Source organism: Lissotriton vulgaris, chromosome 5, assembly GCF_964263255.1.
Source record: "Lissotriton vulgaris chromosome 5, aLisVul1.2, whole genome shotgun sequence".
In the NCBI taxonomy this organism is placed as follows: domain Eukaryota; kingdom Metazoa; phylum Chordata; class Amphibia; order Caudata; family Salamandridae; genus Lissotriton; species Lissotriton vulgaris.
The window spans coordinates 1,394,894,862-1,394,966,950 of NC_141693.1; the positions used below are offsets into that span (position 1 = coordinate 1,394,894,862).

At 44.5% G+C, this 72,089-nt stretch overlaps 1 long non-coding RNA gene across 1 annotated transcript; it reads right to left on the reverse strand.

Moving 5' to 3' along the window:
• Window positions 1-3,995: 3,995 nt before the first annotated feature.
• Window positions 3,996-28,173, reverse strand: LOC147712647 (uncharacterized). Its single transcript, XR_015296011.1, has 4 exons — window positions 27,800-28,173; window positions 26,751-26,918; window positions 9,688-9,788; window positions 3,996-5,613 (listed from the first exon to the last, which is right to left on the reverse strand). It is a non-coding gene; the product is annotated as an uncharacterized LOC147712647 (long non-coding RNA).
• Between the last annotated feature and the right edge of the window lie 43,916 nt (window positions 28,174-72,089).

Here is a 72,089-nt window from a genome sequence, read left to right on the forward strand (position 1 = left end):
GCAGGGAGAAGGTTTTCGTTAGGGTGGAAGATCTTATGTGAGGCTTGTTTACATGCTCTCCAGCTGTTCATGGCTATCACTTTGTGTCCATTCTCTTCCAGTCTTTATGACCTTCACTTAGAGTTATGACTATATTTGAGTACCACTGGGATGGGAAATAGTAATACTTGCCATTTACAGTTCACTGCAAACGCAATACTATGTGATATATTTACTAAGCTTTTGCGTGGGTACTCACGTGGTGCAATATGGCACAAACCGCAAGTCTATTTATATACATTAAAAAGGGCAGCAAGAGTAAAATTGCCTTGACCATGCAAGCACTGCACAAACATTTGGAATCCTTTTATTATGAAGCGTGCATCGAAGTATACAAGCCTCTCGTGGAGCTACAGGATAGGTATAAAGGTCTTTGGCGACCCCTGGCTTGCAGATCTCTAATGGTTATCTCAGTCTTCAAAAAACACAGCCCGAGCTTCATGATGGCAAAGTCTACTTCTAAATGCCTACAACCTGAATTCAGAAGACACAGGTTCATGGAGAAAGGGTGATCCATTCATGACCAAAAGTGTGAGACAGACATTACCCAGGACCTTAAGACTAGCTGCTGTATTTGCCAGAAACTCCTCCAACTGCTTTGTTTAGCATCACAAGATTAATGCATGGTACCATGGTACCTGCAACAGTACATACTTATCTAGTGAGTCATGAATTTGAGCTACATCAAGTTAAAGAGGAATGAAGATACAAAGATACAATTAGGACAACATACATAAGCAATCTGAATATTATGTTATCAACATTTGATTTATGTTTTTGAAAAGATTTATATAGCGCTTGCTAGACCCGGAGGTATCAGTGCGCTTTACATGAGGACAAGCATTGTTTCATAGCATAGTTACAAGTTACAACGTTGCAAGATACACAGTTTCAGAGCATAGATACCAGTTGGTGGAGCGCAGTTGCATGCATTAAAAACTAATACTTAAGGGAAAAAGCAGGCAAGGGGAGAAATTCTGGAGAGAGAGGATAGGAGCAGGAGATGGAGACCAAGAATGCAAAAGGGAACAAGGTGGCGGCGGGAGAAGGCAATTCAAACGGGGAGACACGGAAAAACTGTGTCCAACGTCCAGTGTGCAGTGATCCCAGTGGAAAAGGTCTAGTTCCCACACCTTCGCTGTGTGTGGCTCCCTATACGCTGAGGGCTCTCTTAGAGGGGTCACTGAGACTCCAGGGCATAAATACTGGATCCCTCCCCAACAAGGGGAAAGGGAGTGCTTTGGCAAGGGGCGTCATTCCCACAACTCTGCTGTGTGTGAACTCCCTTGACGCTGTGGACTCTCTCAGAGGGTCTCAGATTCCAGGGACTAAATGCTGGATCCCTCCCCAACAAGGAGAGCGGGAGCGCTTAGGTAAAGGGCACATGGCTAACAATAGTTACAAGATACACAGTTTCAGAGCATAGAGACCAGTAGCTGGGGCACAGTTGCATGGGTTAAAAACGAGCAAGGGGAGAGATTCAGGTGAGGGAGGATAGGAGCCGGGGAGGAAGACAAAGACTGAAAGAGGGAAAGTTTAAAGAGTTTTATGAAGCGCTGGCTAGACTCGATTGCATCAGAGTGCTTTACATGAGATTGGACATTGCATCAGAAACATTGTTACATGGTGACATCAGTTACTTATTAACGCGTACACCCGTCTTAGGGGGGGTGGAAAGGTAGAGGGGAGAAGGCGAACAGGGGTAAGGAATGCAAATAGTAAACACAATGGGGAGGCGAGGAGAACAATGTCCGATGTCTGGCTGGGTAGGTGCCGGCCAAGGGGTGAACCAGAGCCAAACTCCTCTTCAGCTGCAAGAGACAGCTCCACCAGGCATCAGCCAAGGTTGCTCGGGCACCGTGAAAAATAAAGACAAGTTCTGGTTTTCGCCCAGAAGGCATCGTCAAAAGTTCCATCAAAAGTATCGGTTAAGGTGTTTGTGGGGGGTAAATGTCTGAACTGGAGATCTCATTAGGGTTCATTGCCTTGGTATAGGTGGTTTTGTTACTGTCCCTCAGTTGCAGGTCTTCCTCATTACGGTTTAAGGTCAGGCAGCAATGGAGATAAGACATCGAGCGACAAGTGACCTGAAGGTGATGAACGCAGAAGATTAGTGGTGGGGACATGGAGTAACCAGGAACAAGCCTTTATACTGTCTCCGCTCCCACATTCCGGATTTGAGGCATTGCACGTGCATTTATCTTTTTATCAGTGCTGCAATATTCTTTAGGGCCCTGTACTTCCGCAGTGTGACAGTCGGACACCTCTCGTTATGATCGGTAATCAGTGTCGTACTTGGTCGCCATTTTAAAGTCAGGCACCGTTCATCCAAAAATCATCTTAAAGTCCCATTTGGATGTAAAACCCCAAAATATATTGCAAGTTGCAGGCATTACTATTTTAGGGCTTAACTAGCATAGCGATAGAAGGACACCAACTTTTACATCTGTAAAGCAAAGCTCCGTATTTAGCGTGCAGTTATATGGCTGTATTGCACTTGCAGAATTTTGATTCCCCTTTGTGTCATTAATGCACAGGTCTAGGGTGTAGAAAACCGTAAATAAATGTAACCAGTTTCGTGGAAGAAAATGTGGACTAGTGTGCTGAGACAGTCGAGCTGTTTAGAAGAAGCTATTAGCTTCCCCCAATGTCTAAATTGTTTGAGCATGGCCAAATCACCATCAATCTGCATCCGTGCCCCGTTATCGCTCAAAAAATGGAAGCCCTCATAAACACAATAAGTGTTCCGTAAAATTTGGCATTTTCAATAACTAATCGGAAATAATCACTGGACTGAGCACTTACTTGATACATAACGGTAGAATCTATCTCATGGGTGCAATGAGATGTTTTTTCTCTGACCCAAAAGTGAGCAGGACCATCTATCGTAAGCTGGAGAGGAGCATCAAGATGTGGTGGATTTTAGCCTAGAAGTGACATTGACCCAAACGTAGCCATGGCAGATGCATGTTTGAGTTAAGTGATAAAAGGGTAGAGGGATCATATAATGGGTCTCCTACTCTCACCCATCTATCCAAAATGCCATTGGCCACTTTGAATAAATCTCTACCACGTTCTCAAAATGGAAACTGGCACACCAAGGACATTGTACAGACACATGAATAGAAGTGACCATAGCAGCCAACAGGTTGTTTTTGCAAATAAAACACTTGATATAATTATCATAACTTTTATTGTTTCTGTTAAAAAGTACAAATACGTTCTGGGAATTTTACATTTTGTGAAAATATTCCCAGTGAAGTGATTTTTTCCAAATTATTTCGATATCAAAACATTTTAAGCATTTTAACGGACTGATAAATGCTTACAATGCTAATATAGCCCAGAAATGTCCTGTTCAAATTATAACTTCTATTATGGAGATTAAATGTTAAATGACAAGCACACTGTGATTTCTTATCTGTCAAAAGTATTAGCATATTCAGGTGACATTAAGTGAAAATGGAGAAACCAAATTCTTGTAACCCACATAGGGACTAAAACATGAAAAGTGTTAATAATCATTTTCACATCGGGTAATAATGAGGATGTATCCTTACGGCTAGATCGGTCGACCTCGAAGCTGGAGAACTGGGTTTGAGTCTCTGCAATAATGCTCAACATCTTGTGATTTCGGGCAAATCACTTAATCTTCCTGTGCCTAACAAAAAATGAATGTGTCCCTCTGTATCGAAACTTGTGCTCATGTAAAGCGATCTGATACTCGATTTCTCGGGTCTAGTTGACGAATAAAAAATAACATTGTGTTTAGAAACAGGGCATGATAATTGCGAGCCTTAGGGCTAAGGTTTTAAAATGTATATTTAAAGGTTTATGGTTAAGGGATTAGAGTATGGGATCATCATCCTTTTTAGCATTTAGGTATTTGTCATAATTATTGTCCATCCAATCTTCATTATCCTTGACTCGCACAATAAATCACAGCCCACTACTTCTTTGTCTTAGCAAAAAAGTCCACTTTATTAAGACAGGTATATTTCATAAATGTTATGTAAACAGCATTAACTAACCAAAATACTAAAACCCTTAAATAACGAAATCCGCAAATTAACTCAACATAGCTTCAAGAACAAAACCCCATGGTCATCGAACATCCTCAAAAGAACAGCACTCATGTCATTGCAAACCCCATCATTTTTCTTCCCATCCCCTGTGTCCTGCTCTCCGCGCCCTCCCACCGAGGGATGGGAAAGCCCGCTCCAGACTGTCCATCCCTTCCACAAAAAAATCCACCTACAAGCTATATGAAAAACCTATATCTGTCTTATAGAGGCGTAATGTTAGATGTACTCCAGGAATTCCTAAAAGCCTACTAATAAAAATTAATTTGTAAAAATTCAAAAATGACAAAAAAGAGGGCGGGTCTGCTAAAAACTCCCACCACCCTAACGACCACTGTCGCGATTGTCTTCCCGCCCAAAAACACCTCTATATATAATATCTATAGAACCCACCCTCTACACTACCTGCACCTATCCGCAGCTGTGGCCTGCTCCATTGCGCGAAAACACCCATGGGGGAGACCAACTAGCGTCAAACTCCTCCTGGGTCCCCCCTCGCACAATAAATCACAGCCCACTATTTCTTTGTTTTAGCAAAAAAGGCCACTGTTAAGACAGGTGCATTTCATAACTTTTATGTAAACAGCATTAACAAATCAAAATACTAATACCTTAAAATAACAAAATCCCAAAATTAGCTCAACATAGTTTCAAGAACAAAACCCCATGGTCATCGAGCATCCTCAAAAGAACAGCACTCATGTAATTGCAAGCCCCATCATTTTTCTTCCTATCCCCTGTGTCCTGTCCCCACCCCCCAGGGATGAGTAAGCCAGCTCCAGACTGTCCACCCTTCCCCCAAAAAACCCGCCAGCCAGGAAAACCGAAGATTTTTCCTGTCCCCACCCCGTATCGCTGAACATAGCATCTTTATAAAATTTTGCTGGAGCACCATACATTTTCTTCCCATAGTTTTGCCAACACATCTCTGAATTACAATAAATAATATGGTAGCCCCATTTGAGATTAATGAACGCCATCATCACGAAATAGATGCCCCTCAGTTCTTTTTATATTGTCATTAGGCAGTACTGTAATCTCCATAGTGCCATAGAAAACTAGTGTTGCCCTGTTGAGTTTACATCTTGCTTTTTTGATTGTTGCTTGGCTTCTCCCTCCCCTCCAATATTGATGAGTTATAAATTCAGTCCAAATTATACATGTACCTCCCCAGTTATTCTTTATAACAGTCAAATCCAATTTCATTTGTTTTATTAATGACAGACCCGATGAATTTACTAAACCATTTTCACCTAAGTGAATAACTAACATATCAGGACAACCCCCTTTTGAGCACATTTCGGTCAATGTATTAAATAAGCCCCCCAAAGCATTCCGTCTTTCCCCCTCCATACCACCTCATGCCTGCTACTTGGCAGTCCAAGAGATCTGTCATAAATTTGCTGTTCAGTGTGTATAGCTGCCCATTTGATGAAGGAATGTGCCACTATCCAAGTGTTAATTTTTCCAGAGACTGGCCCTTGCACACAACCTAAATAGAAAAACAAATATTAGCAACAGGAAATATATAGATACAAATATTTTCTAACATATCTTTCACAGCATTTTGATTTCCATCTTCTAATGCTGCGAAGATCGGGCTATGACCAACCCAGTTGTGCAGCCTCCGTAGCTGCACCAATACGGAACGAATGAGTGCCAAAACACATAGGATCTTTTCCCAACCTGCTAATAGCCTTTTTCAATAATGCTAATAGCTCTGCTTTAGTGATCCTTCTCCCATCTGCATGACAAAAAATTTCCCCTGCTTTGAAAAATCCTAAACTTTGAAACTTTCCCCATTCCTCCACGGGGCAAGAACCCACCACCCCACTTTTGCTCAAAGATACCCATTTTCCCCTGCCTATTTGATCCATCTTTGATGCCCTCAACCTGATCCTTATTCTTTGCTGTTGCAGAAATATCTCATTACTGTGGATGCCCGACTGACTTCTTAAACCCAACAACTCAGATGCCCTAAATGCACCAAAAAACAACCACAACATGCATAACCTAAACTTGAAAAATTCAAATTCTTCTTAGCAACAAACATTCAACTGTAATAACATTTGTTGTTGTAAATCAAAAGTCACCGGTTCTCTTAACTGTTTTTTGCCACTTTGTTCCCAGCTTAGACCTTTTAAACTTGCTTCATCAGTACTCCTCCACTGGATCCTGACCCTACCACAAAATTCCATCAAATGTTCCTGAAATTGGTGTGTGATAAACCCTTGTTGATCAAATGCAGCAGGAAACCTAAGAAGAGTTGTTCCCTTTCCACTACAATCCCACGCTGAGCATCAATCTTACCATGCTTGCTGACAACTTCTTGTTGATGAGGCTATTGATTTTTCAACAAGCTCGACTAGCCTCAATCCCCCCAGGCCCAAATGTTTTGTGGGATCTGAGTCTTGTTGGTGTCCGCCCCTGGAGCCAGATTGTGAAATTTCTGCCACTGACAGAGCGTCTGCTATACTATTATTAGTACCAGGAATGTGCCTAGCCTTAAATACAATGTTAAGTTGTAAACATTTGAGCATAAAAGCACGTAAGGGACGCAGAACTCTCAGGTCCTTCTCTTTCTGTTTGATAATTAAATCAACGACAGCCATGTTGTCCACTTTGAAAAAAACGGATCTGTTTCTGACTTCGTCCCCTCAGACAAACAATGCTAGGGAAGAACGCTAGAAAGGCTATGCTGCGTCCCTGCTTTAACCACTGTTCAGGTCAAGTTTCAGCGCACCAACGACCTTCCCAAAACAAACCAAAACCTTTTGCAGCTGCCGCGTCAGAGAATATTTGTATCTGCCAGATCATGTCTTCTTCAACAAAGATACTCCATTAAAATTCGCAAGAAACTTCAGCCAAATGTGTAGATCAGCCCTAACAGCCATGGATATCCTTATTCTGTGATGAGGGTGATATGCACCGGACATGGACATGCCCAAACGCCTACAAAAAGTTCTGCCTGTCCTGACCACTCTACACCAAAATTCAAGTAACCCGATATTCTCTGTACCTTTCTGAATATCACTTTCTTTTCCTCGACTACTGAAAACAAGAAAGACCTTATATCTGTGACCTTCTTAACTGGTAGCCTGGCTAACATGTCCACCGTATCTCTTTCGATTCCCAGGAAAGTCAACTTTGTGCTTGGATCTTCAGTATTATCTGAGGCCACTGGTACGCCAAGCTCCTGAGCCATGCCCTGAAATTTCTGTAATGCCTTCCTGCATTGGTCAGCGTTCCTTTCACCTATGAACATGACATCATCTAGGTAGTGACAAACCAGATTGTGTCCACTAAACTATGTAAAGCACCATTGTAAAAAAGTGCTAAATGTCTCAAATGAGGCGCAGGATATTGAGCAACCCATAGGGAGTACTTTATCCATATAAAATGAACCATTGAAATGCATGCCTAATAATTCAAAATCAGAAGGATGTATGGGCAGAAGTCCAAATGCTGACTAGATATAGCTTTTTGCCATTTCCGTTGCTTTCCCAGCTGACCTGACCAATTTTAATGCATCATCCACCGATGCATAAGACACACTTGAATCCGATTGGGAAATAAAACCATTTACCAATAGGCCTTCTGTCCACGATAAATTTTGTATTATTCACCACAATGGTACAGCACACCACACAGTATTTAGTGACAGTAATGAAAATATCAATAAGCCATGGAATTTCTCTTTTCTTGTTTTTATTACTACCCTTTCGAGGCTGCGACCGGGAGGCTTGGAGACATGAAGATCGTTGAAGGTGAATATTGATATCACCGCCACAGGGTGCGAATTTTGGCATCCAAATCTCATATCAACTCGTTATACAGCATTCGCAGAGAAATTTACTCTTCTATCTCTAAAAAACAAGGATACCTTCTATTTTTTCTTCCGAAGACCTAGACTGTGTTTTACTGTTAAAGTTTTGGAATACATAATCCCTGACGTAAATCTGATAATCATTCGCCCTGAAGAAGTCCTTCGGACGAAACGCGTTGGCTACTTATGTATGAAGATTTGGAATAAAAACAAGAAAAGAGAAATTCCATGGCTTATTGATATTTTCATTACTGTCACTAAATACTGTGTGGTGTGCTGTACCATTGTGGTGAATTGTATATAGTGCCTTGGCACTGACTTTGGAGGCCTAGGGGTATATGGTCTCTGGTTTCTGGCACCCACAAATAAAACTAGACCAAGATATAGACAATAGAGTGCAGTCAAGTGTCTTACCCTGTACCCCTTTCTTAGCATCTCTAATAAATGTTGTAGTAGATGATATTCCTCAACAGCTTTCTTGGGTACATCCCCCAGCGGAGAAATTATCAGATTAACAAGGGGATAACGCAAGAACGGGCCTGCTATTCTACCTGCTGCTACTACTGAGTTTAGCGTCTGCTGAACTACATGTGGAAGCTCTTTAGCAGATTTTAAGTTGTCTGACCAACGCTTCTGCCTAGGTCTCTGATAACCAATTTTAATACCCTCTTTGAACCCCTAAAACAATCTGGATGCCGCCTTTGTGTCTTGATAGATCTTCAGACAGTTTAACAATACTTCAAATCTAATTGGGGTATGGGCCTTTTGCCTTAAATTGAAACAATTGACCTCTCCCTCATTGCCCTCGCCCTTGCTCACCAAACTTTGAGCCTGTGAAACATTGGGTGAGCGGGTGTTTTCCCTCACATTGCGAGCACTCATGCTTGTAATGGCAGAAATGCCTGTTGCAATAACCTCTGTTAAAATTCCAGCATGCTCCTGCAACTGGTGTCTGACCTCTCCCATATAACCGTGCCCCAGACTGGGTGGGGCGATACTGAAACGTCTGGTAAGTGACCGGTAAACCACTTGCTGCATGTGTCGTAGCTGGAGGGTGAGAGAAAGACATCAATTGTAACCATAATTCTGAGTCAATGTCACCCCATGGTTTATCGTTAAAGATACTAATCCTCGCTCTAAACTCCTCGTCATAACGTAACCAAGTGTACCCACCAAAATGCATTTGTGCCTTGTGTATTATGTCTATGTACTCAAACATAGCGACTGCTCTGTCTTGATGACGTTCACAATAAAGGCTTGCATAAAAAAGGAAAGCAGATGTCCAATTTTCTATTGTTTTGGGAACTCTAGGTCTTTTAGCTAATTCCCACTCTTTCTCCTTGGAGCCCTCTTTTGCCTGAATATCCCTATGAAATAGTTTGAAGACATCAACAAACTCATGTCTCCATATTCTATTCTTAGTCTTCTCCAATAAGTGAGAACCTAGGGGCATTGCAATACCTATATACAGGAGTTTTTTATGAATATTTCCATCTTCCTCCTCCTCATACTGATCATCTTCTGCAACCTCAACCCCTTTCTTTGTTTGTTTACTATTGCTCCCTTCTTCTTGCATGTTCCACATAACTTTTCTTTAAACAACAACCTCAGATTGTACTTCACCTTGCTTGATAGTGACAAAATCATTACCCGTATCACCCCCACCAACACCAATAGATCTTGTTGAAATCTTCTGCACATCATCAGATTTTTGCCACGCTGCCCACCGCAATGCCTTACCTTTAGGCAATTGTGATGAGCGCCTTTGAAATTCCTTGACGTCGTCTTTGTGTTGTCTGGTCTGTCTCTTCTTGTTCAATTGCACGGTCCGCTCTTGACGTCTGTAATATACGAAGAACACTGGTTTTCCCCAACAAATACCTCTGATCCCCGTCCCTCTGCAATTGCACTTTGTCATGGTCCCCACAGTACCCATCTCTCAACTCACCCTCCTCTAATTCCTCACTATCATCTTCATAATCCAATTGTTCTTCATACCCGCTCACACAAGTCTCACTCACACCTGGTTTTTCCCCATCTCCCACCCCACCATCATATAATCTCCACTGAGGTGCCGACGTGTTTAACATGTTCTGAAAATGAAGGAAACCCCGCTCGAGATCTTCCCTTTTCTTCAGGCCAACGTACTAGAGCCGCTTTGTGCTCTTTTGGCCAGTCTCATGTGCCAACCAATTCCGCCAACTTTTTAACTGACACCTTTCTTTTCAAGTCGCAACAGTACTCTTGAGAATCGCCAGTGACCATCACAAAACAACTATCATATTGCAACAAATCTCTTTCTGAGTTTAAAAAATATCTTGAATGTCCGTTCCTGGCTCTGGGATACCTACCTGTTAGAACCGCCACACTCCACAACATGTACCACAACATGAAAAATTTAAGTCCTTTTAAATTAAGTAAACTACTAGTAAATGTGAAATGTATTCAGCTATATGTTTTATAGTGTGATGGCCAGATACCTCTTTTTAAGCCTTTTAAAGCCACTTCACTCATTCAGATAACCTCTTTTTAAGTACTGCCTTTGTAAAATCTGTACAGTAATCTATGAACAGGTGAACCAGTTCCGTCAATAAATGCATCTCTTCTTAAGAATGGATACCTACCCCTAAGACATTTCATCCGCCCTGCTTACCAGCAGCTTACTAAACACTCCACCCCAGCCCCCTGGCATTAATATTAATGTCATATTTTGAATGTAATAACAGTGATAAAGCTGAATTACTAGTACATTCTTGTCAAGTTGGTTTCACACACATATTGAGAGTTGTCCACCCTTTATATAACGCATTTTCTAGATTACAGTGGTACCTTGAGGGTAGTGCTCCTCTCACAATGTTATGTTATGATGTTACTTCAGCTTGTATAGCACACATACACCAAACGGTCTCTTGGGGCTAGGTAACTGCTCCAGCACGGCTCAGGAACACAACAATACACACATCACATTGGTGTTCGAGGAATTACACTTTTTAAGGTCTTTATTCAGTCAGCAGTCTCTAGGTGCTGATCACATCCACCATTATACATTTCTGATTGGTCAGCTCCCACATACAAATGTCCCCACGCTTCATAATTTATTTCACATTTGTTGTCCACCATTCCCAAGACACATATGCATGGCTCACATCATGACAGTTGACACCTAACAATGATATACGTATTACATGGGTCACACGCCAACTTGAGAACTGGAGAGTCCCATGATACACCTTTTACACTGGCGTCACACCGATGTCGAGTCACTACCCACCCCCCAATAATGCATATATTGGAGGACTAAAACACGTCATAGACATATTATACGGGCCTAGCGACAAGTGTAAAGGCTTTACTCCAAGTCTTCTATCCCAGGTTAGGTTTTCATGGACAGAACAGATGTGGGGGTCAGACAATAATTTAAGTAAGTCAACAGGTATGTTTATAGATACTGGTTGCCTTTTCTGCCAACCTATTGTACTATATGTATCAAGAGTCAACAGACTCAAGTGCAGTTTTAGGAAAGTTAGCAGTTTTATAACATTTCACCAGCAAAATCAACAGTTTACTAGACAGGGAGAAACATTTGCTACAAATCACATGATCCTTTGTCCCAAATAGAAGTGAACCTGGAGATGTGTTGAAGTCTTTGCAGTAATCGAACAACACCAGCAAGGCAGTAGAATGTATAGTTATCTCCAATGGGCAAAAATGACTGCCCTGTAACTACACAAACTACTACCTCAGCCAGTGAAATGCCCAACATCCCGTCCAGGGGAGAACGATGATCTTGATGAAACATGGGTATGCAGAGTTTCACATATATAAATTCACATATATCTGATCTACATCAAATTAATTTCAATCCAGCTTCCTCTTCATAAAAAACCAGTGCACAGTTACAGAGCAACACACAGTGGCAGACGTGTTAATTTCTCACTAGACTTGTGCCAGTGCAGGTCTGCTAGGGCTGAGAGAGGGCCAATCATGAGTCTGAATGAGACGGACTCTCAGTCACAAGTAGCCTTGAGAAGACAGGCTTGCACACCACTGGGTATGCACAAACTAAGTGCTCATCCCATCCAGGAAGTTATTTAGAACCTCCAGGTAATGCTCTTTTGAGGGGAAATGTCAGGTAATTTGGTTACCAGGAACCTTTTCCTCTCCAGAGCATTACAAACATCTCCCCAAATTACTAGAAGGTGTGATGATAATGCCACATTGCTTTCCAGGATTGTCCATGGCACTCGGAGCAGCCCCTTCCTACCAGAAAGTATAAGCATTAGTATTAAGTGTCCGTACCTTTTTAAAAATTTGCAAAAATACATTCGTGTGAACTTATTACCAAATATGCTATTTCTGCCCCCTACCTATGTATAGACAGTTTGCGATATCTCTCAGAAAAGTCTGCACATGCAGTGTTCGAAAAATATGCCCATAAACTCACTCCGCCTACAAAAACTACCAGTACAAAGACTATTTACTTGCCATGCAACATAGTTGTGTAAAACTGAAAATATAAACCGGACTGACTAGTTAATTTCATCTCTGTTAAATCCAGAGTGTGTCACATACCTTCCCAGACACACAAGTGTAAAAAGTCACTTCCTGCTTATACTGGCAAGATCAGTGCATACTAACTTTGTCTGGATGAGGAAAGAAGTACACAAATTTACAATACACACAAATGGAAAAATCGATGTAGACACTCGTTGAACAAACGTCTCAGGAACTAAAATGAGAAAAGAATGACACTCAAATTCTGGCAATTTAAAGTAGATATGCAAATTTTGACTGTTAAGACTTTAAACACAGAATTCTAATTGTGTAATTAGTGGCAACTTCTGGCATTCTCGCTTGTCATCCTCATCTTCTAAATGGTTATTAATGTAACAAGCAGAGGCAAATTAAGTAAGTCTTGTCTTGACAGGTCTACCATGTTTTTAGGTCGGGCTTGACAGTTTAGCTGTTTGCAAGATCTACTGTTACCAAATCTTTAAAATGCAAAGAGAGTGAGCTTTTATTCCACCCAGAGAAGTATTACTATCTCACCTCATATTATTGGCTGTTTGGTATATCATTCCACATCCTAAGGTGTGCGTGTATTGCAATGCACGCTGGACTATTTTTACAGCGCAAAAGAACTGTGAAGCCTCACTTCAAGGTAATAAAATTATGTTTCTTTTGTATGCATTACATACAAAAAGCATTTGTTTTTCAGGTCTCATCTACAAAAGCCTGTACCTAGCCGTCAGAGATCTCATGTTTATAAATACAGTACAAAAATGTATGCATACAGTACAGGCGGTGAGCTTTTGGTAAGGCCCCTACAGACATGGCTATGGTCACTGTTTTTCGGAGCAGCACTTGGCTGAATGGGCTGTCCTTAAAGAAATGGCATTTTGTGGAAGATAACTGTTGAACTGAGATTCTCTCCCCAACCCTCCCTTTCCCCGACTGCCTCTATCTCACCCTTTTACATCCGAACTTGCAAAATGGGGCTCACCATCATCTTCTTGTTGCCTGCCATCATCAAGCCCATTATTATTGTTTTGCCAATGTCTGTTAAACTGAGTTGAAGCCATTGACAAAGCCAATAGCATTGTCCAGCCATTTAGAATGAAGAAAAACATTCCAGAATGTCCACCGTGCATGCATGCGCATGCACAGTGGTCATCTTGCAATGTATTTGTAAAAGGCAAAGGATAATTCATCACAAGATGGCTGCTCTTTATGCACACATGAACGGTGATCATCTAGTAATAGATTTTCAAACATCAATAGAAAATCCACCACAAGTCTGTTTTGTGCATGCGAGCACATGGGGTCTATAATATAAGGAGATCAAAAGGTGGAGGCTGGACTTGGTGGTTTGATTGGGACTAGTAGATTCTGGTGTGGGGATTGTAGATTCATGGAAGTTGTGCAGCAGGTCATAATGTCAGTGTGGGAAAGAACCATGAATCACTCTCTCAACAGCTTGTAGGGAGGGCTGTGTTCTTAACTGAGAGTCACCCACCTTTGCAATGAAAAGGTTGGGTTGGTATGTGTTTGGGCAAGTTCAAAAAGGTCCCTATTGCACAATTAAGCACTCTGTCCAGCAGCCAGGTATCAATTTGCGCCTTGGTGATATGGAATGAAAGATATGGGTGTATTTTTCATATATTTATTACACAGTATTGTGGTGCTGTAATACTGGTAATCATGTAGACTTCCATGCTCATCATTGAATTATGCAGTCTGCCTAGATTTCTAGGTGAGGGGGCAAAGGTCACACAGACAAGGATAATTGGTGGAGGTTATGAAGTGGTGAGAGTAGAGAAGAAAAAAAGTAGAGGGGGTACCATCTGCGGTTTCAGAAACTCCTGAAAACCCATCTCTTTCCTTAATGATTTACACTACTTCTCTGTTATTCACTTTGGTCCCTCTGTTCTGGTTTAGCGCTGGGATGCTTCCGGGTAACTATGCGCTCTATAAATCCTCATTCATTCATCCTGGATAAATTCAGCAAATGTGATTGAAGGGCCGCCTACTAGTGAATTGCCGTAAGACAATCTAATATTTATCAATGTAGTAGAGGTAGAGAGAGAGATAAGAGTTCTGTATCATTGGTGTAGGGATGATAGGAGAATCCAAAGCAAGAGATGATGTCACAAAGATTAGTTTTGTAGAGAATAGTAGAGGACCTGTAAGTGATGCATTGAGAATCCCACCAGGAGAGAAGTGTTGATGACTACCTTATGAAGTCCCATACTACTGGGAATGAGCTGTCAGCTGAGGATGAAAACTAGGCCTGGGCGGTAAATTCTGTTCGGAATTTGCAGAATTTGGGTAATTTTGCGTTCCGTGGAGAACGCGAAATTGCCCAAAATTCTGCGTTCCGCGACTTTGCGAAATTGTTTGCTTGTTCACGTTCACAAATGCGTGTTCGCAAGATATTTTCCCCCGAGCACGCACACGGCAATTTCGAACAGGAAAAAAGCATTGCAAACACGCAATTCCACGTGTTCGCGGAATTTTTGCGTGTTTGCGGAGATTTTTTACCGTTTCGCGGAGATTTGAGTAACGTGATTACGCAAATTCCGCCCATCCCTAATTAAAACCACTGAAGAATCGTACTGTTGATAGCAATACTTCAGAGTTAGGAAAGTAATATGTTGTGATCTACAGTGTGAAAAGCTGCATAGTATACAAGAAGAATCATGATAGATGACTGTGCTGAGCAGAGGTAATTAAGCTGGAGACATGGGAGAGGGTTCTTTCTGGTGAATAAAGGGCAATGTTGTTGCATGAGAGATATGTAGTGAGTCAGTTGAAGGCAAGGCACTCTAGTATCTTGGAGAAGAAAAGAAAAAGTGCTACTGTACGATATTTGAAGGGGGAAAAGTTAGCACTGGGGTGTTTGATATTGGTAAATCCACAACAGATTTGAAACAATGGGAATAGATCCCAAACAACTAGAAGTGAAGAGTGGAGTTAAACAGGGAACTACTTTACAGGAAAGAGTTAAGAGGTTAGTGGTTAGAGGTCTTGAAAGGCTTCGATGGTGCATAAGATGAACTGGCTGATCTGATAATCGGAATACATTCTATGGGGAAGCTAGGTGAGAAGTGGGAGAGAGTAGTGGTATGAGGGATACGGGGTAAAAGTGTAAGGTGAGGGTAGCAAATAGGGTAGGAAGGACATTCCTGACTATGGTGATCTTAAATGTAAAATATTTTACAATGTCTGTGGCTGAGAGTGTGGAGTGTGTGAAGGAAGGACTTCGTATAGAGAATAAGTTACTAATTGTACTTTAGAGACTTCGGGGATGTGGGCGTAAAATGGTAGTTTGAAAGTAAGAGGCTTTGACTTTGTCAAGGGTTATAGATGGTGTACTATGTCCAGGGTAAGGTTGTGCACATTGAGGTCCTGGTGCCACTTACGCAGGAGTTGCCTTACCTTAGCTTGTAGTGTGCAAATGTCAGTTGTTATCCAAGGCTGTGGATTTAGAATAGTTGGAGGGCATGTCCATAGGTAATAATCCATGTGAAAAGCTTCTTCAATTCTTTTAATGAATGTATCAACAGATGTGGTGTGCTGGAGTGGACTAAGTTAATTTTGAGTTTAGTTTTTTTTAAAAAGGCAGCAGAGTCTGAGGCATACTTTTTTTTCAAACAGCAGAGGGGGGATGGGCTGGGTAAGAGAGATAGTCTTGTATGTATGTATCAGGAGATAGCCATATGAAGAAAGATCAATATTTTGCAGAGAGGGTAGTATGTTAGATGTAAGGATGAGATCCAGTGGTTTGCCTTTCATGTGTATAGGTGTGGTGTGTGTGTTCTGTAGTAAGTGATCAAAACGTAGTTTGAAGAATATGTTTTTCTGTTGATGTTTGGTAGTGTAAAGATTAAAATCACCACGAATTATAATGAGGTGGAGGATTTGAATAAGTTAATAGCTGTGTCAAGGTCCTCAAAAAAGGAGCCCGGGGTGTCCAATGGAATGTTCAGCCCTGCCAAGTGTCACATATCTCGCGTTACACTAACTCATTTTAAGTTACAATACCGCATTTACCGGATGTAAAACAATTGTCAAGCAAATCGGTTTAATTGAAAGCTGAGCATATTACCGGTTTTCATGGTCTGTGGAGTCCGATATTTTGTAAGGTTACAGAATCACAAAGCAGGTGGCGCACAGTAGCCAATGAGAGATCTGCTATGCTTTGATGAGACCAGGCTGGTTCACCCTGATTGGACAGTGTTATGCATGTGTTATATAGGTAGGCTGACCTGCTTACCTACCCCGGCACTAATTAGTCAGTATAGTATGCACGTGCGTGCAGCCATATGGCCAATAGAGAGAAGTTTTTTACTGCCAGGCGGTTCATGCACTGTTAGAACTGCTGCTAAAGTAAGATGTTCAGCAGCCGCCTCATGTGGACAGACAGTGACAGGGACTGAAAGGCTCGAGTCGCGCAGACAGGATGTTTTCAATTTCAAATTCCTGCTGTAGCCAGCCCAGGCCACCAGGAATTACTGCCACTGGAATTTAATGAAAGGACAAGGGAGTCCTCATCGACACCTGCTGCTTTCCCCTGCTGGTGGGGGTTGGGGGTGTTCTCCAGGGGCTTTGTGTAGTCATGGTAAGAGGAGGTGCAGAGGGCCTAAAGGTTCTGAAGACAGCGTTCCAGGCCATGCCCTCTTCATTTGTGATGAGTATTGTACACTTAATTTCTGATCACTGTTTGAGATAATTTAAATGCCAAAACTTAGTGCTATAATGCAGTGCTACCCCATCACCTGTAAATTTTGCCTAAAGAAAGAGACATTCTAAGTTGAAATTGTCGAGTTATTACAGTTTGTGCAAAAATAGGTTTCTGGTTTAAACAAAGACCGATCGATAACGGAGATTCTCGTATAGGATCGAAAGATACATTTCCAATTAGCAATTTCGCTGCCACTGCCTATAAGAGTTGTAATCAGCTGCTATAGTTATTAGAAAATGAGATCGGGTTGGCTGAGATTCAAGGTTGTTCCTTTACACAGATATGAAAAAAAGTTGAATAGTAGAAGAGTGACACACAAGGCATACATGGGACAAAATAGGCTGCGAGGCAGTGTACTACTCTCCCTAATTATTCCGGTCCATAAAGACAGAGTAATGCTTAACTGTGAAGGAGCAACACCTTTAAACTGATGTAGAAAATTCTGACCCTTCTCTGAAAAAACGCATGCTGTTCCTTCAAAGATAGCTTTACAAATTCACAATCTAATGCTGCAAATTAAATTCAACACAGTACTCCTGGTATACAGACAGGAGCCTCAGAATCATCTAGGTCACTGTGCTAGCCTGGGATTTAATGTTCCTTCTGGGGAGAGATCGTAGATTTGACCAGTGTAAGTTAACGCAGAAGGTTAATGTGCCTGCTGCAAAGAACGTGCATCATGCCTATCACAGAACTGTTGCTAAAAGGGATTAGTTTGGGAAGAAATGTATTCTTATTAGTAAAACCAACCCCAACCAATGCCGTACGTTTTAAATCCTCGGTTCGTGCTCCTCCAGATCAAACACTTAAAATATACTGTATAGTTACACAATTGTTTTAAAGAACGATCAGCTTACAAGGACACAAAGGTGAGTGCCCTTCCATTTCAGGTGCTTTCAAGATCTTGTACTTTCTCGTTGCTCAAATGGGTGCAATTTCTGTTTTATATGTTTCCCTCGTCTTCATTGCTTGATTGTGCTCGTGAGAAGGTGTTACTCATAGTCGTTGAGTGTCACTCTTAAGTACACTGAAATGATGAAACTGTAACACAGAGGCAATCTGAAACCTTGGCAGCTATGAATGTTAGCCCTCAAAGGGGCAATGAAAAGGGTGGGATGCTTTCCAAAGGATGTAGGTTTGGTAGGTGAAGGACTTTGGTTAAAAGTGTTTTACTTATTTTTTACTATAAAGCCAAATCTTCCACCTTTCGTGTAGATTTCTAGTGTGTGAGTGAATGTGGTATAGTTGATGTGGTGGGGGTCACGAGTGACTGTGACATTAGGGTCGATCCGACGTCTCAGTGATGACGGTGAACTATAAATGCGGAATGTGTTTATTGAAATAATACGCAATAAAGGATGTTTCATGTGCCATCGGTGGCCAGAAAGATGCAGAGACAGAGAGTTCTTTGGGATTCTGAATTAAGTATTCGGAGGTCTGCTTGGTGTTCAGCCTGGGTGGGTAGATAAAGTTACGTCTGTAGGGCTTTGAGGGGTGCCCAGTGAGTTGGGGGTGGTGTGGCACATAGTGGCTAGGTAGCTGTACTATAAGAAAGAGTGAGTGTTGAAGGTGCTGAACTAAGCTCAGTTCTTTGGCTATTGTGAGGAGGAAGAAAAAGACGCCGGCGTGATGATGAAATGATGCCGCATTATACATTTATGCACTGTATGAGATAAATATTTTGAACGGTCTCAAATTGGAACAGGTAAATCTCCACTGTGAGACGTCAACGGAAAGCTTGGAACGTGGACTTCTTCGGGGATATGCTTTAGCCAGTAATCTTTTTAAACTGTCCCTTTTAAACAGAGGCCCCGAGGCTTCGGCTAGAAATGACCTAAAAACCATTACACTAGAGGAGCAGGCCTTGCTGTAAATTCAAAGCAGATTAATTTCAGCTCAGGAAAAAGAACTAATCCAATTGTGTGGCGAAGTAAATTAATTTCAGATCATAAAAGAGGGCAGCGTTCTGTTCTGGGCGTTTGCTGCACAGTCATAACTATTATTATGAGCTGAGGCTTGTTTCGCGCGCCCTGCCAGGCACTCGTGTTCTGCCCAGGCAAGCAAGCTCTCAGGGCAGAGAGTCAGAGCTCCAACTTTATATAGGGAGGAAAAAATAGTCTGGTGGCAGCTCCGCCCACTGCACACTCACTGTACTGACATTGTCAATAATGCAATGTCTACAGCTAAGAAGCCTGGCGTCACTGCAGGCGGAAAGGTTGTCAGTAAAGTTGTTCCTATTGCATAAGTCGGTTGGTGCAAGCACAGGTTAGAGAAAAATTGTACCACTCTAGTGGAAAGTTATAGGCCCAGATGTACGCGCCCAAATAGCGCCTCGCAAATTGCGAGTATTTTGCAACTCGCAAATTCTGAGGTGCTATTTTGGATGCACAACAGTGTGTAAAACACTGTTAGCGATTCCAATAGGGTCGCAAATTGAGAAGCTCATGAATATTAAAGAGCATCTCGCAATTTGCGACCCTATTTGGAATGGCAGGCCCTCCCATGTATGGTGGCCTGCTGGGCTCGGCAGACCACCATGTCTGGGACTGCTTTTTAATAGAGCAGCTTTGTTTTTGTTTTTTATTTACCTGCAGTCCGTTTTCCTTTAAGGAAAACGGGATTCATTTTTTTTAAAAAATGACATTTTCAGTTTCATTTTTTACGGGCAGGCACTACATCCTCTTAAAAAATATTATCCAACATACTCACAAAGGAGAAGGGGTCCCCTGGGGACCCCTTCCCCTTTGCAAGTGGTTTACCACCCACTTGAAGTAGGTGGTAAACTGCGAGTATTTTGCAGCCGCACATGCAGTCGGAAAACACTAATACATAGCATGTGCACTCGCTATTAGGAAGGGATGCCCCTTCCTAATAGCGAGAGTCGCAAATGGTATTTTGCGAGTCAGGGACTCGCAAAAAAGCATTTGTACATGCCGCAAAAGGGAGGTGCTCCGGTTTACAGCTGCAAAAAAGGGTTGTACATCTGGCCCATAGTCTTATAGCCCACTGTTGAGGGCTAAGCGGGTTGTGAAACGCCTAGGCCCAAGTCGTAAGCTATTAGAACATTCCACCCAACAAGTGTAGAATGCTCTAAATTAGAGAAGAAAAAAAAATAAAGACACATTGGAAAATTGAAGCAGAAGGCTTGAGTCATTGTAAGCCCAAAGCTACCAGATTGTCTGCAGTATAGCTCACAACATTCCAATGTTCTAATATCAATCTTGTCCCCTGCTCCACATGTTTTAGAGGCCCACTGTGGGAGTGTCTCATTTGCAGGACTGGGCTACAGGACGGTGGGGTACTACAGCTTGAGGCAGATTTCTGGAGTGCATCAGCAATGTCTGAAGCACAGAACTTTGGGCCGGAAGAATGAAGGGTTTAGTGAGCTTGTGTGTGCTGTGACAGTGCATTTGTCTCTCAGGATTTGTTTGGCAGCCCTATGAAGGGAACGGAGGCAGAGCTATCTAACTAGAGGCTGCTTTCCAGGCCCACCACTGTCTGTGAACCTGTACCAAAGAGATGGCAGGCAGGACCATCTATCTCACAGGATACCACCGCTACAGAAGGCTGCTGACCACTGGTCGTATGCAAAGTTCTGCTGGCATAAGGTGCTGTTCTCCCATTTAACACTTCAAGGAGAAGGGTAAAGGACGGAGAGTAGGGAAAAGCTGAACATCAGCTCAGCTCTTCGGCCTTAGCCACCAACACCTGCCCCAGAGCATACAGAAGATCGTCCCCAATAGGAGAAATGCACAATATTTATTGTATTGGCATGGCTTGGAACTGTTCAGGCCATCCCAATAAGTCTCAGGGTCGGAGAAAATCTTCTCACACTACTCTTAAACATAATTGTAATTTCCATGTGCAGAACGCCACTTGCGGCTCTCGAGTTAAGACGAATGCAGTGACAACTTTTTCAGACTTATACAATGATTCTCCTTTACAAATCCCAATTTAACATTCCAACAGTAAAAAAACATCACGTGCTTGTGAACAATATATTTATAGAAGAGTGAGACGTTCTCAAGGTCAGGGGAACGCCCGAGATGTCGATGTGATGATGCTACCTTACAACACGTGATATGATTATGCCTAGTATTTAAAGTATGCTGTAGATATGTCTTCCCAGGATTAAGGAAATAGTAGGTCTAGGGTACATACACATTAACACACTTCTGTTTGGGTCTACACCCTGATCCCTGAATGAAGTTCGTTCCTAATGCTGGCAAAAAAGTCTCAATCATGTAATGGCTGCATTGGGCCCCCCGCCTCACTCATGGATAAAAGGCGTTGCTCATTGTCTACATTTTTTTTGATGGCTTTTGTGGCGGCTTACTTTCTAGACACTAGAAAATGCTGTTTTCTGCATATGATTCCATTGATGACCAATAAACATACAGGATGGATCTGAGTGTCAATTTTGTTTAAGAAGAAAAAAAAATAAACATTACTTTAAAAAAAGAAGATTGGGGGTGTGCTCTTAGTGAGAGTAGCTGAGCTTTTGGCTTAATCAGATACTATTTATGAATTAAATGTGCAGAGTCTGAATCTCTATACGGGATAGAAGGGTTTCTTTGTAACTAAATGTAGGGACATTATAAAAGTGTATATCCACTGCTCGCAATTACACATTTAATGATTAGCTTAAGCAATTTGCATGCATAATGGAACATATTCACTTGGTCAGTCATGACTACGCCCTGCCACTTTTACGGAGGCCTTATTTGACTAGTCTCAGAGGAGTGAAAGGCAAAGGACCTGAATTCAAAGGAAAAAAAAGTGCTGCTCCTAACTGGATGATTACCGATGAAGAGCAGATCTAATTCAGATCGACAAGCACTTTTGTAAATTTGGCCCAATAAGACCACACGTGACACACTGGTTGGAGCACTAGTTAGAAAGATGCCCGAAATAAAATGGACAGTATTTTGAGGAAAAATGTTCCAAGAAAATTCAGTGTTTCAAGGAGGTATTTAATCTTCAAACCTGTGAGTACCAGCATTTACCTCATATCACTCTACTGATTATATGTCCAAAAAAACACCCACAAAAAGTACCCAAGAAATATCCCTAACAAGGATTCGCAGTAGGAGGGGAGAAGGTACCAGTTTGCATTTCAAATTGCTCGGTTTCTTGCCTGGAGGTGAGCTTGTTAGATAGCACAAATGGTTAACACATTTGCTGCAGAATTCTCTGCCCTAGACTTCCATTCTTCCGAGGTCAATACATTGACTGTCATTCAGTAGGGTAACGTTGGGTAACCTGTTAGCTACAGTTCTACGAAGCTGCACAACTGAACTTGCAAGCACTATTTTAATTGTTATTCTAAGACTATCTTAATTCTTCATGCAGAACATTTCTCAAAATGACGGCCATCTGGGAACTGAGAACCTGCAAGCTAAAGCAGTTATCCCAACATCACGCTGTGTTCATAGCAACAGAGGAAGGGGTTATGATTCCCAATTCATCACACTGTAAAGCAAGCCACGATCAGAAAGAGCAGGTAAATCGTCTTTTACTGGGTGGGGTTTCCTTGATTTGTTGGAAGAGGTCTACATTGTTGTCCTAATTGTTATTGCCAGCCCTCTTACCCAGTCTCCATACCATTATAGTCTCCTTGAAGAAGTAAGAAATGTCCCCAAACGGAAACACAATTAGCTATAATTACCCAAAACATCACTAACAAGTACTGAAACAAGTACTATCATGTTTCATGTCAAGAGTCTCCTATTCCACCTGTGCAGAAATCTACTCATTGTAGATTTAAGCACATGGTGAAAGCACTTTTTTTTCTCTCAGTGGGGTAAAACATTTTTTCCCACTGGAAAAAGCCTGTCCCCTAAAACCCCAACAAATCTGGTGGTTATCCGTCCCACTTCCCATCCTAGAAGAGGAGGCCTTTCCTTGGGTACATTTTCAACAGTTCCCAGGTTGTGGAGGGGCACTTCGGAGTTTGTGAATGTCCACAAATGTAAGTTTGTGAGCGCTCACAAACTTACATGGGAAACAACACCTGTAGAAAAACGTCCTATTTGCAGGAGTAAATAAGTTTATGCCTGCCATGAATACTTTTGTGAATTTCTGGCAAGATTAAATGAGGTTATTTATTTTCAGCCATACGTTTTCATTTACTGTCAATAACACCTTTGTGAATCTAGCCCAATATATATATCTCTATAATACGTTTTCTCCTTACACAGCACTGTATATGAACAGTTAATATTAGTACCCACCTCAAAATGATTGAAGGCTACGGCTATGATGGCCTTTGTGGGAATCGAATCTATGATTTGTACATGGATCTCATCAGGGTATATTTAACTCACTAGGTTAGTTTACCATAGAATGTATCTGTGAAGCAGGTAAAGCCATCAGATAAAAAATTACCTGTCACTTCTAAGCACATGAAGCCACCATTTCTGAGTGCAACATCAGGAAGACCATTGGGAAACTGGGTAGACCTTTGCAGTCTGCCATTAGAAGTGACCTTTATTCCGACATCGATGAAAAGTCCATCAAGGTTTTCCGTGTACAAAATATCATTAAACCCAATTTGACATATCATATAGCTACTGTTAAAATCCTCTCAGGATATGTATGTACTGTATTGTTTGTTATGCAGTATGACTAGATTAACTGGTTTCCAGGTTTCTTAACTTCCTCCCATAACCAAAAGGCGTCATGTCACAAGTGACACCATAACTCAAACCTGGCGTTTTAGCCAGCACACCTTGTTACATCGGTCTTCACAGCCTATGAACAAATGAGAATGACAATTACTTTGCTGCAAAGTTCTCCACACTGAAAGGGGCAGGCGTGTCATGGCTACATGAAATACTAGGATGACTCTTCCTGTACTACGTTTTTTAATCATAAGAGCAAAATGAAAGAAAAACAGCTGACAAGATTTATAAGCATCCTAATCTCCAGCCTGTGAGTGAACAGTCACTTTGGTAGAGGTTGAAGAGAAACTCTGGATATCAGCCAATACACTGCAGGGGTCCCAAATATATGACATATTTTAAGCACAGTGCTATTTAAGAATGCCTGAGACTTTCTAACTTGCATTTCCTGATTAGCATTTTTTGAGATTTGTTTTTCTCGACTTGAAACTTTCAGAAACAATTTGCATTGAGCACTGCCTTCAGTCTCATAACTTTGTGGCCGTCACTGACTCAGTTGCCATGCCGTGCTCTCCTGCTTCACAGCAGGACACCAAACATTACAATTCTGAGGTAGTAGTGCATGAAGGAATGTACATTAGGCTGTACAGTGCTGCCAAGCAGCTCACGCTCGACCTTCCACACATGAACTTGTAGGACTCTGCTCTTGAGATTATAACTAATTAAAACCAGTGCAAAACATGTTACAAAAGGATCATAAAATATCATACTTTAAAACCCTTAAAAAAATAAACGTACAATTAAAAGGTACAGTGCGGCTGTCCACGCGCCTTTTTACAAAGACGGAACAGTGGGTTCCCTTACTTCCTTCTGTCCGTCTGCTTGTTCGCCTGTATCTGTGTTGTTGTTTCCCGGTTTTGGCGGTCTTGGAATTCTTTGCTCGACCATCGCGAGAAATTTGACATATCTGCAGGTCAATTTAGTATTTGCAGGATTCAGGCATGCGAGCACCGCTTGCCTTCTGGTACTAATCCCTTTCTGCTTAAACTGGTCCTTAAGGAGCAGTTGACAGGCTTGTTGTAGTTCTTCACAGAGACAGTTAGAGGCGGCAGACCCGAGAGCAGAGGACGGCCCGGGACCAGGGTTCGATTCCCGGCGCGGCAGGTTTCTGGACCAGGGTCAGCGGACTCGATAATTCTCTCGCCTCGGTGCCCACTCTGATCAGCGATCACACTCGGCAACTCTGGGCATTAGCTTGCCTCATCTTCACTAACGGCCCCACCAGACCGCCGGGGATGCCTGGTCTCACCCTGGAGATACCCATTAAGGGACCATCTCTCAGGGAAGCCAGGAAGGGTTTCGCAGCGGTCGAAGCGCCTTGGGACCCTACGGGTAAGTAGTGCGCTATATAAATGCCTATACATACATACATACATACTTCTTTGAGTTGCAGAGCGGACAGGCCTCGTTGCCCTCTGTCCTGAGCCATGGTGGGAGATACTCTGTACTTGGCAGAATCCCTAATCTGTATTTCAGGAACCTCAGTTTTGTGGCTTTTGGGTAACCCTCAACAAAGTATGTTGTGGTGTCAGAGATCATTATGAGGCTTTTTATTAGTAGAGGTGGGCAAGCCAATGGAGGCCCCACCCGGGTCCAAGCGAATACATCACATGGCTATGGCTCAGCTCGAGGTACACTTCAACCCTCAAACCCAAAACAAAACACGCTGTTATGGTGCTTCCGACTGCCACCTAATCTCTAACCTCATGGATCAAGAGTTGGAAAAAAAGAATTAACTTTGACGTAAAGCTGGAAAGAAGAAGACATACTCATCTAGTGGCTGATTTGCACATGAAATAAGAAAACATGGGATCAATTGAGCCTCCCTCCGTGATCAAAATGAGTGATCGTAACAAATATTTTATTTCACCATGCCACCTTTTTCTTCATTATTTCATTTGAGCGCAGCTTGACATATATGAGTTAAGGACGTGAGCTGTACAAAAGCATTGTGTTTAATAGACATCAATGGTGCTCCATGCATTATCAGCATCTTGGCCAAACATAACTGACTTGCTTCTTAGTGCATTGTCATCAGGGCGGGTTAGATGGGCATTAATAAAAGTATCTCAATGTAATGATATAGCCTGATGTATTGTAGGGATATAATTGCATGTTAAAGAAATTCATTTTCTTCGAATTTTCAAAAGAATTATTTATAGGGCTGAGTAACAATAGAGTAAATACACAAAGTTTGGCAAATTACGGGAAATTAAGTCTAATTAGTTAAAATGCAAATCCATCGTGTATATTTGTGTATAGTTGTGCATGAAAGGTGGCCTTGCATCAATTTTATAGCAAATAGGCATTTCACGCCACAATAAACGCCTCCCGCCCCCTCCATTCATCCCCCCCCCCCCCCCCCCCCCCCCCCAAAAAAAAGGCAGTACAAACAACAGACACTTGCGTTATGTTGCTCAAGTGACTTAAGGGATCAGGTCTGTGATTTCACAAAGTGGAATAATTGCCTAATTTCAGAAGTTGTGGGTAACACGCGTAACTGAAAATTACTAAAATTGCATGAAATACACCAACACAACATTACGTTTCGCAGGTTAATTTATAAATGAAGTTCGCTGCATTACTTACATGCCAGACATTTCCATGGCTCGGCTAATAGACGGGCTCTTCGAGCCAAGCTAGCTCCTTGTTAAAATCATAAGAGCACCGTACTGTTTATTCATCTGCGGAAGTTAGCATTAAATATCAGTTTCCTGTTTTCATTACTGGAAACAGAAAGAAAAAAAATATGTATAGTAGAATCGTACATTTATACGAGCATATCTTGACATAAACACAGCAAATATATATAGTTCATTAATGCTCTTTACTGCGCCTTTAAATTTCGACTCTTCGGTTTAACTGGCGCAGCCTACCTTACTGTTCCAGTAAAGCGCTTTAGTGGCTCTCCGCTTAGCCAATGAGAAATCCCCACCGCTTATAATCCAAGTACTCGTCCAATGATCAGCAGAGGAAACTCACTACTTCGGTGCCATGCCACGCGAGCACTCGGGGAAAAAATGCTTATGTGAGAGAAAAGAAGCCTGTGCAGAGGGGGAAGCAAATGCGTGTTAAAGAAAAATACGCGCATTTGTCCACTCCACCCACTTTTAAGGACTATTCCCTTTTAAAATAACCCCGACATTTTATTTTACTTCTCGTCGTCCGTAATTAATATAAAGAATGTATACGCTTTTCAACTGCATGTCAATGGCGGATGATGAAATCTCTGCTCCTTTCCCTTTAGTCATGTTCAGTCGCAACCCTACCATAATGGCCATTTCTACAAATGCGTAGGGGTGGATTCTTTACGTTTCAGTAATATACATTATGAACAGCACGTTTGGTCTGTAGTGCTATATAATGTGTAAAAAAAATTAATAATACGTGCTTACTGGGCATATACGGATATGAGCAAAGCCCCTCGAGGGGATTTAATCCACTGTTCACTCTGCAAACCCCTTAATTGATAAAATAAGGTGATCAGTCCTACTGGACTAGGATAATGTACAGTATTCACATCATGAAACGAGTCAAAAATGTACTAATCAGTAAAAGAAGCGACGAGGCACGCTGGAATAAATATGAAAAGTGCTCTGACGCCTGGCATGGTTCCTGCTTTACAGTCATAAAATAAATACCTTAAATTAACTAGTATATTTAAGTTTGCCTTGCATTTTGTCTGGTCTACTGGGCAGGGGCTGCTCCGAAAAATAAAAACAGGGAGCAGAGAATCGTTATAAAGTGATCATATCCCCTAGGCACTCAACAGGCATGCAGTTGTTCTTTTTTTTTTATAGAACCTTTAAACACAGTCATTTTAGCACACTACCCATCGTGGATTGCAAACCCCACAATGTTAAACTGTGGGTCTGCACAGCTTGATGACAAAAAGAAAAGAAAGAAAAGCACAAAATATACTCACTTCACTTCTACTCAGTCGCATGGCGCCCTTTTTTCAGGGTGTAACGGATTTAGCGCCTTCGAAAAAAAGGCGGTGAGCAACATACCCAAGTTACGTGCTAGGAAAATAAACGTATTTCTTCTGAGATAAAATTATATTTTGCTTTTCGGACAGCATTCAGATTTCCTTTTCTTTCGTTTTTTGTTGCGAGGCTTCCAGAATCTTTGCCCTTCCTCCAACATCCCTATGATTTGTAAAATAAATAAATATATATATATATATATATGTGTGTGTGTGTGTATATATATATTCTGCCCCAAATAAGTGGGTTTCTGCTGCTTTCTGATTCCAAGCAGTAGCTGGAAGTGTTTGAGAACAGGACATGCAGCTCGCTGATGGAGTTCAGTGGAAAAAAGAGGAAAAAACTCCCTCTCTGCAGTTGCATGATGCATCATGGGTCTCGCATGGCAGAGGTCCAACAGGAGCCTTCCTGAAATTTAAAGCTACACTGCACATTTTCTTTGTTAAAGGGGCCATGTCCTATTTCTGTTTTTTGTCGACTTTGTTGAGCATACTTTGAGGAACTTTCAAATCTGTTCATGTATTTTTATGACCCTGATACTCCTTTAACCCAAAGGAGTCTACATAATTAGCCTTCTACTAATTGATGTTGATTTTAAAATAATGTGAAAAATCAATAGTGTTTTTACCTAATCAGATCAAAATAGGTACAATCTTTAGGAATGAGAAACACAATTTGAAATGCATAAATGGTGTGACTTAGGTAATAACCCTGCTATATCATGGTCTTCACTTTTCTAAACATGGGATGTGTGGTACCAATGCATAACAGTACAAATAAGACACACATACAAATACACAATGAATTGACATATGTTTCACTTTTATCATTTCATATTATTTTACAGAAATGCTATAAGTATATATCATATGTAATTCTAGGTACCTTTTAGTATCTCTCCAGGTGTCAAACTGATCAAATCACTGTTAAAACCCGTTTAGTTTTCACCCATTTTAGTGCCATGTATAGCCTGAATGTATAAGGAAATTTGGCCCCTAGGGAACACCGGGAGGTTTTGACTTTAGTGCAGGTCATTTGTCTCCAGTATTGTCCCACGCGTTTGCCTGCCCGTCTTCATGGGACACAACACCATAGTGGACACCTGGATTTGGTCAATAGGAGTTGGTTTCTCACATATATTGATTAAGACAACCCCCTATATAAAAAAAGGCAAACATTAGCAGTCCTGAAAAATTACTACGGATCCTGTATGGGACTACACAAGACAAGAAACATTTACCAACTATCCTGATCCATTCTTTCAAATGTTGATAGTTTGGAACTATGTTTCTTGGACCTGCAAACGCACTGATAATTTCATTGATATAGAGAGGACATGTGCTGGACTGGTAATGCTCTCATCTCTTCCACTTTTGTTTAGAGAAATGAGGAATAACCAGGGAAACTGGTGTGGTACTATCGATTCCCCCAGAAATTGTTCATTTCTAACAGGACTATCAGGGTCCCACTTCAAAACTGTTTAATTCTGCTCCCCAATTGCAGATGTGTTCTTTACCTTTATCTCTGGGGGAGGGTGTGAAGTTCATGGACCAAACGCCAAGTCACTCGAAAAAAAAGCCCTTCCTCTTTCTCCTCCTGAATCCTCCAACCCATGTATCACAACTTGCCTGCTCGGATCGAGGGTGAAGAAGACAGTGAGGATGCATTCCCCCTTATGTCTCTCCCCTCCTCTATTTCCAGTCTCCCTTGGATGTGGCTGTTTGTGAGGCGGAGGACGCTGTTAAGGGACTACGCTTCCTGGATTCCAAGCCGCCGGCACACATGACGGGGTCACATGGGCCAGTCAGAAGCCCTGGAGAGCCGGTGAGGGGCTTCATTTCCGGCTTCCCTCATGTGGATGGGGATATCCAGAGTACAGGGGAGTACTCCAGTGCGCACGACCAGAGAAGCACGAGCCGGCAGAGAGATTAACCCCGAGACCGACAGCACGTCAGAGGAAGACGTCGTGCACCAAGCCACGGAGACTCGATTTTGGGAGGTCGCACCAAGGACTCACCCCGTAGACCCAAGAAGAAAGACGGACCAACCCTTCAACACGAGTTCGCCAGCCGTGTTCTTGGATGAGCATGGCTCACAGAGGAATGTGGCTGCCTCAGGGGACTATTTAACAAGGGTCCCTTCAACGCTAGAGCCTCGGAGGTGGAGAAGAAGGGGGTTAAGGATACTGCGGTATGCTCACAGCGTGTATGGGTCTGTGCAATTAACTGACCAGCGTAATAGCTCTTGCTTAAAGCGCAACACTGGTGATAGCGAAACCGGGTGTTTGTCAACCCCCACTCCTTCATCCCTCAATAAGCAAACAACACTGAACAGTTTATTCAAAAGAGTCTCTCTCTTTCTTCCGAGGAACAGGCCCCACTGATGGGATATAAATACGATAAATACATGTTGTTGGCCTAATATATACAAAATAACCTTATAACCGCACGTTAGCCTTGCATTATTCACTCTTTATTATTATAGTAAGGAATGATTCACTTTAGCGTTTCCTCAAACCTATTGGCGTGACCGGAGCCATCTTGTTTCATTTCTCCGTGTCAAGTACTGTTTTCCTGAAATCACGTGATTAGGCTTTCTGCACGAAACCACGATGGCAGACCTAGCTGTCTGCTCCACTCGTTAGTTTGTAGCTCATGGAAACCCACGGTCACACCTGCCCTTGTTGTGGGATGCGCACATTCTAGCAGAGCCCGTTCCTGTACTCCCTGAGCTACAGATAGAAAGGGAGGCACCTTACTGACCTGCCCCCGTAATAGCTTAGGCCTAGCTGCTAGCAATCAATTGTGCCTTATATGGGTTTTCCTGCTGGCTCACTGACAAGTTGTATCTTTCCTAGTAAGGTGACATCGTGCTATGTGTGAAACGTATATATGCTTTGCCCTGTTTGTATGTAGCCAGTCTCCTCTGCGCACCTCCGAGGGTCGTGTAGACTGAGGCTCCCCTGTCAGGGCTTGTATCTGCAGAATAAACAATTGAACCTTCTCATTTGCTGACTGACTTATTATTTATGTATATGGTATATGGGCTATTGGTGAGTATAGTCCATTAGTCTAATATTTTGGTTCCTTCAGTTGGCGACTCCACCGGGAATCCGCAATAGGGTCGTCCCCTCCTGTAAACAGGAGTAGAAGGGACAGGGAGGAGTTCTGGCTGAGTGGGTGGACGGAAAGAGAATCCTGATTTGAAACACCCGTTTGTGGTACGAAAACAAGAAATTCCACTCTCGAGCCCAGTATCCCTCCCAGCTGCTGAAGACCCTACGCCGGAGTCCTACGGGCTTAACCCGAGAGAAGAACAGACTGTGCCGGTCTGTCTTGGAGTCGGCAGTGGAGAATTCGCAATCGACCTGAGTGCACCAGGTGAGTGAATCTCTGATTGTATTGTATGAGAAACACTTGGAAGAAGTGTCTCCTTAGTAGCGGTTAACTGCATTCTGAAGGTGGCCGGGGAAGCCGGACCACAAGGGAATCAGAGGGTCTGACGTTGCGGCGAAGTGGCTGCGCGGGTAGACGCCTCACGGACTTGTTTGGTGAAAACTTGAGACAACACCTGGTGCCTTAGCGGTGTACTGAGTTACTCGCTAGGCCAAACCCTCTTCGGGAAAGCCCTGGGAGCAACTGGGTAAGCTAGGGTTCTGGAGCTGCGCGCCCAGACGCCCGGCTCAACCAGAACAGGACCATGGGATGGCCTGTAAGAGGATTCGTGGTTCGCCTACCAGGTGATCTCAGAACAGTCTAAGCGACTGTTCCTTTTGTTGTGGAATTTTGTTGGTCTGGAATTCTGTTGAATCGGTTCCCCGAACAGGAGTCGACGGGCTCTGTTCGTTCTGAAGACATGTCATTTGCATAGAACAAGTAACCAGTACTGAGAAAGTTATTGCCTTGCGACGCTTTACAGCACTTTATTGCGAGAAAATAGAAGAATATGAGAGTGTGAGTGGTGAGAAGGACACTTCCAAATGTGAATGGTGTGTGGAGCATATGAGTAGAACTGTGTGAACATTACAATAATGTCTTGTTTTAGTAAAATATGTTTCGGGTGCTGCTGTCGGCGAAATAAACGGCTGGAAGAAAGACAGCCTGCCCCTCCCAAGGGCAGCCCCAGTTTTGATATGTATGTGAAACACGGTCTTACACCGATTTTGTTTCATACAATTTGGAATAAGTACACCAAAGATAATTCCGATTTGCAATGGCCTCTAACGGGGTCGTTTGATGAGAAAAAGATTAAATACATCCAAAACAAACTGTTTATGAAGAAAAGCCGCCAGTCGATGTTTGACTCCTTGAACCTGTGGTTGAAGGAGGCAAAACCACGACGGGTAAGAGAAGAGAAATTGGGAAAGCTTAAATCAGGACAGACAGTCACCCAGAAAGCTACAGCTTTTGATAAAGGGAAGGTGGAAGAAAATATCGCACAAATCGATAGGCAGTTCCGTTTAGAGACGGACAAAAGCTATATGACTCGACCAGAGACTGGAGATGAAATAGAGGATTTATTAGAAGCCCGACCACCTCCTCCTTATGCCTCACAGGGAACGTACCCAGCCATGCCTTTGTTACGGGCGGGCCAAATTGGAGCAGCATCGGCCGCGGGAGCACCGGTAACAGCTGCCACGGCCCCTGCTGATGGATCAGTACGAAGTGCGTTACTTCCCCTTCCCACTCTCCGACCAACTACCTCACCTTTGATATTCCTACAGCCGGACGCGGCTGTCCCTTCCCCTTCGCACCCTGTATTTCTCTCCCCTCCGACTCAAGCCGCTATAGATCCCCGATACACGGCTTGTCTAGATACCACACCCAAACGTCTTAAACCGGACTTGCGTGATCAGCGAGTCTATACTAGGTAGTCATTGGGTACGGAAGAAAGGAAGGCCATAGTGATTCAGGCATCCCAGTGGATGCGGAACGCCATTTACACCTTGGAGGACATTTGGAGCACCATGAAAGATTTTGTAACCAGTTGCGCAGCAACTGGCTTTAGAGAACATGGCAATCCGATTAATTTCACTATGGGAGCAGTGTTTTGAAGAGGGAATACCTCCTCAAATACTGCGTGATATAAGAGATTGAGCTTTTAAATTCTAATTACAGGCTGATGAAGTATATCAGAACGTAGCTACTCTGGTGCATTATCGTGAACGAATGCACTGAAAGTGCGCCGATTGGGGAGCACAGCACCCCATGAGAGAGGTGCATCCCCTCTTTTATCCTGAACTACCTGAATTAAGGGATGGAGGTGGCCAAGTAACTAGGGCTCGCGTGGACGCTAGGCTTCAGGAACAATGGGTTTATACCCCTTGGAAACGAAGCGAGGGCCTCACTCTAAAAGCCCAGCTCCCGACCCCCGTAAAAATCCCACTGCTTACTATAAGGAATTGACTGAGGCCGCCAATTCCACTATCATGACAATACCCGATATTGAACTGTTCTTTGGCCTTTTGATCCCGGTAGACATTTGGAGACAAATACATGACACAGACCATGCCCCCGAATTGGGAGGGACATGGGACCAACTAAAAACCTGGGAAAAGGAACGAAAGCCTGGGGAAAAACCTAGACATGAGGTACTAGCAGTACCAGCTAAGATTATTACTTATATGCAGACTCTCCTCCCTCCTAGAAAAGTTGACTGGGACAAATTGACAGCCTGTAGACAGAATAAGGATGAAAGTGTGTCAGATTTCTTCACCAGGTTTGAGAAAATCTTTATAGACTTTAGTGGGCAAGACCTATCCACGGAAGGCGGGATACGGTTGTTTGTGAATAGGTTTGTTACAAATTTACTCCCCGAAGTCATGTCCAGTCTCCAAGCAGCCGAGAGCACATGGACTACGGCTGCCCCGTCAGTGATTCTCAGTATGGCCCAATATTATGAACATCGAGAGAATGAAAGTAAAGAAAAGTCAGAAAAGAAGACTAAGGACTTGAAGACTAGGGTTCTGTTGCAGCAGGTTAGCAGAGGACAGAACGCAGGACGGGGAGGGTGTGGCTCATTCCAAAGGGGTGAAATGGCAGGAAGAGGTAGAGGAGGTCCCCCGAACATTGGTATAAATCAATGTTCCTATTGCAAACAGGAAGGGCATTGGAAGGCAGATTGCCCTCTGTGGCAAAGTATGGAGGTAATAGAAGACGTGGTAGGGGTCGGGGGAATATAGACCAAAATAGTATGAGACGAGAAGAAATGCAACATGAATATTCTCAGAAGAATTATTTTGACAATCCCCAGACCAGACAATACTACAACAAGAACTATAGGGATGATGGGTATGACGGACAGGATTATGCATGAGACAGCCAAGGACAGAGCGGGGGCCACTTTACAGTACCAGTTGACCAGGAGGGACCTTATCTACAAGGGGAACTGTTGGGAACATCGGGAAAGTTTCTAGTGGATACTGGGGCAATGAATAGCTCAGTTGCCCATACACTGGTTCCAGGGGCTGCTCTGTCTGGCCAAAATAATGTATCAGTGGGATTCTCTGGAATACCGGTGGTAAGCCCCGTTTCTAAACCTTTGCCTTTCACTGTAGGCCCCATTTCTATACATGCACCTTTCCTTTTAACTTCGAACTGTGAGGAGAATCTTTTGGGAGTAGACATTTTGAAAAAATTTGATGCACAGACTTATTGTTCCCCCGATGGTGTCTATTTGACAATGCAGAAACCACCCCCGAATGTAGCCCAATATTTTGCCAAAAATGAAAGCCTTCCCCCGGAATTGTCTACGATTCCTCAGACACTGTGGGCTTCAGGAGACACCGATGTTGGTCTGTTAAGAATAGCCCCCGTGTCTATAACCTTGAAACCTAATGTCCAGCTGCCCCGCATTCCGCAGTATAAAATTTCACCAGAAGGTGAACAGGCCTTGTTGCATATTATTCGTGACCTCATTCAGAAGGGGGTGGTGGAAGAGACAGCTGCTAATGTTTGTAACAGTCCGATTTTGCCAATTTTGAAGAAAACACCAATTGACGGTGCCCCGGATTATAAAAATTCATATCGTTTTGTAATTGACCTTAGAGAAGTCAATAAAATTGTAGTCCCACAATATCCGGTGGTTCCTGATATAACTGCTATTTTGACAATGATTCCCCCTACAGCTCAGTATTTTACAGTAATCGATTTAAAGAATGCTTTCTTTAGCATTCTGATTCATCCTGATAGCAGACATATCTTCGGATTCTCATTAGCTGGCCGAAGCTTTAGATTTACACGTGCCCCTCAAGGCTTTACAGAGAGTCCTAGCATTTATAGCCAAGCCTTGAAAGCAGTCCTCGATAAATAAATTTTGCCAGCGGGGAACGCGATCATCCAGTATGTGGATTATATTTTGGTGGCCTCCGACACACAGGAAGGCTGCAAGGCAGCTACAGTTAAATTATTGAAACATTTGGCTGAAAAAGGTAATAAAGTATCTCTTTCTAAATTTCAGTATTGTCAACAGGAAGTGACCTACCTCGGCCACTTACTGTCGAAAGCGGGGAGACGATTGACCCCAGAGCGTATATCTGTAATAACTAACATGTCTGTACCTCGTACTCAACGTAATGTTTGTGCTTTTCTTGGCATAACCTCTTACTGTCCCCAGTGGATTCCTAACTATTCACTTCGCTCTAAACCCTTGTTGCATTTGACAACCAAAGATGTGCATGAACCCTTACCCTGGACGGATGAATGTCAGGAAGCCTTTGATTCTTTAAAGTCTGCTCTTTGTTCTGTACCTGTCTTGGGTACTCCAGATTACCGGAAGCTTTTTTCACTTTATGTGCACGAGGGGGCGGTTGTTCACTTTCAGTGTTAACACAGGGTTTTGGTGGGAAGCAAAGACCCTGTGCATTCTTTTCATCAGTCTTGGATAATGTTGCACGAGCCCTCCCAAGTTGCCTGAGGGCCACGGCTGCAGTAGAGGTGGCCATCCGGCAATCAGAGGGAATAGTTTTGAATACAGACCTCACAGTCATGGTACCGCATGCTGTGGATATCGTTTTGAACGATATCCAGGGGAAAACTTCCTGGCGATGTTACACCAATGCTGCTCTAGGCAGGTCTTCTTTCTCCTCAGTCTCTTTTTTCCAATTGGCTCAATGCTAAAGTCATAATAACAACCTATCAGCAGGTCTAAAACTCCCAAAGCAATACACAGTAGTGCTAATTGTGAGAAGGGCTGTGTGAGTGACAGGCCTGGTATATGCTGACCACTAATGTAAGTGAGCACCTTACACAAGTCTAGACATTCCTTATGATGATTTAAGAGGTCTCGAAGAACCTTAGAAAGCTATCCAAGTGGTAGCTGTGGAGAGCAGCCTTCAGGCCTAGTCTTGAAGGAGTGTAAAGCAGCTTGTTTTACTAGAATGCACTCTTATAGTATGATTAAATGAAAGAGACAAAAAATTGTTGGTAGGTTGGTGCACACCCTAATTTTTTTCAGCGGTTTATTCACGTTGATCATAAAGTTTATATATTTTAGTTTTATACTCCTTATCTTAAGATACCGACCCCACTCTCCACCTTTCCTTGATAGAGTAACCCACCGGGTGACTAATGAAATTACGTTTCACTATCGTGTATGCCGAGCACTTCTAACGATCACGGCACACATGTTTAATTCTGCGTCAATACGAATGAACTTAGTAAATGTCTTGCATGTTGACACTCGTTGTTAAACACTTTTATGACACGCCCGTATACATTGATTTTTCCACTGTTCACATTACTTTTTAAAGGGTTTCTGAGCACTTTCGGATCACCGCACAGTCCAAACGTTTTCTTTATTAAGACAATGTTCATTAGATAGCTGATAACATCATGTATACTATGATGGTTGTGCCATGTGGCTTACAGTTATATTTACATTTTAGAGCTCCCAGATGAAGGGCCCTCAAGCCCGAAATGCATTGGAGCACAATGGAGCAATTATAAGTTTTATATGAGTGGATATAACTCTATGGATTGATGATAAATCTACAATGAACTTTAAAATAAACCTTACATTGATGAAATAAACAAGGAGTCTTGATTTTCAAGAACGCAAAGGTGTGCCCAAGATCAGGATGTTACCATTATTTTGATGGTAACACTTTCTTGTTATATTAAATGAAAGAAAACCACACAATGTATTTATGAAAATATGTATTTATTATATAATTCTCTCTAGTACATTCCACTGTCTCCTGCACGGAGATGTACACAAAGCACACAATAGCATAGCAAAGAAATCACAGGAAATAGCACAAATAAACAGTGGGCCCCGGGGGGGACCAAAGCATATACAAAAATGTTGAGAGGAAGTAGGTTTGCTGGGACCCCAAGGAACCACCCAAGGTGAGTAGATAGGGACCTCATGGAGTGCATGTGCTGTGTGAGTACACTACCGCGTGATCCGTACAAGTCTATGGTTAAGCCTTGGTTGGATATTTAAAGATTAAGGACCCTTCCCAGAAGACTACGAAGAAACCCTGTGGAAGACAGAAGGCTGGAGAGCCACCCCACTTGTGGATACCAAAACACCAAAGTTACCCAACCCAGGGAAGCCGGGTCCATAGGTATGAAGTGGCATTGGAAACAGCTGTCGAACCCAATAGAGGACTTCAAAGAAGAGCCGCTGCTGGAAGGGAAGAAAGTGTCCACTGGAATCCAAACATGGTTTCTTGTTGAAGAGTACCTGAAAGCAGAGGGGACAGAGTTTGGGTCACTTGATAATGACCAGGGACTCGGTAGACGAATGCCCACCGATGTCGGTGCTTCAGGATAGTTGGCGGGGACCTTGACTGTGCAGCTGCCGGGACCAGGCGATGTTGAGGATGACCAGGAGCCAGATGTGAGCTGTCCCTTGAAGGCTGTTGAGTGCTGCGGGGACCGTGTCCGGCGGGAGCACCAACAAGCCTTGGCAAAGGCTACCCACGCAGGAAGTCAAGGAAGTGTATGGTTCGGACCGGCAAGGTCCAGGATTCTCACCACACACAGGGGAGTCAGGGCAGGTCCCAAGCAATCAGAAGAGTCCAAGGAAATTAAAGATGGCCCTCAACTGGACCCACAGTGAAGAGGCACAGGAGCCGCAAGAGGACCTCGAACAGTTTTACAAAACAACAGGCCACAAAGTTTTCGGTGCAAGGTGGTTGAAGATCTTTGTAGGAAACGTTGCCAGAGATGGGGCCTTCTTGGAGGCCAATGTGCTCTTAGCCATGATTGCCAACAAGTATATGCACTTACAAAAATACACGGTGCACAAGGGTTCGGGTACTGCTGCCCCCACAAGGGATTCTGACCTTAAACTCAGTGAGAAGGCAGCTTGGACCAGGAGGGATGTAGAAACCCACCTCCTGTGTAGTTGAGCCTTTCGGAGTCCATAGGAGTTCGGGATCAGCAGACCGTTCAGCAGCGTTGTGGTGCCTATGAATGTGGGGGAGTGACTCCTTCACTCCAAGGGTGAATATCTTCTGGTGTCTTGGATGCTCCATAGGTCCTACACAGATCCTGGACGGTGCACAGGCACAGACGATGCAGCAGTTATGCCCAAACAAAGTTCAGCGAAGTCCAGAGTGCCTAGACGGTCGAAGTGCAGTGGTTTCTGTTCTGAATCTTGTCCATGAATAATCTAAGGCCCTAAAGCCAGGTAAACACTTAAGTATCCACAGGAAGGTTTAGAAAGATTGAGGGGACCCTCCCAGGGGAAGGTCTGGACAGGGGGTAGGTTACTTCCATGTCCTTTGTCCAGTTTTGCACCCAAGTCAGGCCCAAACAAAGTCCAGCGAAGTCCAGGGTGCTTAGACAGTCGAAGTGCAGTGGTTTTTGTTCCTAATCTTGTCCACGAAGAATCTAAGGCCCTAAAGCCAGGTAAACCCTTAAGTAACCACAGGAAGGGTTAGAAAGATTCAGGGGTCCCTCCCAGGGGAAGGTCTGGACAGGGGGGAGGTTACTTCCATGTCCTTTATCCAGTTTTGCGCCCTGGCGGGCACCAACGGCTCCCAGGACTGGTATGAACTGGACTATGCACAGGGACACCAAATGTGCCCCTCATGCAGACTTTCAGTTGCTGGCAAGTGCACCCACCCAGCCCTAATACACGAAATCCTGCCTGGGAGGTGGTCTCACCTTACTGTGACAGGATGCCTATTGTTATGCTTTTCCTGCTCGAGCTTGATTCAGCAGCAGGAGGGCAGAAATGTGTCTCTGGTTGGCTGCAACCATTTTATGCCGACCAGAGACACATCCGGAGCTAGAAGGCTGGTACCCGGAAAACCAGGGGCCCCACGAAGGAGACTTCTGAGGGGTGGAATCATACCTGGTTACCGCTGTGGGGGTATGATTCCAACATGTTTGACACCAAATATAATAGGGTTTGTTTCAGCCATTTCAGGTTTGGTCATCACGCTGTCACATAATGCCCCTCTATAGTAATCTATGGTTACTTCACCGACAACCCGGGAGAATGGACTCCGTAGGCTGCAGGGGTGTGTCCTGTTCATGTAGGGGCACTCTTGTTGCGTGCTTATCTAGGTTCCTGATCGATACTGTGACCTTATGCCCCTATTCGGCTATAAATCCATTTATTCCCTATATTGGCATAACCGTTCAAGTGCGATTTTCTGAAAAGTCATCTCTGGCCTCACACGAACAGAGCCACATTCCAGCATGACTCTCTGCTACTTCCTTTGCGACCAATTAGTGCAATGACAGAGCAGCAGTCACTATCTGATATTCCTAGATAACACTCCGAGTTCTTCAACAAGATAAAAACTCAGCAAACCTGGAAATCCCCGCTTGCTATGTTTTGATTAGTAATGGAACTCTAATGAGCAACTGATAACTGTCACTTCCTAGTGACATCTTTAATTGACGTCTTATGTCCAGCAAACTTGCGTCAAACCCGGCACCTGTCAGGTATAAATATTACCAACGTTGCCTTAAGCAATGAGCGAACCTGTTGCTGATGCCAGCTGCCTGCATGACCCTGTGTTGGTAAAAACTAGCACTCTGTCGCTGCAGCCTGCTATCCTGTGGTGGTGAAGCTACTGATTACCATTATCGCCGCTACAGCGCGACCTATGGTGCAGTACGCTTGAGGAGCCGTGCAGCCGTCCTCTGCGAAGACATCCAGCCCAGCTGCCCGCGGACGCTGTCACCCCTCCTTCCTCGACGCGCTGAGAGAAGCCGCTGCCTTTCTCGTGCAGAGAAATCCAGTCCCGGCGCTTCCAGTTTACCCTCGCGGGTGACTGGGATATCGAGAGAGACCCCTGAAGGAGATACCAATCCTCCATCATTCTATTCAGAGGTATGGTGTTGACTAAAACCCTTAGACGAGAATTCTTGAAACAAACCTTGGCAAAACCAACTTAACTTAAGCTACTTACTTACTCCCCTTCTCACGTGTTAGGCTTAGGTCAGGCACACTGGGGTAGGCTTAGTTAGAAGCACCAGTTGAGTATGTTAGCCTAATGTATATATGACTGTATATATGTTTTATTACTTTTAAACCATTGTATGGCTAAGAAACCATATCAATGCTTTTACAGTTCTATTTCGCAATACTTATCTTACTGTACGTACTTTTTATAATAACAGTTATTGCAATTGTGGCAATACATTTCTCTTGTACGAGAAGAAAGACTGTTCAATAAATGTTAACCCTTTATTGATACACGCCCGTCTCTCTATTCTCTACATACTGTGAAAGTAAACTGCACTAGACTGACTGAGTGAAATCTATGTCTATTGTTTCACACGACCCTAGAGATCGACTCTTGATCTGAGGAGCAAAGTTGTCATGTTGCACGGTTGTTGGAAAGCTGAATCCCTTCTTGTCTGTGCCAAGGAAGCTGATCACTTCCTATGCAGAGAAGAAAGTTTCCAGTGACCTCTGAGCTAGTTGGTAACACAACCCAATTAAGTTTAGCATAGTCAGTGGAGGCCTGGAATATCCGCAGTTCCACGTCGATACTACTGTTTATGTTATTCCAATGCGCAGGGCCTAGTGGGAAACTAGGAACTACACTACATGGCGCCCAACGTTGGTAAGGCGATAAACTAACGTAAGACTTGTAGAGTAACTCAGTCGTGCATATTTCACACCCCTTTCTCCCGTAAATACTCCAATAGACGTCTGGAGTGGGTGAAAGGTTAAAATCCGCCCGACCTTAGTAGTAAGAGATTCCTATGTAAAGCTCTGGTTTATTCAACGTTGAAGGATACAGTGTTCCAAAATATTGTGCATCTAATCTTTGTCTCCTTGGAGACCTACTCTGCAAAACTCGCATTTTTACAATGCCAGAAAACGGAGCCCCTGGGGCCGCAGTAGATGCGACTCAGCAAGGTCCCGAATACACAGACCCGGGTGCTATTATCATCCCGGTCCAGTTAAGAAGATCTATAACTTTAAAACTTATAGAAAACGGACTGCCACCTCAAGGTGGTACAGTAATTTTCGTGATAGAGGCTCACGAGTATCGGCAGACAGAGGTATTCTATTCATGGATAAACTTTCCAGCGGTAAACGCTATAACACAAGAGTTTCACTATTACAAAATAGAGGAACCTCCGGGAGAGTACGCTCCTTTCGAGGAGGTTGAAATCCCACTTAAATTTCAAGAGCACCTGCTCTGGTTTAATGGCGCCCTAAAACACAATGATCACATTACCAGGCTCGGTCCACTAGGTAGACCAGGAGCCACGTGGCCGGTTCTAGCCAGCTACACACCACATCCTGACATTACAAGAATGTCTAGAGAAGAGCTGTTAGCACAGCTAAACACATTAATAAAAATACATAGGCAATTAGTCCAATATGTAATGCGGACTGCAACAGTCCAGCCAGCTGTTAATACACCACAGCTGACCCCTCATCAGGGGAACACAAATAAAATTACACCACAGAACATACAGTCATGTCTTGGTAAAACACCCGTAAAACGGGAACAAATTCCTTTCTGGTTAGCCCAGAAAATCACTCAAATAGAGGCAGTATTTCCTGATACTACCCCTATTGAGAAACACAGAATCTTGACCATCTGCCTTCCTATGGGAATCGCACCACACGTGGAGGACTGTGACACTTGGGGTACAGTCTTTGCTTCCATTTACACAAAAACACACGGTGTTCCGTCTATGGCGGTAATACCAGAAGTGCTAAAACAGATTCAAAATGAATTCGGTCCAGAGCCCGCTTTAAATCTAGGTATGAAATTACTGAAAGATTTCAAGCAGGTCACGGCTATATTACTAGCCAACATAAAGGGAGAAGCAGCATCTGTGGCGATTCGCCAGAAGTTGAGGGAAACAGATATAAAAGATCCTGTTGAGCTTGCAAAAATCATAGAAAAATGCTATGAAGAATTAGGTAGAGACAGCTTGGGTGGAAGCCCCAACTGCTCGAAAATCCTGAAAAATTATTTATTAAAAATAATTTAAATACTCCTAAAAAGAGCTGGGATGGAAATAAACAATCCACTCCCAAGGAAAAAGTTTTCCAGTCCAGAGGAAGGTCTCCTCGACGGAGGGAAAGAACTCCGACTCGAGAACGCCAGTCTCCCCAACGGGAGCCCTCTGAGAAAAGATACAACCTTAGAAATAGGGATAATCTAAAAAAACCTGACAGATATCAAAGTATTGATACACGTCCCTCTCGATCTTTTCCACAGAATTCGGAAAGAAGAGGACGGTCAGACCCAGGAGAGCACACCAAGTCCAAAGACAAGGAACCTGCTCAAAATAAGAAATCTCAATTTCAGAAAAAGAAGGTAGCCAGTATTAGAGTAATCAACCATGCCGAGAATACTGAGGACACAGTTGAAAAACGGGGAGTGGGCATTGACAATGTTGGACAGTGCAGCAGAAATCAGTATAGCGCGCAAGATCTTGATGAGTCATCTGGAGACAGTGGACACGAATGAATACATTCAGGTTGAAACTGCCGACGCCAGACTTAGCGAGCCCCATAAAATATACGAAATAACATTGCGTATAGAGGGTGATAAGACTAGGAAAATTAAGGGTCTATTTTGGGATAAGCTCTCAAAAGGCTATGATATTCTGTTAGCTGAAAAAGATTGGCCCCCGGAGTTTGTCAGGGAGTGCCCTCGTGTCGAAGAAGTGATTATGCCTGCCTTCTCGAATCACATTCCGATTCACAAAAAATATACATATGCAAGGAAATGGGCAGTGGCCCAGGCACCCGCATTATATAAAAATCATGTAGGATGGGATGAGGATTCACAACCTCACAAAATCCAACTAAAAAGTGAACCAACTGCCCAACGGCAGTATCCCATAAAGCAAGAAGCTAAAAAACAGGTCAGGGAGATCTTAGATCAACTTGAGTACCAGGGGGTGATTGAAACATGCACCTCTCAAATGAACAATCCTTTGTTTCCTGTCTCCAAGCCAGACAATTCATATCGTCTAGTTTTGGACTACAGACATCTTAATACATGTTGCAAAACTTTTGCAGTACAAAACTCGCATAGTGCAGCCCTAATGAATAACATAGTTAGGAAAAAATATAAAACGACATTAGACATTTCTAATGGTTTCTTTTGTCAAAACATTGCACCAGAAAGCAGATATTTGACCGCTTTCTCCGCATTTGGGTCGCAGAAAAATTCTGTCGACTCCCACAGGGGTTCAAGAACAGCCCAGGACTATTCTCAGCTAGGGTAACAGAGTTACTACAAATCTATGATGATGAAGCATTATCTTACGTAGATGATATTTATCTCACAGACGACGACTTGGATACTCACTTGAAAAGAGTGAACACCATTATACTTGGGTTCGCAGCAGAGGGTTACAAATTCAACTTTAAAAAGTCCCGAATTGCCCATCTGACAGTACTGTTTTTAGGGTACGAATTATCAAGTGAAGGGAAAAGCCTAGCGGACAACTTCTTAGAGAAGTGCGCTGTACTCCAAGCTCCAAAAACGCTGAAGAATTTACAATCAATACTAGGTTTTCTGAATTTCGGAAGAACTTACATCCTAAATTACGCAGAGAGGGTTAAACCTCTCTACGAACTAATAAAACCTGATTTAAAACAAATCAATTGGACTCAAAAACACACAGAAATTTTGAGATCACTGCAAACAGACATGTTAGCAAAAACAAAATTAGATACACGTGACAACACGATCGATCTTGTAATCCGATTCATCCCAGGAAGATGCGGATTCACGTACCTGACCTCTAATGAGGGAGAAAAGGTACCAATTTCAATTAAATCTCACTTGTACACACAAGCAGAAAAAACATTCAGTCACACAGAAAGAACTGTGAAAGCAGTGCAAATCGCATTAGCAAATGAACGAGAATTAGCACACGGCAAACGGATTAATATCCTTACAGCGGAATCCGCTTTCGAGGCGCTATTCAGCCCGGTAAACCTGCCTACAGTGTCACTGGATCCGAAATGGATACAGTACATAGATTCTCTAGGAGCGGAAGACGTGAAACACTATTTCGCCCCGCAATTTGAAGAACTGAATGATTTAGAATATGAAGAAGAATATCCTCTGCCAATCGAAATTCTGCCTCTCCCACAATATGCCTGTATAATCTATACAGATAGCTTTGTACAGCATTTCAATGTAGAGAGTAAATCCTACAATGCAGCATGTGCGATCATTAAAGGTCGTTGGCTGTGCGGTAAATTCAGACCGAAAGTAACAAAAACTGAATCTGTAAGAAACTGTTCGGTTCAGAGAACTGAAATCAGATCTTTAAAGATGGCGCTCGAAAATGCAGAACGTGAATTCCCGACACTTATAGTGTGCGATTCTCATTTTTGCGTCAACTCTTACAACAATAAACTGCAGAGTTGGATCGAAAACGACTACAAAGATGACACAGGTGCCACAATAAAGCATAAAATGCTCTGGAACGAGGTAGCTCTTTTACACAAAGAACTACAAAAGACTCACGTGATTCACGCACAGAGTCTTCGACGTGATGGCGTTCACGTTGCAGGGAATTCATTGGCTAATACAGCCACCGCGGAAGCAACTAACCCGGCTTCCGTAGCCACAAAAAAGCGTACAGATAAGTACATAGACGGGGAAACCATGCTGGCAGTAAAAACGACCGTAAAAGGCGACTGTGCAGCACTACCCGTAAACTATCCACTCAATTATGCATATATAATCGATGCAAACTCCGTTCCTTTTGCTCGAATCCCTGGAGTGGGGGACAGAGTAATTCCAAACAGGAGCAGGAGGGGCTTCCTCTTACTGGAAGCACACATGGGGTTGGGTCTGAAACACCAAACAATCAAAGCCTCTCTGAAAGAATTGCAATCAGAGTACTGGTGGCCAGGAATGAGTATAGATATTCAATGTTTTGCTCAAAATTGTGAAAACTGCAACAGAGATCGCAGTAATGAACAGGCCAGTGTAGTTTCAGGATCCCTTCTAGACAGCATAAGGCGGTCTATCTGTGCAATCAAAGAAGAGAAGCGCGTCCCAGTGTACACCATTAAGACGAAAAGCACTTAAATAATGAGGCCTCCAGCGCTCGGCTGACGCTAGAACGGTTATAAAAGATTTGCGAGTCCATATCGGCATATACGCAATTACCACGTTCCGTTCTGACCAGGGTCCTGCTTTCAGCTCTCGAGCCTATAAGGAGGCCATGGCTAGCATGGGAATTGGGTCGCGGTATTCTTGTCCGTCGCACAAGTGTGGTAGAAAGAAAAAACCGGGATATAAAGCAATCTATAACTGCGAAGGTATTAGGTTCAGGCGCTGGGTGGGTCAAACATTTAATAAGTGTCCAGACTAGTCTTAACAACATGCCAAGAAATTCTCTAAAAGGTTTCAGCCCATACGAACTATTGTTCGGAATTAGAATGAACGTTCAGGACCTCGATAGTCAGATGTCAGTGGTACAAGAAGAAACAAAGCAGTTTGAAGTAAAAGACCGTTTGGCTGTTTTACAGGAACTGAATGAAACAAGAAAATCATTAAGCAACATAAAGTTAAAGCAACAGCCAAGTACCACTGACGAGGCACCACCCGCAACAGCCCCAGCAAGGCCTGTCTGGATTCCAAAGATTGGGGATCTAGTCAGAGAAAAGATCGCGGTTAAGAAGGAATTTGGGCCTTCTTACAGAAAAGCAGTACCTGTCTTAGCAGTCACCGGAACAAGATCAGTTGTGCTACCGCCCCTTGCTGGTAAAAAGGAGAACAGAGTCGTGTCTATCGATCTGGTAAAACCACAAGCATGTGGCCTATAATCAACAGTAGGCCCAGTGGACTCCCAAGAAACAACAGAATACCCAAACTTGCAACAATCCAAGAGGTTCAAACTGAAAGACTAATCACATTCGATCAGCCTGCAGTGCACAATGAAGGACTATGCAATAATGCCATGGAACTTGTGCCTCTTGAAACACAGATTGAAACAGTTCGTCAAGAAACAACACCAGTCTACAATGATGTGGCATCAGAAAGTGCTACCGAAAGACAGATTGAAAGAACAATCCCATCAATTGACAGAACTGCCTCTGGTTATTTCATCAACTTCGACAACTTCTCTGAAGATTTAAACGACCCCGAAGTGATGCCAGAAACAAAAAAGTCTTTTAAAGGAAAAGCAATGGAACTCTTTCATCAACTGAAGGAAATCTACCTAATTTCCCCTTGGCTAGAGTTCTGGTTTGGTCTGGGTGTATTCTTCCTCCTGCTTTGGCTCATCATGGTACTGTGTTTGGGAAAATTCATTGAAGGAAAATATATTACAATGGACACAGCAAGTCAGAACATCAACCTAGTCCTGAAACCACACAGATCATCCCACGTGAAGAAAAGAGAACTGTCAACAGTAAATGTCACAGCAATTCCAATACCTGGTGGGGTAGTATGGGAGAAAACAGACTATGAGATATATGGTCCGGTCGAGATCCTGAAGTATCCTCATCAACTAAAGGTTTCCTTAAGTGACTTTGTGACACCAAGTACATTCTCTGATGATTGGGACTTTAACAGTATTAATGACATGATGTCTGATTTAGTAATGTCAGCTAGATTCACAGATCATGATTATTTACAAGGTTCATCTAGTTATGAGCAGTTATTCTGTTATACCCACTATGGGGATCATTACTTACATAAATCTGCACAGCCTAGAAATGTTTTTATGTATAATCAATGGGAACATTGTGCTACACCACCTAAAAGCAGTTCTAAAGCAATTTTTGAGAAATTCAAATACTTCTCAGGGTTTAACACCAGTGATGCAGAAACGTTTTATTACAAACTGTTAGATAAAACAGGAATGAAAACAATGCTGACAAATTCTAAATTGATATATTCAGAAGCATTTTATGACAAAATGATGACATTTGGTTTTGATTATTGGAAAAATAATATTGAAACGAAAACAATTTGGGGTACAAAAGATTGGCAGGTGCAAGGCATAGAAGCACTATTTAGAACCTGCATGATACCTGAACAAATGTTGTTTTTAAATGACACAATACACCAAACATCTTGTCTTGGCCTAGCTAAGAACAAAGACCTTAAAACACCGTCTATTCCAAAGCCAATACCTGAAAATGCAACAGCTGATATTGAGTTAGACGTGTCACACATTTTACATTTCAACAGAACACATCCTGATTGGAAAAAGTGGTTAATCTGGCCTACAGACACAAATAGCTGTCAAGATAGATTCCTGAATAAAACACAGGGTTTAAAAATGACCAGATTAGACCCTAGATACTCCCAGAGACAACATCCAGGGATTATAACAACATACAGTGTAGGGAAACTCTGCCTAGAATGGCTAACTACATCCACACTGGCTGAAATTAAGCAACACTTGTCTTTATTAAAAGATGGTGCTGATTTGCGTGATTTCATTCTTGGACCACGCAAACAGCGTCAAAAGCGTTTCATAGCGACCAGTATCTATGCTGCTTACAACGAGGCTTGGAAAGTAAAGCAAATTGAAACTGCTGAAAAAATACGAGAAATTGATCGTATTAATTTGGAGAAATCACTTTCTGTAGTAGACAATGGGTTAATGACTCTGTCTTCCAGAATATATTCTTTGGACAATATTGTATCCTCTGCCTTTGATGTGATAGACAGAGATTTGCTAATGTTACAACATGGCCAGTCTCAATTACGCTCTATTATAGAACTAGGCTGGACGCTGCAAAATCTTCGTTCAGGCTATGTGCCTTGGCGTTTAATCAACACAACGTCATTATTTTCCATTTTTAACCTTACTGATAAACAGATCAGTTTGGCACAGAAAGGAGCAGACTATACAATCTTGAGCATCGAGAAACTCGAGAGATTACCATTGACAATGTCAGAGAGTCCTGTCATTGAATGGATAATACACGGAATTATGACAATTCCGATTACAACTTTCCGATTTCATAAATGCCTTGAGTACATACCTGCTGGCCAATATGAACAATTGGGTAAGGGATATGTTAAATCCGAATGGAAATTACCATACACTCATTCTTGCTATAGTGACAGTGACAAAAATGTATTTCTTAGTGGTGACAACTGTAAACACTCACTAAGCGGTATACTTTTGTGTCAGGGTATTAATTTACACGGAGCATGTGATGGAAATTCAAACAACCTCTCATGCCACCAGCTAGTCACACCTGCAACTCAGATAGAGCCCTTCTTTATGCAACTCGCAAACGGGAGTTACATTCTTAGAACGGATCACAGGTGCTGTGGCCTCGCGCCAGGGAAAAGTTATCTAGTACAAGTAACGTCCATGGTCAAATGTTGCATGCAAGCATTGTTCCCGAGCGGGCCTCCAGACATAGTGACTCCCCTCTGGCCTCGTCTGAATCTCTATTCTATACGAATTGATACATTAAGCAAAATGAAATCTGTGCTTTTACAGACAACCGTGCCTATAACGTCATCTAAAGAGACGTATGATCTTCTAGTCGCAAGGACGGCTACTGAAGTCCATGACCTTTTATCAACAAATTGCCCCGTGCATTTCGTAGAAATGTTCAGCCAACTCCTTAACATGTCTAGTGCAACAAGCATCCCAGGCATATTTAAGACAGTCTTTACGGGACTGCTAACACCCTTCCAGGCAATTTTGGGAATCTTTCCTAATTTTGTGCACTCCATCTTTGGCGGCATACCACTATTTTTGGGACTCATCGCAGGGATTCTATTTTTGATCATTCTGCTACGTTATGGCAAGCCTCGGCTCAGACATAGCTCCCATGGGAATGGAAGAGACAATCCTAGCAATACGCTACAGGGACAGGATAACTAACGTCCTCGGATTGGCCAGGCTGAGAGATCTAAACATGACCTGGTTCCTTTCATTCAGACCGATATGGCAAAATTGCATTTTACCTGTGCTACGGTGTATGCTTTGCGGCGATGAATGCGTGTTGGACATCTGTCTTTCACTTCCATCAGCAGTACCAATGGACGTCGATACTTTGCTCAGTCCAATAACGGCTCACGCATTGTGTTGTCCCCAGCGGCTACCAATCCTGATGACGGCATTCGTGGAGACTCCTGTACTACAGCCAAGTGGTAACAGTGGAGCGAGTGACAAAAGCAACATCATCCAGGTACAACGTTCTGTGAGCATTGCTGGTCCTACCTTCGATGACAGCAATCATTCTCACACCTGCCAAGTTACAGCGCTATCTAATTTGGTTGAACTATCACCTGATTTTGTAGACCAATTCTTTGCGAGCCTGTCTGATACGATGTTCTCACCCATAGAGAAACAATAACTTTTGAGAAGCTTTCCGACACACAGCGTTCCCATGAACTCTGAATTCGGCCTTCAGTTTTGATCAACAAAAACTGCCAGGAGCTTTGGAAATCTATTTTCTTTGAATTGGACAATTTTTTCTAATATTGACCTTTTTTGGCACGAACAATTCTTTGCTTAACGTAAAAACTATTCTTAGAGAACAGAAGCTTCACACTTCGATTTCTAAGCACATCTAGAGACATAACAACATAACACCAGCCTCTAGCACACATGTTATTACAATGCATTTTTATGTGATGATTTATCTCACATTTCTTCTGTCAGAGATACTTCATGTGTAATTCTTTATGCATAATCGTTCATTGATTTCATATGCAATACCTTTTGAATGATTACTATGCTTTAAAAAACGTACAGTACCTATATTCCATGTATTACAAGTACGCCTATTTCGAATGCATTTATGTATTTTGGGGTGGGCAATGTTACACATACATCTAATTGCTTAGTTTAAGTGATTTTGATGGACATGAAAACGTGGAGTGGGTGTTGCGTGCTTATCTAGGTTCCTGATCGATACTGTGACCTTATGCCCCTATTCGGCTATAAATCCATTTATTCCCTATATTGGCATAACCGTTCAAGTGCGATTTTCTGAAAAGTCATCTCTGGCCTCACACGAACAGAGCCACATTCCAGCATGACTCTCTGCTACTTCCTTTGCGACCAATTAGTGCAATGACAGAGCAGCAGTCACTATCTGATATTCCTAGATAACACTCCGAGTTCTTCAACAAGATAAAAACTCAGCAAACCTGGAAATCCCCGCTTGCTATGTTTTGATTAGTAATGGAACTCTAATGAGCAACTGATAACTGTCACTTCCTAGTGACATCTTTAATTGACGTCTTATGTCCAGCAAACTTGCGTCAAACCCGGCACCTGTCAGGTATAAATATTACCAACGTTGCCTTAAGCAATGAGCGAACCTGTTGCTGATGCCAGCTGCCTGCATGACCCTGTGTTGGTAAAAACTAGCACTCTGTCGCTGCAGCCTGCTATCCTGTGGTGGTGAAGCTACTGATTACCATTATCGCCGCTACAGCGCGACCTATGGTGCAGTACGCTTGAGGAGCCGTGCAGCCGTCCTCTGCGAAGACATCCAGCCCAGCTGCCCGCGGACGCTGTCACCCCTCCTTCCTCGACGCGCTGAGAGAAGCCGCTGCCTTTCTCGTGCAGAGAAATCCAGTCCCGGCGCTTCCAGTTTACCCTCGCGGGTGACTGGGATATCGAGAGAGACCCCTGAAGGAGATACCAATCCTCCATCATTCTATTCAGAGGTATGGTGTTGACTAAAACCCTTAGACGAGAATTCTTGAAACAAACCTTGGCAAAACCAACTTAACTTAAGCTACTTACTTACTCCCCTTCTCACGTGTTAGGCTTAGGTCAGGCACACTGGGGTAGGCTTAGTTAGAAGCACCAGTTGAGTATGTTAGCCTAATGTATATATGACTGTATATATGTTTTATTACTTTTAAACCATTGTATGGCTAAGAAACCATATCAATGCTTTTACAGTTCTATTTCGCAATACTTATCTTACTGTACGTACTTTTTATAATAACAGTTATTGCAATTGTGGCAATACATTTCTCTTGTACGAGAAGAAAGACTGTTCAATAAATGTTAACCCTTTATTGATACACGCCCGTCTCTCTATTCTCTACATACTGTGAAAGTAAACTGCACTAGACTGACTGAGTGAAATCTATGTCTATTGTTTCACACGACCCTAGAGATCGACTCTTGATCTGAGGAGCAAAGTTGTCATGTTGCACGGTTGTTGGAAAGCTGAATCCCTTCTTGTCTGTGCCAAGGAAGCTGATCACTTCCTATGCAGAGAAGAAAGTTTCCAGTGACCTCTGAGCTAGTTGGTAACACAACCCAATTAAGTTTAGCATAGTCAGTGGAGGCCTGGAATATCCGCAGTTCCACGTCGATACTACTGTTTATGTTATTCCAATGCGCAGGGCCTAGTGGGAAACTAGGAACTACACTACACTCTCTCACTTAGAACCAAGCACGCTGCCCTCAGGATTGTAAAGGCCTGCTTGAGGGGTGAATTATAGGTTTTAAGTGCAGTGACCATTGGATATATCTTAAGTAAGTGGTGCATGCATCACCAGAAGTGTAGGTGTGTCTTCAGCATAGATACGGGTTTCCAGATCTCGGATCTGATTCTCTATGTTCTGCAATGTAAATCTAATGGCCTTGAGAACCCCAGCTTGTCTAGATATACACTGTCCCCTAATGACCACTTTAAATGCCTCCTATAGCGAGGCCTCTGTGTCAACAGTGCCAGCATTGAGGGCAAAATAGTCTATTATACCTGAACAAATTTCTTCACGACATGCTACATCTAACAATGCGTATGGGGGTAATCGCCAGGAAAACGCCCTTTGTTTAGTATTGGGGAGTGCGAATTTTAGGAGGCATGGGGAATGATCAGATAGCATCCTTGGCAGAAGCGACACCTCTACCACCCAACTAGCCACATCCCTGGTCGACAACTAGTACTCTAATTGAGACCAGGCTCTACGGTGTTCAGAAAACCATGTCCCCTCCCGTGTATGTGGGTGCAGCCTTCGCCAAACATCAACCAGGTCTCCATCGGACAATAAAGAGTTTAAAACCTTACCTATTGCCGGATGATGTGTCCGCGCAGTGCCCTGTCTATCTAGATCATCTAAGACAGCATTAAAGTCACCCCCCATAAAATTGTAGTACATCCTGTTGCCCGGGTCTTTGCCCATATATCCTGAAAAAAGGTTGGGGAATCAGTATTTGTCCATATATTGCTACCAACGTCACTAAGATGCCTCCCAGGGAGCCTAGTAGGATAATGTATCATCCTTCGGGGTCATTATATATCTCTCTCTCCAGTCAAGCCTGCGTTTCACTAACACTGCGGCCCCCCGAGAATAATTAGAGTATACCGATGTGTATGTGAAACTCCACCTCTTGTGTTTAAGTTTCAAGGAGGTCTGAGCATGTAGATGAGTCTCCTGTAAAAAACATAACTCAACATTATGTCTTGTGAGGTATGCATGCACCAACCTGGCTTCCTGCTGTCGTTTAATCCTCTGATATTTCATGTCAAGCAGTTTATTCTAGTCATGTGTCATGTTTCAAACATATAAATATAGCATCGCTCCATCTATTATAGCACAAAATCATCTCAGTTTGTGACATGTGTGGCGTACAGAAACATAGCCATACACCATCAACACAACAAACAATCCCAACCCGCCAACCCCCACCCACACCAACCCACCAATCAGGTTGAAGAATACCCCCTAAACAAAACAATACACAATACCATGAATGTGGGAATCTTCCCATGGGGATTAGTGAGTACTGGCATACTACCCAACCATGGTAGGGCGGCCAAGAAACTTTAGGGAGTCAACCCTGTCTCAGTGCAGAACAATAAGTGCACATCATCCAATCAAGCAAAACAACATCAACGATAGGCGTCCCTTACTTTCCATATTGTTGTCAGTATTAGAATATTAGTCTTCCCCTCCCACCCACCAAGGCAAACCGAGAGAGGCGGTCAGTTAAAAATCTACTTTTCCTCGAGTTATCTGACAACGGCAGACCAAACCCAAATCAACCTATACAAACTGCCTCGACAACCCCGCATAATCATCTGACATCAGTATGCCCCAGTGCCCACAATAAAAGACACATAATATTGACATTTTCAAAACAAGAGCCAGGAGCTTATGCCAACAATCCACATTAGATGAGAAATACATTGTCAGGTGATTAGTACTTATCACTTAGCTTGTGTTCTCTCGAGTCACCCAGTCCTGGATTGTTCTTGGCCCGCTTACTATCCACATGCTTTGCAAATTTCAGAGCAGATTTAGCGTCCGTAAAGAAGTGGGCCGAACCATCATGGGACACCTTAAGTTTCACGGGATAAAGTAGTGAGTAAGGGATCTGTGCCTGTAGCAGGATCCGCTTTGCCAGTAGAAATTCTCACCTAGCCGCTTGCACTGCAGGTGTAAAGTCAGAGTAGAAGGAGACCTGGTTCCACTATGCGTGCTTGTTGCAGTATTGAATCTCGATCTTTATAGTTCAGAATTTTGCCCAAAATGGACAGTGGGGTGGCCCTCACTGGCGGTCTGGGGCCTAGCGCACAGTGACGCAAACACCGGAGATAGCTGCGCAGCAAATAAGGTCCCGTAGCATATCCTCCACATATACCTCCATCTTGGTGATCACCATCGTCTCCGGTATTCCCATGATGCGGAGATTATTGCGACGCGATCTCGCCTCCAAATCTTCATTTTTGGCCCTGATCACTCACAACAGCTTATCCATTTGCAACAGTTGGTCTTTTGTTTCTACCTGGAATTCATGGAAGTCGGACTGTTTATTTTCTAACACATCCAGCCTATGTTCGTGAACTCCGACCTGAGTTTTCACCGATTCCATTTGTGTTGTTAGCGTGTCCAGTTTCGCATCAATAGTCCGGAGGCTGGAGAGCATCTCGAGCATTAGCTTGCGGATATCTTCTTCTTGCTCCCCCAGTGGCCCTTCAGACGATCCTCCTGTTATGGATTAGCAACCCGATTCCATCGGTCTGGTCATTCTTCATTGTTCAAAGCTAATTTTAGGTTGCTTGGCATCTTGCTTCTTGCTTGCCCATGTTTAGCTTCGAGGTTGTTTCCTTTCGCAACTGTGACCAATCCACGCAGAGAGCTCTCCACCCACTCCACTGTAAGAGCTGTACACAATATACACCGGCTTCCGGATCAACCGTAGCCTGCTCTTGTTAACCGTAGTTAGTCACCGCAGCACACTTCTCCTGCCTCTTTATTGTGGGGGGAAGATGGTGTCCGCAGCTCTCTTTTCAGAAGAAGGCGTGACCAGACCACGAAAGATGCAGGGCGGAGAGCAGTGTCCTCTAACGCTCACCATACATTCTGCGTCAAGAATCAACACTTATTTAGTCATTTGCCGAAGTCTGAGTGCGTAATGTGGCTCGTGTTGGTCTCACTTTAACCAGGTGTGATCTTCCAGCTCCCCAGAGCAGCAGCCCGTCACCTGCGCCTACCAATCTGCAGCATGCCAGACCCACAAATCATGCGACTTGCACCTCAATAAAATATGCTTTTAGTGGTGATCCTCACCAAGGGGCTGTTCCACAGAGAGCCCTAGATCCAAAGCATAAGCACAAACCCTGGGGTAAGCGGATGGTATGGCTTCGCCTCAAGGGGTAGTTTCTCCCTCTGCCTCCACACACAAAATGACGGCTATGAATTCAATGGGCCTCAGTGGAAAAAAACTTGTCTCTGGTGCCTTCTCTCTCATCCGTGCCTCGATGGCCCTCGATCCTACCCGCAGGCACACTGAGCTTTATTCTGGCACTGCGAGATCGGATCTCGCCCCACACCGACCACCGCCGACTCTGCGGCCTCAGGCACGCATACCCTCCGCACCAGCCTTACTCCGCTGGACACGCACCTTCTCTAAGCACCATCTCCGTCCGCCACCACTCCCCCGCAGCAGGGTCCCAGCAGCGTCCCGTCGTGTCTTTCGGTATTGCCTGGTTTCCAGCAGTCCCGCACCTCACACGCCGCAACCGAATCCGGGAGCTCAATTAGTATCCAGCGCTGCTCCTCACTTCCGGCAGCACAGCCCAAGGTTCCGCACGGAGCACTTCGGTATTTCTATCTCGGCGTCCAAGCCTTGCGGGTCATAACATTTGTCAAGTATCGATGCCGCAGGTGTTGCGCTCCCAAGGAAGTGAAGCAGGCAGGTTTATGACTCCTCAGAAGTACAGATAATTTCAGAATTATGTCTCGGCCGGCCGAACTCGCTCACACAGTGGCCATTCCGCAGCTCGGCCCTATTAACTACTGTCTTCATACAGTCTCACAAGCCATCCATGGACATGGGAATATCTGTTGTATCCACGCCTGGGTCTGAATAATTTCCCAGTAACTGGGGGCGGAGCTTGCTGGCGTCCATGCAAGACGTGTGAGTGCTGAGCTCCTCGCCTGAGCCCCTTTAATATCCATCAAACTGATCCTTTTTGGCACCTCGCGGTCTCCAGCGAGAGCGGAATTTGCTTCTACGACCCCTGGAGCTGCTGGGGGCACCTTTCCTGATCGAAATCGGTGGTGGCATCGATCACCGGACCGGCGGTGTTTGGAGTTGCGGACCAGGCCGCAATCCGCGGACTATCCTTGGGGGCTGCCTGCCCTGCGTAACGCGACGTGCGGCGTGAGGTTCCTGCGTGGCCCCGTCCTGCCGGACGACCCACTACCCTGTGCGGTTTCTGGACCGGTCATCACCAGTGCCAGTTCACTGTGGCCCCTCTGCCTCGTGTGTGTTTGCTGCGACCCCTTGGTGGAGACCTGGGGCTCCCTGAAGTGACCTACTGGCTGGACCGCGGGAAGTAGCGCCCTACTGCTGCCGGTTGACGGGCTCCACCGCAACTCGGATTGCCCCGAGGACTGGAAAGACACTGGTATTGGGCCGTGTGCTTCTGTGTGTACTGGCGCTTCTCGACACCCCGCGGTGTGCCCTGCACCGTAGTGTGACACTGGAGTTTGGGCTTCTCCCCTTGGACTAGTCTGTGCCACGAGGCTCGCGGCCGCCATCTTTGGCCGTCGTCCCCTGCTTTGCTCCGGACTGCTTCGCGGAGTTTGCTCCCCTGGCTCTTCTCCTACGTCGAGCCACCTCTTGCTCTTTGCTTGCCATATCTTCTGGGACCTCTGCCATGGTGAAAGGAGACAGAAATCAACCGAAGCTCACGTTCGACCAGCGGAGGCCGAAGGGCGCGGAGAATGCTCCTCCGGAAACATCAGCGCAGGCGGCGGAGGGCTCGCTCTGTGCGGACATTCGTGAGATGCTAGGCGCCATGGAGAAAGGCCTGCAGGACAGTATGTCGGCGATCGGCTCGAAAATCGACGCCTTATCATTCCGTATGGACCGGATGTCCGAAAGGGTGGACAAACATGCGGAACGTTTGGACATGGCGGAGCGTAGGCTGACGGAGGCAGAGGAGGCCCAAACGGAGTGGGATAGGGACCGTAAGCACTTCGGCCGTCTTCTCCAGGTCATACAAGACAAAACGGAGGATTTGGAAGCGCGCTCGCGGCGCTCCAACATCCGCATCACGGGGGTTGCGGAATCCACCAACACCGGTAAGATGGAACTGTTTGTCGAGAAGCTGCTTCACAAGCTCCTGGGGGAGGACGTCTTCTCCCCCATGTTTATTGTTGAACGGGCACATCGCACTCTCGGACCCCAGCCGCAGCCTGGCCTCCCGCCGAGACCAATCATCGCAAAACTTTTGAATTACAGGGACCGCGACCTGGCCCTCCGTCTGGCGCGAGAGAAGGGGGAATTGCAGTTTGAAGGAATGAACATCTCCCTCTATCCTGACTTCACTGCTAGGGTGCAGGAGGAGCGAAAGCGGTTCGCTCCCTACAAGAAACAGATGCGAGACATGGGGCTCGACTACGCCATGCTATACCCGGCGAGACTTCGGATAAATAAACAAGGACTTTCGCATTTTTTCACCGACCCGGCTGATCTGAAAAAGTCGCTTAAGGAATGGGCCAAAGAACAGCGCAACAACCCGAGGGGTCAGCGTCCGGAGGATGAGGAGGCTAGATCTTCGGAGGGCCAAGGCTGAACTGTCTCACGCTGCGTGGCTTGGCTTGGCTATTTTACTGTCACTGTATGTATTGGATTCCAGTTTTTGATATGACTCTCCTTTGCCTTCACGACATGTTGGTTTGTGCCCCTTAATCTGCCTGGTTCGGGGTGGTGCCACATAATGGGGCTCGAACTTTTGCTGTTCTTCCTTGGTTGTCGGAAGGGTGCCCCCGATGGTATGTAGGGACTGATTATTCGCCACTCTGCTTGTTCTATTGCTGGGGCGTGGGTGGGGTGCCGAACGCTATGGGGGTAGGGCTGGGAGCACCGACTGTTTCTGGCCTTTGTTGGAGTATATTGTTGTCTGGCCAGTACCTCTGCCCCTGCGCTTTCGGCTTTTCGACCCTCTAGGGGGTCCTGGGTTTGTAGTGGGGTGTTTCGGGTGGGTTCAGGGTGGGTAGTGCTAAGCTCTGTCTGACCGGGTTGGGGTTGGTCGGCTGTGGGTGGGTGGCTGTTGGTTGTGCTTGTGTATTCTTGCTGCCATGCTGTTTGGGGTTCAGGGTTTGCCGGGTGGGGGGTATGTTTTTGCCGACTACTGCACTGTGTCTGCCACGCTGTCTGCTCTGCAACATTTTCCTTCTAATCTACCATGTCGACTGTTGAATCATTGAATGCGGAGTGCTCCCCGAGCTCCCTGCGATTACTGTCCTGGAATGTAAGGGGGCTCAACGATTTCCGCAAGCTCAGGAAGGTCTTAGCCTATTTGCATCGACATCACATTGACCTTGCGTTACTGCAGGAAACACATTTGCCACTATCCAGCCCTATGTTACAGGTGAGGGGCCTTGGCCCCGCTTGTGTCGCTGCGGGGTTCACGACACACGCTAGGGGGGTGCTCATATGGGCTAATCCCAAATCCCGTTTGTCACTGACCCGACTGGCGGTAGACCCTGAAGGGAGGTTTGTGGTTGCGCGCTGTGTTGGAAAGGATCATGATCTTCTGCTGGTGAATGTGTATGGCCCAAATTACGACTCCCCGGAGTTCTATGCTTCGCTTGCTGACAGTTGCAGGCAGTTTGTGGGCGCTAGAATGCTGTGGGGGGGGGACTTTAACTTAGTGCTGAACCCGGACCTTGACAGATCTGCGGGCCCCCCTAGGTCCCCTGCTGCTTCTGCGTCCCTCCTTTTGTCGGAATGTGTGAAACTTGATTTGCTTGATGTGTGGCGACATAGACACTCGGGGCGGGGTGGGTTCACTCACTACTCGGCCTATCACAACATTCACACACGTATAGATTATTGGTTTGTTTCCCGCTCTTTGCTAGATATGGTGAAAGCCTGCACGGTTTTCCCGCGCACGCTGTCTGATCACTCGCCCTTGCTCTTGCAACTGGTGGCTCCTCCCAGGAGGATCCCCCCCTTCACGTGGAGGTTCCCCCCGTACTCCCTCTTAGATGAGGTTTTCAGAGGGGAACTCGCCGAAGACATAGAGACCTATTTCGCGACCAATGTGGGCTCAGTGGACAGCGTCCAAGTTCTCTGGGACGCTTTTAAAGTTTTCATCAGAGGGATGACTATGGCGAAACACTCTGGGGTGCTCAAGGCTATCAGGCGACGCCTGCAAGTGCTCGAGACTCAGCTCTCTAGCCTGGATAATCAGGCGGTAGACACGGGGGACGCAGCCAATATGGTCACGCTTAAGTCCCTGCTAGATGAATTTCAGGAGGAGGCGGACAGGGAAATTAAGCATATGGGCAAATACGCGACGGCGCGTGTGTATGGGGAACGGGAGCGGCCTGGTGCACTCCTAGCCAAACTTATGCGCAACAGTAGGCCCCCATTGGTTATCGAGGAGTTGGAGACGGCTACTGGGGCGGTGGTTACGGAGGAGCAGGACATCTTGGCGGAATTTCATGCCTACTACACTGCCCTCTACTCCTCGAGGGACGCACGCCTTGAGGACGAAATAGACGACTACTTGAGCTACATCCGAATGCCCTTCCTAGCTGACTGGCAGAGGGAGTTTCTAATGGCCCCCATTCAGAAAGAGGAGATAACGGAAGCGCTGGAGGGCATGAAATCTGGTAGCGCTCCTGGTGCGGACGGTCTCACGGTGTCCTTCTATAAGGCCTTCCAGGAGCAACTGGTCCCGTACTTGATGCTCTTGTTCGATGACATCTGCCAGCAGGGCAGCATGTCGAAATCCATGAGAGAGGCGTTGCTTATTACCATCCCGAAACCTGGCAAGCCCCCGAATCAGTGTGGCTCCTACCGGCCGCTATCGCTGATAAATGTGGACGCGAAGCTGTATGCTAAAGTTCTTGCGACTCGTTTGGCGTTGCTGGTTCCGGATCTGGTTGCCCCGGAGCAGGCGGGATTTGTCCCCTCACGCAATCTCACTTATAATATTCGCACGGTCCTGGGCACAATCCAGCATGTCAAACACGAACACAAAGCGGTGGCCATCTTCTTGGATATGGAGAAGGCCTTTGACTCCGTTGAGTGGCCGTTTATGCTGAGAGTCCTCCGTAAATTTGGCCTAGGAGAGCCGTTTTTGCAAATGTTGAGCGCCCTATACTACAAACCTACTGCGAGGCTAAAGATAGGTAGCCTGGTCACTGCTCCCATCGATATTGGGAGGGGCACACGTCAAGGCTGCCCCCTCTCTCCCCTGCTGTATGCCTTGGTAGCGGAGCCGCTCGCCTGCGCTATACGAGAGTACCACCGGTTTGAAGGGATCAACTTCCCGACGTACCAGATCGGTATCTCCACTTATGCGGACGACACTCTGCTATATGTTCGGGACCCGGAGACTAATCTCTCTGCGGTGCTACGGGAGGTGGTTAGGTTCGGGGCTCTTTCTGGTCTTCGCGTCAACTGGAATAAGTCAGTAGCGTTGCCCCTGACGCCGGTGACGCTCCCTTTCGACTCGGAGTACCCCTTGCAATGGACCACGGATGCTATCCGCTATTTGGGGATACGCATACATACGGACCCGGAAGTCCTGATACGCGAGAACTATGGTGTGGCCTACTCCAAACTGGTAGACGACGTCGAAGTGTGGTCTAGGCTCCCGCTTTCGCTCATGGGCAGGATTGCGCTCATGAAAATGGTGGTACTCCCCAGGTTCCTCTTCCTCTTTGTGAATATTCCAGTAGTCCTCTCCAAGGCTTTCTTCCGGCAACTCACCCAAACACTCGTCCGCCTGGCGTGGGGGGGCAAACAGCCGCGGGTGCAGTGGCAAACACTCACCCTTCCGTACGACCAGGGAGGCCTTGGGGCACCGGATCTGGAGCGATACTACAGACTTGCTCAGGGCGCACACCTGCATACTTGGATTCATGGGGACCCGGGTATCCCTCATGTGAAACTGGAGAGACTCTTTGCAGACCCTGTCCCGCTTCCGGCGACAGTGTGTTATCCACCTGATAGAAGGGTCGGCAATCTGGACTCTATAGCCACCACGAATCATGCTTGGCATGCACTGATTGGCTCCCGGGATTGCAAGCTGCTGTATTCACCTTTGCTCCGGGTAGAATGGGCGGCCTGGCTGGCTCCGCTGACTGAGAAGGGCGTCCTGAAGGCACTCCGTGACCTAGGCATTCTTACCATGGGTGATCTCTTCTTAAACGGCACTCTGAAAACGCTGCAGCAGGTCCTTCACTCCTGCCCCGGGTCAACGCTGCTTCATAGTTTTCAATATCACAGGGTTCGTAGAGCGGCCCTTGCTGTTTTAGGCCCGGACCTGGCTGAGCCGCCGGAGGTCCCGGAACTCACCTATGTCATCAAGACCCCCTCCGCTCGCAAACTGATCACGGCCCTTCGCTCACTGGGTGACAGGCAACGGAAATATCCCCCCTCCAAGGCCCGTTTGGCCTGGCAGGCTGACCTCCAATCTCCCATCTCAGACGACATGTGGCGTTATTGTGCGACTAATACCAAGAAAATCTCGCTCAATGGTAGGCACCGTCTGGTGCATTTTAAATTCCTACAGCGTGTCTACTATACGCCCGAGAGGCTGCATAGGTATGGCCTTAGAGAGTCAGCGGAGTGTGAGCGTTGCCACTTTCACACAGCAGACTTTCTCCATATGGCCTGGACCTGTCCTGCCATACATAAGTACTGGGTTGAGGTCTTTGCGGGCCTCAGTGCTATCCTCGGTGACACGATCTTGCCTAACCCGGCGCTCGCCTTACTTAGTTTTTCAAAACCACTTCCTGTGGCTATGCGGCGACTAGCGGACATGGCGTTATTGACGGCAAAGCGACTGGTGGCGTTATGCTGGATGCGGGGACCAGTCCCGACTAGAAAACGGTGGGAAACAGACTTGCTTTACTGCTGCACGCAATCAGAGGTGTATAGCGAACTCCTACCTCCAAAGAGTAGGCCCAAAAACTTTTGGGGTTTGTTTCGAGCGTTTCAAAGTGCGAAAGAGGATGGTGAGTCGGATCCTGAGAGTGTGGAGGCAGATTTGTTGCAGGAGGAGGGGGCTGAGTCAGCGGTGGTTGAGGAGTGTGCCGGCTGAAGATCTTACAGTTGTGACAGTGTGGTGATTCGTGCCTGACTGTTTGAGATGTTTCTGCGTTAAGAGTTGCTTGTGACAGCTGTTCTGGTTTATGGCGACCTCTGTCCCCTTCCCAGGGCGTAATCCCGCCCTAGCGGGCGCTTGCTGATCTCCCTTGGTCTGTCTGAGGGACACATGGTTGAGGTACGGGGCGGGTGGTGGGTAGTGGGCACGGGTTTCGGTAGTCTGGCTTGTTCTTTCTTGGGGTGGGTGGGTTTGCTATTGTTTGGGGGGTCCCCTTCCCTTTATTCACCATTCCCTGAATACTTGTTGCTGTTCCCCTAGATTCTGGGTTTCTACGCAGTTCTTCACAGGTGGCTATTTTGATCCTGCCAATCTGGCGCGTCCTGCTCCCCTGGGGTCTGATATTGTTGGTGCGGTGGGGTGTGCATCCTGCTTATGAGTTGCGGTCATCCAATAGTAGATGCTACGATCGATTGCTTCTGTACACCTGTTCAACACCTGCAGTTTCGCCGCCAGGCCCTTAGGCTGTTGGTCTTTATGGCTGTGTAACTTACCCGCACCCGGGGATTGGAGAATGGTTTTTTTCTTTGTTGCCGCCGGCCCCCGGGTTGTAGGCGATGTCGGCTGTGTATGTAACTTGGAAGTGCAATAAAGTATAAATTTAAAAAAAAAAAAAATAATTTCCCAGTAACCATCAGTGGGTCGGGCTAAAGAAAGTAAAGCATTGATGGACAGTGTAGACAATGAACTATCGCTTGGTGGGCTAAATCCCCGATACCAAATTTGGGACGGGGCTAATATCTCAATAGCCATCAATGAGCAGGACTACAGCCCTATCCTAACCTAATGAACAAATATGCCAATCTAACATACTAGCTAAGAAGTGCCTCTCATTTCCACATCAAACCCCAGTACTTTAATTCTATTCACCTAATATCCTGGGCCTCCTCTGATCCTAGTAGATGCTTCTGAAATCCTCTGCCAGAAAACAGAACAAACATGATGACCTAAAATTTTGCAGGCTACCGAAGACCCACAATTACTTCTGTATGTACGTGTGGGTGTTTATTAAAAGCAAAATTAGCCGTGAACAAAAAGCGCGGGAGCCTAAGGTGCATTAATGTGAACATGTACAGCAAAGAAAAATAAGTGAGTCCTAATTGGAACCCACCATTTGAAACTGTCATCACACTCCTCTCCATCAAATTGACCATCTGGTCTGGCACAACCTCTCTTGTGGTGTGTTGCAGCTATAGAAATCGTAATTCCAGTGTATGTTCATGTCTACAACTGCAGCAAACAACCGTAGGCTAAGCAAAACCTGAAATGGCAGACTTAGGGAGGGGTGGTAGCTCCAATAATCTACTGTTAACACTGAGTATGGCTCCAAAGAAACAGTATGGAGGAGGACCAAAGTTTCAGAACCATCTATAAGCAAGGCTTATTTCAAGACCAACACCAAATACAGAACTTTTAGGTTAAGACAGTTTTTAATAAATGTTTCTTCTGCTACCACTATAACTAACAGAATATTTCAATTATAAAGGGATAACCACAATTGTGCTGCACTGTGGTGTATAACAAACCATTCTGCTGTTTCCTTTATCTAACATGTGACATATGTTCCTCATCCACTTACTGACAGTAATGTAATCCAGTTCTGTGTTCCTTGAATACCCATAGTGCTTTGCAGCTCACCTAAGTAAATGTTGACTTTAACAAGTGTTCTGTAGCTGAACAGGTTTTCAGTGCCTCCAGCATGAAGGCAGGCTCTTCGCACAGCTCCCTGTGAATATAATAAATCAATAACACACAGTAAATTACAGATAATGCTGGACAGTATTTAAGTACACTAAATTTACATAAGTAACCAAACTGAACCTGTCTTGAAACAAATGACCCCACAACCAAAAGGAAAGGACATGAATGTTCTTAATGTTCTACATTGCTCAACCCTACATAGATAAATGCTAGTTCCTTTTAGGGCTTCTCTTAACTCTGCTGCAAGGCTGATCACAGGATGTAAAATATACAACCACATCACTCCTGATCTACAAGCTCTAAATTGGCTCTCAAAAGAGGCAATGATTGAGTTAAAAATTGCCTGCATGACTTATAAATCCCTGGACATCTATACCCCAAGATACCTGACTCAAAAACTGGAGTTATCTGGTGGCTGTAGATCTTCTTGAAGCTCTAGAACCTTACTGCTAAAGCCTCAAAAAGTCTGTAAAAAAAAAAACTTGACAAGCGAGCCTTCTTAGCTATTGTCCAAGAATCGGGAACTCCCTCCACCCTGAAATCAGACTTATCCCCTCAACTGTATCATTTAAAATGGAAGTCAAAGTGCTACTAATGAACAAATGTTTGCTCTAAGGCTCCTGTACTCTACAAGCCGGCCACATGTGGTATACCCATGTAAAGTACTAGACTTCTGGGATCTTTTATATATATATATATAGCAGTTGGCATGGGCTTGGTGATGGCCTCCTGCCTCATGTTGGGTACCTCCCATCCTGTTTATCTCTAGAATTTGCTATCTGCTTTACTGTTTCTTCCTTCTTGACCTCTTGTAAAGTGCTCTAATACCCTCTTTGGGTCATGTTCGCACTATATAAAACTTTACAAATAAATCAAAAAAACAAATGTGAGGAGCATACATAAATTATTTTTCATTCAAATTCATTTTCTATGGGGACATACATGCAGTGCCATTTGGTGCCCTGCATTTACTGTAAGGCAACTCTAACATTAGCAAAGAAGACACCCCAGCATTAACAAGGGTGGCACAACATTCTTCTGTGCACATAAGTAGGTAAACAGCTGCCTGCAGAAGGGTTCTTGCAGTGGCAGTTGTAGATTGAAGTAGCAAAATGCTTAAGGGGGAAGTGCGTGTGTTGATATGGTTTATATATTTTTCAGAGAATTTGTGCATGCGGGGTATAGTTAATGCATCATGGTGTTTTCTGAAAGGGAGCAAAGGATTCCGCTGCCACAGTATTTGTATGATGACCATGGCATCTCTATATGGCTATTTTTATTCTGGACTCAACCAGCATTTTTAATAACAATATCTTCCCCAACAATAGTAATAGGTATTATCAAAATTGTATAACGCTTCTTACCACACTTCTCTCATTTGTAAGAACATTTATATGCAAATATTCAAAGTTGTCTGATATGTTGTCAGATAGAATTTGTGTTTGAAAAGCTCCTGCCCATTAAGAGCTGTCAGAACCAGGACCAGCAACTAGGGGTTAGAAATCAAAGGAGAATAGAAATGCTCTGGACTAACACAATGCTTAGAGCTGGGTGAAACTGAGGCTCACAACCTATGGGCCTCTTTTGCAGGCTGAATGGTGTCTGTGATGATGTAAGTGACAGTTAGTATACATTTTTGGGACATGGAGAATTCAAACATTCATCATTTTGTTTGGTAGTTTGAGCATACAACTATCTCCCAGTGCTTCCACGGAAATTCATTTGGGCACTATCTTAGTAGGTTGGATGGTTGGGATAAAACGTGTATTTCTGTGCCATTATTGATATACTGCTGGAATTCGCATTCCGAATCCTGCAGTGTGTACCTAGCACTGATGCATGCCTGTTGCTTGGGTAGCAGAATTGGCATGTAAGCTTGAAAAGACTTGTTGCTGCTGAGATCCAGTGTTAGTCTGATGGAGAGGAATAGAGGTGTTAGTGTCTGTCTATTCTTCCCTTTCAGTTTCTAGACAGGTACAACCCTTGTGTTGGATGTTGTCATTGTATGTCTTCAATATCCTAGCTGTCTACTTCTTCTGGCGTTCATAGGTGGGTCGTGGGCCGCAGTACTAAACGTCAGTGACCACTCTATCTTCTGATAATCAAAGAACATGCTTTTAATAACATCACTCAGGTTTATTTCCTGTAGATTTCTAAGTCCTCTGAGGCAGTCTCAATTCTCTGAATACCGTTTTGGACCTCAGCTCGGCCTTGCTCGAGTAAACTGCAAACCAAAGCTGAGGGGCTCGTCGTCAGCATCAACTTAACGGGACATTTCCTGCAATTTCTCTCATGCAACAGCGTGACTGGTAGTCCTGCACCTTAAGCTGAAAACTTAGAGGAATGTTTTTTTGGCATACAGCGCACTAACATATTAATGAAATAACAAAGTAAGTACCAAGGGAACACCTTTTGTGATCTTAATATAACTTGATTCTTATTTAGATGTTTGTACTGGCATTTTAAAGCAGTGCTGGGGTTTTTTTTCTCCAAATTTTCTTTCAGCCGATAGCTCATGGATCTATGTTGCTTAGAACAGCACAGGTTTCAATGTCTGACCAAGTGATTAACTCGGACGGTGTGTTTTGTTTCTCACCAAAGGCGCTTAGTGAGGGAGTGAGTGAGGTGTCCTTTGACAGGCAGTGAGTCCAGTACGATAGGAGAGATTACAAGAACCAGATGAGACCTGACTTTGTTCTTAGTTGGTAAGTGAGCAAATGCTTTACTCTACATTTCTCAAAACTTCAGCTAACCCAAATATCCTGATATGAAACAGCATAGGACCATTCCACTATATTTTGAAGCCCACACCACTGACATGAACTTTATTCGGCCCACACAGGGACAGCGCAAGAATGCAGCAAACAGGGTGCCCGCTGATACATATGTTCCATAAACGAGGCAGAGACGAAGAGTAATTTCAAATCTTTGTTGGTGTACCCAGGTGACTGCAACTTCCTCTGTGAACAACTTCTCATAACCGATTATCAGTATTCTAACCACCTAGGTGCAGTCAACATTCTGAATTATACTGTAAAGAAATTCACAACATAACACATCCCTTTCATTATAACACACACAAGAAATACAATCTATATAACAACTAATATTATATAACACAGAAAATTATCCTTATGACAATTTATAAATGACTATCTGTTAGAAATGGGATCTCTGGTTGTCTAAGGCTTGCGCCAAAGCCAGGCAGAAACCACCACTTTAGTCAGGGCAAGAAAGTTACACACCAAAGATAACCCCTGCTCACCTCCTTGGTAGCTTGGCACGAGCAATCAGGCTTATCCCGGAAGCCATGTCTAAAGCAGTTGCGCACATACACAGCAACAACACCCCAGGCACACTACAAAAGGAACTCCACACAAGGTTATATCAAAAATAGCCTTTGTATTCTCCAAACACGTTAGAATAGTAATCACACAATACACACTGTGCCAACTGGCACTGGGCAGTATTTACAAGGGGTTATCTACACATGACAGGTCCACATGGACCACTGTCAGAACCATCACAAAGCGAACTTGGTAAAAGTAAAACAGATCATAAACGTACAACCAATAAACACTGGTAATCACTGTACTTAGCATCAGTCTGTGACATAAACGACATTATGCACAGTATCACATCAGGCGGGAATTACATTCTGCGCCAACCTCACCAGCATAAACACATTATGCAACCTCTCACAAGTCTAAACACGTTAGACCCTAACCTCCTAAGTATAACTCACATTAGTGGCGTAAATCACACAGTGAAACATAATCTCACTAGCATAAACCATGATATGCATCACAACCTCATAATCATGAACCACAGTTAGAGGTATAACTAAGGGTGCGTAAAACATACTACATGAATTACATTTCCTAGCACCAAAATCACATTAGGGCCTGGCGCCCTATAATTCTAACAGTCCCTCTGGCCAACTGGCCATCTCCAACAGGGGCTCAAATGCCCTATGTCCAAAAGAGTCAGGGCGCGCTGCCAATGCAGTGACAGACAAGGGTGCGCCACTGAGCAAACCTAAATGTAGCAGCTGCCCACTACTTGCTGGGCAGCTGGGAAAGTATGGAGCAAAGGAGTGCATCTCACTCCTAACTTCACAAGACATGCCCCCAAAGAACTGTGCGCCTAAACGGTGCAGTTGGCACTAATTGCTGAGCAGCTCTAAATGATGATGAAGGCCAGGCACCTCTGTGCCACTTCTGTCCCTCTCAGGGACTCTCTTAAATACTTGTGTGAAAACCTGGCAGCTGCCTGCGCTCTCGCAGGGCAGCTGGGATCAGCTGAAAAAACGCGGGCACCTCTTTGCCCCTGGACTCAATGTGCCTCCACACGAGGAAAAGCATGGGCCCCTCTAGGCCCTCTAAATAATTATAGCCAAATGTGGCAGCTGCACTCTAGCCATCGGGGCAGCTGGAAACAAAGAATGCGGGCACAACACCACAGTGCCTGCTGGCCCCTACGGGACTTGGAAAGAACTTGCCCAAAGTTGTAGCTCACACAGGCTCCGAAATCATGCCTCATTGTTGCAGCTGACCCCTGCAAAGGGGGGGACAGCTGGAGAATAGTGCCCAACATGGGCAGCACGGGCCCACGGGACCTCGTGACCCCCATGGGGACTCTTTAAACAAATATCGCCAAGTTGGAGCGGCCTGCTCTCCTGGCGAGACCGCTCAGACTCCGTGTCACACCCTCTGGGCCCTTCAGAACATAGTTATGCCCATTGTTGGAGCCCGCAGACTCAGACACAAAACATGTCCCCCACAAGTCACTGGCACTATCCGGGTCTGGAGGAGCCCCAATCACTGGGCTCCTCCATGTGCCTCCATCGGGTCTCCGCCCCCCCAACCGTCTAGACTCACCGGCTGTCTCCTTGGGGACTGGGGCACTTCCCCACAGTCTCCTCTTCACCCGGGCTCCCTCCTGGGACCCGGGGCTTCTCTACACATCCGGCGGGGCTCTCACTGGCATGTGGGATCCCCGCTTGACACCGCTTCCTTTCCTTTTGTCTCCGGGCAGGCGGGACTTCTTTTAGTGAGGCGGAAGTCCCGCCCCGCTCCAGGCATTGCTCTGCCTGACTTTCTCCTCAGCCACCGGCCACGGCGGTGAGACGCGGGTTGGGCTCCCGTGATGAAAATGGACAGAACCGGCGGGATGGGCACCCGCTTGAAACCACCACAAAGCGGCAAATGCGGGGTAGGCTCCCGCGTAGGACACAGGCAATGTGGGGTGGGCACCCACCCTCAAATAACAACAGAAAGCGGGGTGGGCACCCTCTATCCTCAACAGCAATAAGCGGGGTGGCCCCCCGCGATTATCAGCACAACCAGCGGGGTGGGCTCTCGCTCGGTCTCACAGCAGGGTGGGGAAATCCCCACACTGGGACTCCCTCGAGTCGAAGAGCAGCTCAGCGCTGCAGTGCCCACAGGCCTCTCTTCTCTCAGCCAACCCTCCAAATATAGCGCTCACAATGCAGCCCAGCGCCACAAATGCCAGCTCCTCCCAGCAACACCAGGCAGAGCTTCCAGGTCCCCAGAGCAAATCAAGGTCCAAAGAAAAAGTCCTGGAGGCATCAAAGGGGCAAAGCAGGGCCCAGGGAGGCATGCCGTCATGGCAACCCCCCCTGGGCCCCAGCAGCACGGCCCCAGCAGGATCAGCACACTCCAAGAACTGAACAACCAACATGGGGTCACAGCCCCTTCTTTTATGCACACATTTCCCTTTGTGACACAGCACAGGGCTGGGGAAAAACCAGACACAACTGGTTTGAAGGAGCTTTGGAGTACTTTGTTGTGCTCAGCTCCGCTCCTCTATTCACAGAACAGGCCAGGGACATCAGACGCACCACAGGAGGTGGAGCCAGCATTGTGGAGGGAAGGCACAGTCCTATTCAGGTCCCAAGTGAAACTCCTCCCTCCCATCTACATGCAGATCTCCATATTCACCACCGGGCAGACCCATCCTGGCTCCTGGAGCCACCCACACAATCACAAGCCAGACATGCAATTCACATCAGGCAGGCAGACACACAGTACACAGAAATGAGACCTTCTAAAAGTGGCACTTCTCCACCAGTCACCATAAATCTGCTCACACCATTGCGCATCATTTATTCTCTCGAGTTTGCACATACTAAACTCACCCCTGCACTCCTCTCATACCAGGAACTACCAGGGACACATATATCCCCCATGCATTTCTATGGGAGGGCAGGCCAGTCTCACCACACATACACAGGGAGCGTACACATTTTACACAGGACCACAGTGCTAAAGTGCGCAGAGGCCTAAAATCATCAACACTAGGTTACAAAAAAAGGCTAGGAGAATGCAAAAAGTTTCGGGGTGAACCTGCCAAAAGGGCCAAGTCCAACACTATCCATGTCATATTTATGAAATCGTTGACTTCAAAGAGATCAATATATACATAAACCTTGTAAAAATGAAAGCTAATTGACTTCCAAGAGAAAAATATACTCATGAACACTGGGAAAATGTACGAAAAAATGAAAGCCTCTAATTTCCTTGGACCCACCAACATCCTACCAAACCTTCCCTTCATACAGTTATCTCCATTCTCATTCATTCTTCAACACTTCCATTCTCATCTCCAAAACATCTTTCATTCAACTCTAAATTTTCTGCATTTTTCATCTCACTCTCCTCCCAACTGAAATTCTTTTTACCCTCGTCCCTATCTCTTCTGTATCTACTTTTGGATAATTTACCGAAATGCCATGTCTTTCCATCAGTCAAAAGAGCAGAAATACAAAAAATATTTTCCACATGAAAAGGTGCTGAAAATTTACTATGCCCTTTTTAGGTCAAGCCTGAGCTGTTCTGCTAGACTTGCTGTGGTGGAGTAACAAATAGAAGCCCCGCCCACTCATGTTTGCCGGAGGATCACTAACTAAATATCGAGGGACAAAATATAGACTACCTAAAATATAGATTCCAAAATATCGACAGACAAAATATCGAATTCCTATCTACATACAGGTAAGTACCAAAATATCGACCCCAAAATATCATTTATATATATATACATTATAATAATATCGAATTTCTTAAAATTAATGTAAAATTAAAAAAATATTAAAAATAAATAGCTAAAATATACTTAAAAATACTTAAATTACCTTAAAATTATAAAATACCTAATTTTACTTGTAAAAAAAATACAATCATATCTGTTAAAACATATATATATATTAACATAATATTAATGAAAAATACACAATATTATTACCGTAGGATAGCGGATGTGTACAAATTACTATTCCCACTCCTAAAAGTGCAACAGTAGGGAAAGCGTTGGATAGCGTAGGGGTAAAAATTACTATTCCCACTCCAAAGAGTGCAACTGTAAGGACAGCGTTGGATAGCGTAGGGGTAAAAATTACTATTCCCACTCCAGAGAGTGCAACAGTAGGGTAAGCGTTGGATAGCGTAGGGGTAAAAATTACTATTCCCACTCCAGAGAGTGCAACAGTAGGGAAAACGTTGCATAGCGCAGGGGTAAAAATTACTATTCCCACTCCAGAGAGTGCAACAGTAGGGAAAACAATTGGATACCGCAGGGGTAAAAATTTCTATTCCGACTCCAGAGAGTGCAACAGTAGGGAAAACGTTGGATAGCGTAGGGGTAAAAATTACTATTCCCACTCCAAAGAGTGCAACTGTAAGGAAAGTGTTGGATAGCGTAGGGGGAAAAATTACTATTCCCACTCCAGAGAGTGCAACAGTAGGGAAAGCGTTGGATAGCGTGGGGTAAAAATTACTATTCCCACTCCAAAGAGTGCAACTGTAAGGAAAGTGTTGGATAGCGTAGGGGTAAAAATTACTATTCCCACTCCAGAGAGTGCAACAGTAGGGATAACGTTGGATAGCGCAGGGCTAAAAATTACTATTCCCACTCCAGAGAGTGCAACAGTAGGGAAAACAATTGGATAGCGCAGGGGTAAAAATTACCATTTCCACTCCAGAGAGTGCAACAGAAGGGAAAGCGTTGGATAGCGTAGGGGTAAAAATTACTATTCCCACTCCAGAGAGTGCAACAGTAGGGAAAGGGTTGGATAGCGCAGGGGTAAAAAATACTATTCCCACTCCAGAGAGTGCAACAGTAGGGAAAACGTTGGATAGTGTAGAGGTAAAAATTACTATTCCCACTCCAGAGAGTGCAACAGTAGGGAAAGCGTTGGATAGCGTAGGGGTAAAATTTACTATTCCCACTCCAGAGAGTGCAACAGTAGGGAAAGCGTTGGATTGCATAGGAGTATATTTTACTATTCCCACTCTAGTGAAAGTAAATTAATATAATTCACATAATTATCAATTATTCAATAATAAAAATTAATTATCAATTAAGAATTAATTAATTATCAATTAAAAAGTAATTAACAATTTATTCAAAATGAATACCAATTAATTAATTAACATATTTTATTAATTATAATTAAATTACTTCCCACCCTATTCCCCTATAAACCCACAACCCGCT